Genomic DNA, 72,089 nt, shown 5'->3' with positions numbered 1-72,089 from the left:
GGGCCCCGCCTTACGCCACCCTCTACCACCGTTGGGACGACCGGAAACCACGACGGCGCCAAAGGGGGCAAAGGGGACGCCAGTGGTGCCCTCGGCGACCACGGGTCCTCTGTCGAGGGAAGGCTCGCCGGCGCCTCCCCGGCAGAGGCCCTACCTCCGGGCAACGCCTTGATCCGTGCAACGCGGGGAGGGGCCTTGCTCCTGGCTCCTCCCACGCAGCCCCCAGTGAGCCTCTCCTAGTGGGACGGGCACCACCGTGCCGTAACCGTCGCCTGGCGCTGTGACCTGATTCACTTGCGATTCATGGTTAGTGTAAGCCTGCCCCTGGGAGATTAGTGGTACCCTGTAGCTGTTGTCGACGGCGTGGTTGGCGGGGCTCTCGGATGGCTCCTGGAAGGCCTCAGCTCCTAGCGCCTCCTCTTCCCAGTCTGGCTCGAGGAACGAGCCGGGGTCATCTTCCGGCGTGTACTCCTAGTTCATCATGCGGGGTACGTAGGCCTCCGAGGCCATTGCCCCGAAGACCTCGCCGAAGTGCCCCACGCTCCATGTCGCCCGGCCCATCACGCCGTCCTGAGGATGGTAGGGTAGTGCCCCACTGGGGCCGTGTGCAGCAACGCTCGTGCCCGCACCCATCGGAGGTGGTGCGGGTGCGATGGGGCGCCCGGCGCCATGGGTCGCGCTGATGTCGATGAGACCCCCGGGCGCACTCGGGGGCACGCGGCCGCGGCGAGGCCCACCGTGGGATCCGGCCGCTGCCTGGGGCGTGAGCTGGTAGCAAAAGGGCGGCGCTCCGGTGGCCGCTGCGTCCAGTAGCTCGGCGACGCGTTCCAGCGGTGCATCCCGGCCGCTCTCCATCAGTCGGCACCGCAGCAGCTCCCGTGCCACCGTGAGTGCAGCCCGCATGTTCGCCTGCTCCCGCCGGGTGTGCGGTGTCGTCGCCGCGGCGTGGCTTGCGGCCCTTGCGGCAGCTCGCGCCTGTCGCGGAGTAAGGGTGGATGGCGCCTGGCTGCGCCGCCCGCGCCCCGCAGCGTTATGTGGCGCTCGTGCCGCCTGGAGCGCGGGGTTGAGGTCTTCCTGGGTGGACGACGCCGCCCGGGCTGGCCAAGCTGCCCAGTGATCGGCGTTGGTTCTTGAGTCGCCAGACATCAGAACCACGGAGCGCCAGTGGATCAACTGGCGGAAGAGAAGCTCCGGCGCACCCCCTACCTGGCGCGCCAAATGTCGGATTTCGGGTTCCGGCAAAACCGTTGAGGTTCGAACACTGGGGTGTGCACGAAGGTCTCTTCTCTCCCAAGCTCTCGCAGTCCACAATCTCACAGACTAGCTCGCCGAACCCAAAGAACACGAGGACACAAGATTTATACTGGTTCGGGCCACCGTTGTGGTGTAATACCCTACTCCAGTGTGGTGATGGTGGATTGCCTCTTGGGCTGAGGATGAACAGTACAAGGGAAGAACAGCCTCCAGAGGTGAGGTGTTCTTGTGCTTGGTTAGTTGGCCAAGTTTTCGATCCTCCCTGCTATGGAGGTGGCTAGTCCTATTTATAGAGGCCCTGGTCCTCTTCCCAAATATTGAGCGGGAAGGGATGCCACAACGGCCAAGTTTGAAGGGGGACAGCTAGTACAGCTATCCTGACAGAAATAGTCTTCGCCTGCCAAAGGCTCTGGTGGCGACGCTGTCTTGGGCTCAACGGTGACCTCCGTCCTGCTGGTCTTGGTCTCGTTGCACCGATATGGAAACCTTTGCCTGACGCCTCGGGACTCCTCGCCTGCGCTTGCCCCTTTAGCACCAAAGGGGAAACGGGGACACTGTGCGCGCTGGCGCCCGCCTGGCCTTGGTCGTCATGGCTTGCGTCACGGGAACCTCGCGAGGTTCACCTTGCCTTGATCTCTCCGCTCCTCATGAGCCAGCCTGGCGAGGCCGCCCCTGAGGAGGTCTTGTGCCGTCCGCCTCACGAGGGTCTTGAGTGCTTGCTGGTGAAGATGGGTCGTACGGGCCCGCGGGAGGACCCACGCCATGGGCCGCAGGCAGGCAAGTCTGGGGACCCCCGTTCCCAGAACGCCGAGAGACATCTGCCATGACAATTCCATGACACATGGTATAGGCTATGCGATGATATTGGATCATGGAATTGGAATCGCTTGAAATTGGAGTTCCACCAAAAAAATTATCCTCGTGATCGGAATTATATATATAATTTTTGGCCTCGTGAAGGAGAAAGTTTCGCTCTAGCTTGGTGGAGGCTTAAGTTAATGTTATATTCATGCCCCAATGATGAGCTCTCAAGAGAAATTATTATCCAGAACTTTTATGCTCGGCTTTGTTGTAACGATCAAACCATGCTTGATACTTCTTGTGCTGGTTCTTTTATGAAGAAGACTATTGAATTCTGGTGGGATCTTTTGGAAAGAATTAGACGCAACTCTGAAGATTGGGAACTCGGCGAAGGTAAAGAGTCAGGTATTAAGCTTAAGTATGATTGTGTTAAATCTTTTATGAACACCGATGCTTTTCAAAAGTTAGGCACTAAATATGGTCTTGACTTGGAGATAGTAGCCTCCTTTTGTGAATCATTTGCTACTCATGTTGAACTCCCTAAAGAGAAGTGGTTTAAATATCACCCACCTATTAAATAAGAAATTAAAGAACAGGTACCGGTTCAAGAAGAAACTATAATTTATAATGTTGATCCAGTTGTCCCTTATGCTTATATTGACAAACCACCTTTTCCTGTTAGGATAAAGGAACATGCTAAAGTTTCAACTGTGGTTAACAAAAGCTATATTAGAACACCTAAACCTGATGAACAAATTAAAGTAGAACCTAGCATTGCTATGGTTAAAGATCTCTTGGAAGAAGATATGGATGGGCATGTTATTTATTTCTGTGAAGAAGCTGCTAGAATTGCTAAACCTGATAAAAGGGATAAACATAGACTTGTTGTGGGCATGCTTGTCATCTCAGTTAAAATAGGAGATCACAGTTATCATGGTTTATGTGACATGGGTGCTAGTGTGAGTGCTATTCCTTACGCCTTATATCAAGAAATTATGAATGAAATAACACCCGCATTGATAAAAGAAATAGATGTTACTATTAAACTTGCTAATAAAGACACCATATCACCAATTGGGATTGTTAGAGATGTTGAAGTCTTGTGTGGGAAAATAAAATACCCTACTGATTTCCTTGTTCTTGGTTCCCCACAAGATGACTTTTGTCCCATTATTTTTAGTAGACCTTCCTTGAACACCGTTAATGCTAGAATAGATTGTGAGAAACAAACTATCGGTGTTAGCTTTGGTAATGAGACTCATGAGTTTAATTTTTCCAAGTTTAGTAGAAATCTTCATGAAAAAGAATTGCCTAGTACGGATGGATTAATTGGTTTTGCTTCTATTCATGTGCCACCTACTGATCCTTTAGAACAATATTTGCTTGACCATGAAAATGATTTACTTATGCATGAACTAAATGAAATAGATAAGATTTTCTTTGAACAACGTCCTCTACTTAAACACAATTTGCCTATTGAAACTCTAGGAGGTCCTCCTCCACCTAAAGGTGATCCTGTGTTTGAATTAAAACAATTGCCAGACACTTTGAAATATGCTTATCTTGATGAAAAGAAAATATATCCTGTTATTATCAGTGCTAACCTTTCAGAACATGAAGAAGAAAGATTATTGAAAGTTCTGAGGAAGCACCGAGCTGCTATTGGATAAACTCTTGATGATTTAAAAGGCATTAGTCCCACTCTATGTCGGCACAAAATTAATATGGAACCTGATGCAACCAGTTGTTGACCACCAACATCGGTTAAATCCGAAGATGAAAGAGGTGGTAAGAACGGAAATATTAAAACTTCTGGAAGCAGGTATAATTTATCCCATAGCTGATAGTAGATGGGTAAGTCTTGTTCATTGTGTCCCTAAGAAAGGAGGAATACCTGTTGTTCCTAATGATAAGAATGAACTCATTCCACAAAGAATTGTTACAAGCTATAGAATGGTAATTGATTTTAGAAAACTAAACAAAGCAACTAGAAAATATCATTACCCTTTGCCTTTTATTAATCAAATGCTTGAAAGATTATCTAAGCACACACACTTTTGCTTCCTTGATGGATATTCTGGCTTTTCACAAATACCTGTTTCTCAACCTGATCAAGAAAAGACCACTTTTGCTTGTCCTTTTGGAACTTATGCTTATAGATGTATGCCTTTTGGTTTATGTAATGCACCTGCTACCTTTCAAAGATGTATGACTGCTATATTCTCTGATTTTTGTGAAACGATTGTTGAGGTTTTCATTTATGACTTTTCTGTTTATGGGAAGTCTTTTGATGATTGTTTAAGCAATCTTGATCGAGTTTTGCAGAGATGTGAAGAAACAAATCTTGTCTTGAATTGGGAGAAGTGCCACTTTATGGTTAATGAAGGCATTGTCTTGGGTCATAAATTTTCTGAAAGAGGTATTGAAGTGGACCAAGCTAAGGTTGATGCCATTGAGAAAATGCCATGTCCTAAAGATATAAAAGGTATTCATAGTTTCCTAGGTCATGCTGGTTTCTATAGGAAATTTATCAAAGGCTTTTCTAAAATTTCTTGTCCTCTTACTAGTCTTTTGCAAAAGGATATTCCTTTTGTTTTTTATGATGATTGTTTAGAAGCTTTTGAAACAATCAAGAAAGCCTTAATTTCTGCACCTATTGTTCAACCACCTGATTGGAACTTGCCTTTTGAAATTATGTGTGATGCTAGTGATTATGCTGTTGGTGTTGTTCTAGGACAAAGAGTTGATAAGAAATTGAATGTTATTCATTATGCTAATAAAACTCTAGACAGTGCTCAGAGAAATTATGCTACTACTGAAAAAGAATTCTTAGCAGTGGTGTTTGCTTGTGATAAATTTAGACCTTATATTGTTGATTCCAAAGTAACTGTTCACACAGACCATGCTGCTATTAAATATCTTATGGAAAAGAAAGATGCTAAACCTAGACTTATTCGTTGGGTTCTCTTGTTACAAGAATTTTATTTACATATCATTGATAGAAAAGGAGCTGAGAACCCTGTAGCTGATAACTTGTCTAGGCTTGAAAATGTGCTTGATGACCCACTACCTATTGATGATAGTTTTCCTGATGAGCAGTTAGCTGCAATAAATGTTTCTCATAGTACTCCTTGGTATACTGACTATGCTAATTACATTGTTGCTAAATATTTGCCACCTAGCTTTACATACCAACAAAAGAAAAAATTCTTCTATGATTTAAGACATTACTTTTGGGATGACCCACATCTTTATAAAGAAGGATTAGATGGTATTATTAGATGTTGTGTACCTGAGCATGAACAGGGACAAATCCTACGGAAATGTCACTCCGAAGCTTATGGAGGGCATCATGCTGGAGATAGAACTGCTCATAAGGTATTGCAGTCTGGATTTTATTGGCCTACTCTCTTCAAGGATGCCCGTAAGTTTGTCCCATCTTGTGATGAATGTCAAAGAATAGGTAATATTGGTAAGCGTCAAGAAATGCCTATGAATTATTTACTTGCTGTTGAACCATTTGATGTTTGGGCATTTGATTACATGGGGCCTTTTTCCTTCCTCTAATGGGTATACACATATTTTGGTTGTTGTTGATTATGTTACTAAATGGGTAGAAGCTATTCCAACCAGTAGTGCTGATCACAACACCTCTATTAAAATTCTTAAGGACGTTATTTTCCCAAGGTTTGGAGTCCCTAGATATTTAATGATTGATGGTGGTTCACACTTTATTCATGGTGCTGTTCGCAAAATGCTTGCCAAGTATGATGTTAACCATAGAATTGCATCACCTTATCATCCTCGGTCTAGTGGTCAGGTTGAACTTAGCAATAGAGAAATAAAGTTAATTTTCGAAAAGACTGTCAATAGGTCCAGGAAGAATTGGTCTAAGAAATTAGATGATGCACTTTGGGCTTATAGAACAGCATATAAAAACTCTATGGGTATGTCTCCTTATAAAATGGTCTATGGAAAGGCTTGTCATTTGCCTCTTGAATTAGAACAAAACGCATATTGGGAAATTAAAGAACTCAATTATGATTTCAAACTTGCTGGGGAAAAGAGATTATTTGATATAAGCTCATTAGATGAATGGAGAACCCAAGCTTATGAAAATGCAAAATTATTGAAAGAGAAAGTTAAAAGATGGCATGACAAAAGAATCCAAAAGCGTGAGTTTAAAGTCGGAGAATATGTTCTTTTGTACAACTCTCGTTTTAGATTCTTTGCAGGAAAACTCCTCTCAAAATGGGAAGGCCCCTATGTTATCGAGGAGGTTTACCAGTCTGGAGCCATCAAAATAAATAATTCCAAAGGTGCTAACCCGAAAGTTGTCAATGGGCAACGAATAAAGCATTATATCTCAGGTACACCCATTAATGTTGAAAGTAATATTATCCAAACTTTGACACCGGAAGAACACATAAAAGAGTCCTTCTGGAACACTCCAGAATCATGAAAATAAGGAGTTACGTGATATGGTAAGTAAACGGACTCCGGAAAATCCCCAAAAATATTTTTATCAGTTTTGGAATATTTAAGAATTTTGGAAATAAAAAAACTTCCAGGAAGCGTCCCCTGGTGGGCACAAGACACCAGGGTGTGCCAGGCTTGCCTGGGCAGGCCTGGCGCGCCCAGGTGGGTTGTGCCCACCTGGGACACCTTCCGGACTCCGTTTTTCTTCCGTATGCTTGTCCCCAAAGATAAAAAAATCTATATATACTTCCCGAACCTGTTGATCACCGTATCACGAAGAAATCCTCTTTTCTCTTTTCTTGCTGTTTCCGGTCATATTTATCAAACCAAGCATCATTTCTTCTTGCTCCTCCAACAACATGGAAGAAGATGCTTGGCTGATGAAGATTGAGACGAAGAGGGAGGAGCCTATGGATGCCATCAAGGGGGACAAGGGCAAGAAAGCTACCGTAGATCCATCCCCGGTGGCAGCACAAGCCCTGCTGGCTGAGGAGGAGGAAGAAGATATCCTTAAGCCCTACCTTACTCACCTTACTCCTGCTGAGATTGAAGCTTTTCGTGTCATTGAAATAGTTCGCATACAAATTAAGTATCTCACTCGCGAAAATATTCTGCATCAAGAGCATATCATCTATCTCCGGAGCGTCATCCGTCGGTTGGAGAATCTCTTGATCCTTAAGGACAAGATCTCTTCTTCATCACCACCACCATCTTCTTCATCACCAAAGGAGAACCGAATATTGGGTATGGGCACTCCCCTTGGCTCCGCCAAGCTTGGGGGAGGTGCCCCGGTATCGTATCATCCCACTACCTTTTTGCTTTTACTTATCTTAGTTCGATCTTTTGCTTTAGATGAATAAAAGTGTAGCTCGATCCTTTCTTCTTTGAGAGTTTGCTTAGTGATCTATCATTGTAATCGTGTGCAAGTTATAAAATAAAGTTTAGTTTGAGTTTCTGCTTTCTTTACTTTCATGTTGCAAATAAAGAAAAGAAATAAGAAAGGAAAAGAGAAAGGAAGTAAAATAAAAGAAAGAAAATAAATCAATAAGATCATATACTAATCCTAAAGTAGGTGATAGCACCACATAAGGAAAAGTATAAGTAGAAAAATTTATTAGAGATTGACAAACATAGCATTAGTCAACGATGCAACTCATGAAAGAATTAATAAGGGGAGAGAATATTCACATATAAATATACTATCCTAGAAATCTTTTGTGATTGTGAGCCCTCATCAAAATATTATATGCCAAAATTGTTGACGTTGGACAAGGAAGACAACTTAATGGTTTATGTTTGTTTATATTCACATAAAAGTCATATTGTCATAGATCCTTCAACATGTGGTGCTTGCCCCTATCTTTGCTAGCCAAAAATTCCGCACTAAGTGGAGATACTACTTGTGCATCCAAAAACCCTTAAACTCAAATCTTATTTTCAAGTGTCCACCATACCTACGTAGGGATTGAGCAAGATCCCTCAAGTAAGTTGTCATCGGTGCAAAAAGGCAATAGAAATTGCTTCTAACAGTGTGAGATCATTTAGTGTAAGAGAAAATTGAGCGTTGTACGAACTTGGATGACAAAGAATAAAAGTGATAGACTGCATAATAAAGGTTGTCATCTTAAGGGGCAATACAACGTGACGTTCTTTTGCACTAAGGGATTGAGCATACAAACAAATAAGCGCATGGCAATCTCTGCTTCCCTCTGTGAATGGTCTATCCTTTACTTTCATGTATTTACCTTTATGCAAAGAGTCAAAGTTTTCCTTCTATTCCTTTTTATTTTCTCCTTTGGCAAGCATCATGTGGTGAGGAAAGATCTAGGCACATATGTCTAGTTGAATATAGATAGCATGAGTTATTATTGTTGACACCACCCTTAAGGTGAATATGTTGGGAGGTGAAACTATAAGCCCCTATCTTTCTATGTGTCCGGTTGAAACATTTTGCTCATGTGTAGGCGGTGAGTGTTAGCAATCATAGAAGACTATATGATGGTTGAGTATGTGGACTTGCCTAAAGGCCCCGACATGTGACCCTTCCTGAAAAGATGATGAATTGTAGTTGCAAAGTTGATTGAGAACATAGTTTGTTGGTTTCTAATAGAGTTTTTCCTTTATACTTTGATTGTGTGATGAACTGTTACTTATTCATGAGAAGTATATGATAAAAGTTCTATGATAAAATTCTTATGTTTAAATTTGTTGCTGTTATAATAATCAACATGATGCTTCTATGTCCGTATTTTGTTTTTATCGACACCTCTCTCTCAAAGCAAGTGGACATGTTTTTCGATTTCGGTTTTTGCTTGAGGACAAGCGAGGTCTAAGCTTGGGGGAGTTGATACGTCCATTTTGCATCATGTTTTCTTACTGTTATTTATGTTTTTATCCATAATAATGATTTTTGGAGTAATTCTAATGCCTTTTCTCTCATAATTTGCAAGGTACACACAAAAAGGGAGAATTCCGGCAGCTGGAAATCTGGACCTGGAAAAGCTACGTCAGGCTACCTATTCTGCACAACTCCAAACAAGCTGAAACTTCACGGAGATTTTTTATGGAATATTTAAGAATTATTGAAGGAAAGAACTACCAGAGGGGGCCCACCAGGTGGGCACAACCCACCTGGGCGCGCTAGGGAGCCCAGACCCACCTCCGGTGCCCATCTTCTGGTATATAGGTCATTTTGACCTAGAAAAAAAAGGAGAGGACTTTTAGGACGAGCGCCGCCGTCTCGAGGCGGAACTTGGGCAGGAGCACTTTTGCCCTCCGGCGGGGTGATTCCGCCAGGGGAACTTCCCTCCCGGAGGGGGAAATCATCGTCATCATCATCACCAACAACTCTCCCATCTTGGGGAGGGAAATATCCATCAACATCTTCAACAACACCATCTCATCTCAAACCCTAGTTCATCTCTTGTGTTCAGTCTTGTTACCGGAACTATAGATTGGTGCTTGTGGGTGACTAGTAGTGTTGATCACATCTTGTAGTTGATTACTATATGGTTTATTTGGTGGAAGATTATATGTTCAGATCCATTATGCTATTTAATACTCCTCTGATCATGAGCATGTTTATCATTTGTGAGTAGTTACTTTGGTCTTGAGGTCACAGGAGAAATCATGTTGCAAGTAATCATATGAATTTGATATGTGTTCGATATTTTGATAGTATGTATGTTGTTATTCCCTTAGTGGTGTCATGTGAACGTCGACTACATGACACTTCACCATATTTGGGCCTAAGGGAATGCATTGTGGAGTAGCAATTAGATGATGGGTTGCGAGAGTGACAGAAGCTTAAACCCCAGTTTATGCGCTATTCCGTAAGGGACTGATTGGATCCAAAAGTTTAATGCTATGGTTAGAATTTATTCTTAATACTTTTCTCGTAGTTGCGGATGCTTGCGGGAGGGTTAGTCATAAGTAGGAGGTTTGTTCAAGTAAGAACAGCACCTAATCATCGGTCCACCCACATATCAAATTATCAAAGTAGCGAACACGAATTAAACCAACATGATGAAAGTGAATAGATGAAATTCCTGTGTACCCTCAAGAATGCTTTGCTTATCATAAGAGACCATTTTGGCCTGTCCTTTGCCTCAAAAGGATTGGGCTACCTTGCTGCACTTTTGTTACTACTATCGTTACTTGCTCGTTACAATTTATCTTGCTATCAAACTACTCCACTACTTACAATTTCAGCACTTGCAGACATTACCTTACTGAAAACTACTTGTCATTTCCTTCTGCTCCTCATTGGGTTCGACACTCTTACTTATCGAAAAGAGCTACAATTGATCCCCTATACTTGTGGGTCATCAATGTGCTACTTTATTTTGTCCCTCCCAAGGTGACTAGCCAGATGAATGATCAATTGGACATGCCATTTATGACTGAGGAGGCTAGGATGACACTCTTCCAGATGGCGCTGTCTAAAGCACCTGGAGTAGATGAATTCACAGCGGGGTTTTTTCAGCGGCACTGGTCACTCCTGAAAGATGATATAGTCCTGACTGTTTTGGATTTTTTGAATGGTGGAGTCCTACCCGAGGGGTGAATGACACTTCTATCATGTTGATACCAAAGGTGCGATATCCACAATGCATATCCCGGTATCGACTCATATCCTTATGTCATGTGTTGTTCAAGATTGCGTCAAAATGCATTACCAATAGGATAAGGGAATTTATGGGTGAGATTATAAGTGAGGAATAGAGCGCTTTCGTGCCTAGATGCCTCATTACCGACAATGTTCTGATCACTTATGAAAGTGTTCGTGCAATGAGAAGGAAGAAAGGAAAGAACAGTGTTTGTGCAATCAAACTCAACATGATGAAAGCATACGACCGGGTGGAATGGCACTTTTCTAGAGGCCATTATGTTGAGATTGGGTTTCAGCTCAAGTTTTGTCAGATTGATTCTGAAGTGTGTTATTCTAGTTAGATTTACTGTCTGTGTGAATGGGGAACTGCTTCCATACTTTACACCTTCTCGAGGTTTTCGTCAAGGCGATCCCATTTCACCGTATATGTTCCTTCTATGTGTAGAAGGATTCACTTCTTTATTGAACCTCTATGGTAGTGCCAATGTAGATAGAGGAATTCAGGTGAGCTGTCATTCATCGTGGGTCTATCATTTACTCTTTGTAGACGACAGTCTAATCTTTGCGAATGCAAAGGTGTCTAGTGTGCTCAGGTTGGATGAGGTACTACGGATCTATGGCGATTGCTCAGGTCAATGTGTAAATAGGGACAAAAATTCAGTGTATTTCAGTCCTAACATGCCTGAACCGGTGCGCCAGAATTTGAAAGCGGTTTTGAGCATCTCAGTTGAAGCTTTTAATGAGCGTTATTTGGGGCTCCCAACTGTTATCGATTGCATTACCAATGGAACTTTTGAACATCTTGGTGAGAGGATTAGAAGCAAGCTTCAAGGAGGAACGGAAAGGCTCATCTCATCCGTTGGAAGAGAGGTGAGGCTCAAAGCTGTGGCTCAAGCTATACCAACACACTCCATGAGCTGCTTCAAGTTAATGAAGAAGGTTTGTAAAGGTTTCTCTTCAACCATGGCGAGGTATTGATGGAGCAGCTCGATCGATCACAGGTCTTTACACTAGATTGATTGGCCTTCACTAGCTAAGCCTAAAATTGCTGGAGCGATCGGGTTCTGTAATATGGAACTTTGCAATCTAGCCTTGCTTGGGAAACATGGCTGGATACTTATTACAACTCTGGAATCTTTCTGTGCTCGAGTCCTCAAGGACAAGTATTTTCCAAACAACAATTTCATGGAGGCCACTATCCCCAAGTGTGTGTCGGCATAATGCGTAATAACAGCCCATAGAGCAATAAATATCAATATAAAAACATGATGCAAAATGGACGTATCAACTCCCCCAAGCTTAGACCTCGCTTGTCCTCAAGCGAAAACCGAGATCGATAATCATGTCCACATGTTTAGAGATAGAGGTGTCGATATAATAAAATATGGACATGAGTGCATCATGATCATCTTTAGAACAACAACATATATTGACATATAATTTCTTATGCTAAAGTGACAATTCGTTCACAAGGTAAAGTATGAATCTGAAACTTCATTGAAAACCAACAAACTGTTATCTCAGTCACTGAAGCAATTGCAATTTATCATAATATCAGAAAGAGTCAATGTAAGAGCTTTTGTATAGCAAGTCCACATACTCAACCATCTTTTAGTCTTTCACAATTGCTAACACTCACGGGATACTTATGAGCTCAAAGCCTATCAGACACAGAGAAAGATTGGGGCTTATAGTTCGGCCTCCCAACCTTTTACCTCAAGGGTAATGTCAACAATAATACTTTATCATAGCCTACATCTGAGTGGATATATATATATCTGGATCTTTCTCCAACACATAGTGCTTGCCAAAAAATAAAAAGTGTAAAAAGGAAAGGTGAGGATTACCATGACTCTTGTATGAGGGTAGAAGGTAAAAGATAGGTCCTTCACAGAGGGAAGCGGAGGTTGTCATGCGCTTTTATGGTTGGATGCATAAAATCTTAATGCAAAAGAATGTCAGTTTATATTGCCACTTGTAATAGAGAACTTTATTATGCAGTCTGTCGCTTTTATTTCTTCCATATCACAAGTTCGTATAAAGCTTATTTTCTTCACACTAAAAGGTGATACATATTTAGAGGGCAATTTTTATACCTTGCACCGATGACAACTTACTTGAAGGATCTTACTCAATCCATAGGTAGGTATGGTGGACTCTCATGGCAAAACTGGGTTAAGGGATGTTTGGATGCACAAGTAGTATCTCTACTTGGTGCAAAAGATTTGGCTAGCATAGGATGGGAAGCAAGCACAACATGTTGGAGGATCCAAGACAATATAACTTCTATTCGAATATAAGAAAACATAACCCATTATGTTGCCTTTTAGCATATAATATTTTAATGAGTGCTCACAATCACAAAAGATGTCCAAGATAGTGTATTTATATGTGAGACCTCTCTTCCTTCATTACTTCCTATTAATTTCAATAATGACCAAAACTATGTTTGTCACTCTCAACAAACTTTATTCATCATACTCTTTATATGTGAAGTCATCACTCTCCATAAGATCATCATATAATCATTTTGCTTCTTTTATTATTTTCTTTTTCTTTTTCTCAAGATCATAGCAAGAAAACAAAGCCCTCAACTCAAAACTTCTCTTTATTATATAACTCACGGACTCGATTACATATATAGAACACAAAGCAAAACTCAAAACTAAATCATACTAAAACTTTTTATTCTACTAGATGAAGATATAACCAAAAGGGTCAAAATAAGAATAAGGATAAAGATAAAGATGTGATGGTGATACGATACCGGGGCACCCGGGAGTGCCCATACCCATGTACTCAATTTTCCTTCTTCGGAGGTGGTGGTGCTGGTGAGGTTGATGATATATCTGTCAGCTTCATTAAGGTACCCTTAAGGTCCTGCAATTCTCGGAGTACACGTTGGAGCATATTTGCATTCTTCTGAATTTCCTCCAAAAGATGCTTATTTTCAGGACACCAAGAATTTTTCCCTGCATCACTTTCACTTGAATGGGATATATCCCAATTGGAGGGATATGTGCACGAGGAGTATTTTCCACTCCATAGTTATGAACTAAATTATGAAAGTTGTTCCGATGTAACCTGTGTAAGGGTCTCCTAGGAGGAAACCCTTCTCGTGTCTCTTGGCCTTCATGGTTGCGTGTAGTCCCTATTGCTTGATGGGGATTTGGGATAGTGGAGATGCCGGCCAGAGTACCTCTCTCCGAAGCCAGAGAGGTTGAACCTCAAGCAAATCTTCTTCGTCCTCCTCCATCGTGTCTCCCTCGGCATCCTCCCTCCTAAGTTCCATCTGCATCAACCAAGCATCATCTTCCACATTGTTGGAGGAGGAAGAAGACATGATGCCTGTCCTTGAAGACCCTGCCAGAAAACAGCTTGAAATAAGAACAGAGGATTTGCCATGGTACGGTGGTCAAAACCTTTGGGAGATTATATAATGAATTTTTTACTGACCAAAAGAAGTCTACTCCAAGAAAACGGAGTCCAGAGGGCGCACGAGGTGACCACAAGCCTGGGAGGCGCACCCAGGGGGTAGGGCGCGCCCCCAAGGCCTGTCGCCTCCTCGTGCACTTTTCGGACTACTTTTTATTTTCCTAATTTTTTAAATATTCCAAAACGGAGTAAAATTGCCATTGGAAAAGTTTTGGAGTCGGTTTACTTACCGTACCACATACCTATTCCTTTTCGGAGTCTGGAACGTTCTGGTAGATTTCTCTTATGTACTCCTCCGGTGTTATGGTATTAATAATATTGGTTTCAACATTTATGGGAGTACCTGAGATATAATGTTTGATTCTTTGCCTGTTTACAACCTTCGGGTTAGTGCCTTCGGCGTTGTTGATCTTTATGGCACCGGAACAATAAACTTCCTCGATAATGTAAGGCCCTTCCCATTTAGAGAGAAGTTTTCCTGCAAAAAATCTTAAAGGAGAGTTGTATAGCAAGACATGGTCACCTACATTAAATTCACGCTTTTGTATCCTTTTGTCATGCCATCTTTTAACTTTTTGTTAAACAATTTGGCATTCTCATAGGCTTGGGTTGTCCATTCATCAAGAGAGCTAATGTCAAATAACCTCTTATCACCGGCAAGTTTGAAATCATAATTGAGCTCCCTAATTGCCCAATAAGCTTTATGTTCTAATTCAAGAGGTAAGTGACATGCTTTTACATAAACCATTTTATAAGAAGACATACCCATAGGGTTTTTAAGCAGTTCTATAAGCCCATAATGCATCATCAAGTTTCTTAGACCAATTCTTTCTAGATCTATTAACAGTCTTTTGCAAGATTAACTTTATTTCTCGATTACTTAATTCTACCTGACCAACTGAGGATGATATGGAGATGCAATTCTATGATTGACATCATACTTAGCAAGCAATTTACGGAAAGCACCATGAATAAAGTGTGAACCACCATCAGTCATTAAATATCTAGGGACTCCAAACCTCGGGAAAATAACTTCTTTAAGCATTTTAATAGAAGTGTTATGATCAGCACTACTAGTTGGAATAGCTTCTACCCACTTAGTAACGTAATCAACAACAACTAAAATATGTGTATACCCTTTAGAAGAAGGGAAAGGTCCCATATAATCAAATCCCCAAACATCAAATGGTTCAATAACAAGTGAATAATTCATAGGCATTTCCCGACGTCTACTAATATTACCAATTCTTTGGCATTCATCACAAGACAAGACAAACTTACGTGCATCTTTTAAGAGAGTAGGCCAATAGAAACCAGATTGTAATACCTTGTGTGCAATTCTATCTCCAGCATGGTGTCCTCCGCAGTTAGGATCTGTTCCTGTTCATGCTCAGGTACACAGCGTCTAATAACACCATCCACTCCTTATTTATAAAGGTGTGGGTCATCCCAGAAGTAATGTCTTAAATCATAGAAAACCTTTTTATTTTGCTGGTATGTGAAACTAGGCGGCATAAGTTTAGCAACAATGTAATTAGCATAATCAGCATACCATGGAGTACTACGGGAAGCATTTATGACAGCTAATTGTTCATCAGGAAAGCTATCATCAATAGGTAGTGGGTCATCAAGAATATTTTCTAACCTAGACAAGTTGTTTGCTACGGGGTTCTCAGGTCTCTTTCTATCAATAATATGCAAATCAAATTCTTGCAGCAGGAGAACCCATCTAATAAGTCTAGGTTTAGCATCTTTCTTTTCCGTAAGATATTTAATAGCAGCATGATCAGTGTGAACAGTTACTTTGGAATCAACAATATAAGATCTGAACTTATCACAAGCAAACACAACTGCTAAGAATTCTTTCTCGGTGGTAGCATACTTTCTTTGAACATTGTCTAGAGTTTTACTAGCATAATGGATAACATTTAATTTCTTATCAATTCTTTGTCCTAGAACAGCGCCAACATCATAATCACTAGCATCACACATAATTTCAAAGGGTAGGTTCGAATCAGGTGGTTGAACAATAGGTGCAGATATCAAGGCTTTCTTACGTATTTCAAATGCTTCTACACAATCATCATCAAAAACAAAAGGAACATCTTTTGCAAGAGATTAGTGAGAGGCCTAGAAATTTTAGAAAAATCTTTAATAAACCTCCTATAGAAACCAGCATGACAAAGGGAACTTCTTATAACTTTGATATCTTTAGGACACGGCATCTTTTCAATAGCATCAACTTTAGCTTTATCAACTTCAATACCTCTTTCAGAAATTTTATGCCCCAAGACAATACCTTCATTAACCATAAAGTGGCACTTCACCCAATTCAAGACAAGATTAGTTTCTTCATATCTCTGCAAAACTCAATCACTGTTGCTTAAGCAATCATCAAAAGAAGTTCTGTAAACAGAGAAATCATCCATGAAAACCTCAACAATCTTTTCACAAAATTCAGAGAATATAGCAGTCATACATCTTTGAAAGGTAGCAGGTGCATTGCATAAACCAAAAGGCATACGTCTATAAGCAAAGGTACCAAAAGGGCATGTAAAAGTAGTTTTTTCTTGATCCTCTTGTGACACGGGTATTTGAGAAAAACCAGAATAACCATCTAGAAAGCAGAAGTGTGTACGTTTGGATAGTCTTTCTAGCATTTGATCAATAAAAGGTAGAAGGTAATGATCTTTCCTAGTAGCTCTATTTAATTTTCTAAAATCAATTACCATTTTATAACCTGTAACAATTCTTTGTGGGATCAATTCATTTCATCATTGGGAACAACAACAATACCACCCTTTTTAGGGACACAATGAATAGGACTTACCCATCTACTATCAGCAACACGATAGATTATACCTGCTTCCAGAAGCTTTAATATTTCATTTCTTACCACTTCTTTCATCCTAGGATTCAACCGTCGTTGATGATCAACAACTGGTTTAGCATCAGGCTCCATATTAATTTGTGCTGACATAGAGTAGGACTGATGCCTTTAAGATCATCAAGAGTATATCCAATAGCGGCATGGTGCTTCTTTAGAGTTTTCAATAATTTCTTTTCTTCATGCTCTGAAAGGTTAGCACTAATAATAACAGGATGTATCTTCTTTTCGTCAAGATAAGCATATTTCAAAGTATCAGGTAATTGTTTAAGATCAAAAACAGGATCACTCTTGGGTGGTAGAGGATCTCCAAGAGTCTCAACAGGAAAATTGTGTTTCAAAACAGGCATTTGTTTAAAGAATATTTCATCTATTTCATTTCTTTCATCCATGAACATATCATTTTCATGGTCTAGCAAATATTGTTCTAAAGGATCAGTAGGAGGCACGACAATAGAAGCAAGACCAATAATTTCATCTTTACTAGGCAATTCTTTATCACGAGGTTGTCTACGAAATTTGGAGAAATTAAACTCATGAGACACATCCCCGAAATTTACACTAACCGTTTCTTTCTCACAATCTATCTTAGCATTAACAGTGTTCAAGAAAGGTCTACCAAATATAATGGGACAAAAATCATCTTATGGGGAACCAAGAACTAGAAAATCAGAAGGGTATTTTATTTTCCCACACAATACTTCAACATCTCTAACAATCCCAATCGATGATATAGTATCTCTATTGGCAAGCTTAATAGTGGCATCAATATCTTCTATTTCAGTAGGTGCAATATCATTCATAATTTCTTGGTATAAACTAAAGGGAATTGCACTCACACTAGCTCCCAAATCACATAAGCCATGATAACAATGATCTCCTATTTTAACATAAACAACAGGCATGCCAACAACTGGTCTATGCTTATCTTTATCATCTGGTTTAGCAATTCTTGCAGCTTCATTACAGAAGTAAATAACATGCCCATCAATATTATCGACCAAGAGATCTTTAACCATAGCAATACTAGGTTCAACATTAATTTGTTCAGGGGTGTAGGTGTTCTAGTATAACTCTTACGAACCATAGCTGAAGCTTTAGCATGTTCCTTTATCCTAACAGGGAAAGGCGATTTCTCAATATAAGCAGTAGGAATAACAGGATCAACATTATAATAATAGTTTCCTCTTCAGCTTTGATAGGTTCTACTATTTTTACTTCAATGGGAGGGTGATATTTAAACCACTTCTCTTTAGGGAGATCAACATGAGTAGCAAATGATTCACAGAAAGAAGCTACTATCTCAGAGTCAAGTCCATATTTAGTGCTAAATTCACGAAAACCATCGATATCCATAAAAGATTTACACGATCAAACTTAAGGTTTATACCTGACTCTTTACCTTCGCCGAGTTCCCAATCTTCAGAGTTGCGTTTAATTCGTTCCAAGAGATCCCATTTGAATTCAATGGTCTTCTTCATAAAATAACCAATACAAGAAGTGTCGAGCATGGATTGATCATGACGAGAAAGCCGAGCATAGAAGTTCTGAATAATAATTTCTCTTGAGAGCTCATGATTGGGGCATGAATATAAAATTGACTTAAGCCTCCCCCAATCTTGAGCGATACTTTCTCCTTCACGAGGCCAAAAATTATATATATAATTCCGATCACGATGAACCAGATGCATAGGATAAAAGTCCTGATGAAATTCCAATTTCAATTGATTGTAATTCCAAGTCCCAATATCATCGCATAGCTATACCATGTCAATGCCTTCTCCTTCAAAGATAAAGGGAAGACCTTCTTCTTGACTTCATCCTTGGGCAAACCTACAAGCTTAAATAATCCACGAACTTCATCCACGTAGATTAGATGCATATCAGGATGTAATGTTCCATCTCCTGCATAAGGATTAGCTAGCAGTTTCTCTATCATACCCAAAGGAATTTCATAATAAATATTTTCAGTAGGTTAAGTAGGTTGAGGGGCAACTCTTTGCTCTTCCGTTCGAGTTGAAGATACCCCGAACAAATCCCTCAAAGGATGATTTTCCATAGTGACAAGTGACAGTAAATTTCAGCACGTAATATAAATGTTTCCTTACCAAATTCCACTTACCAAAGGCGCTTCACTTCCTGGCAATGGCGCCAGAAAAGAGTCTTGATGACCCACAAGTATAGGGGATCTATCGTAGTCCTTTCGATAAGTAAGAGTGTCGCACCCAACGAGGAGCAGAAGGAAATGACAAGCGGTTTTCAGTAAGGTACTCCCTGCAAGCACTGAAATTATCGGTAACAGATAGTTTTGTGATAAGATAATTCGTAACAGGTAACAAGTAGCAAGTGTAACAAAAGTGCAGCAAGGCGGCCCAATCATTTTTATAGCAAAGGATAAGCCTGGACAAACTCGTATATAAAGCAAAGCGCTCCCGAGGACACATGGGAATTATTGTCAAGTTAGTTTTCATCATGCTCATATGATTCGCGTATGTTACTTTGATAATTAAATATGTGTGTGGACCGGTGCTTGGGTGCTGTCATTACTTGGAAAAGCCTCCCACTTATGATTAACCCCTCTCGCAAGCATCCGCAACTACGAAATAAGAATTAAGATAAATCTAACCATAGCATGAAACATGTGGATCCAAATCAGCCCCTTACGAAGCAATGCATAAACTAGGGTTTAAGCTTCTCTCACTCTAGCTACCCATCCTCTACTTATTACTTCCCAATGCCTTCCCCTAGGCCTAAATCATGTGGAAGTGTCATGTAGTCGACGTTCACATAACACCACTAGAGGAAAGACAACATACATCTCATCAAAATATCAAACGAATACCAAATTCACATGATTACTTATAACAAGACTTCTCCCATGTCTTCGGGAACAAACGTAACTACTCAGAAAGCATATTCATGTTCATAATCACATGGGTAATAAATATCATTAAGGATCTGAACATATGATCTTCCACCGAATAAACCAACTAGCATCAACTACAAGGAGTAATTAACACTATTAGTAACCCACACGTACCAATCTGAGGTTTTGAGACAAAGATCGGATACAAGAGATGAACTAGGGTTTGAGAGGAGATGGTGCTGGTGAAGATGTTGATGGAGATTGACCCCCTCTCGATGAGAGGATCGTTGGTGATGATGATGGCTTTGATTTCCCCTCCGGGAGGGAAGTTTCCCCGGCAAAACAGCTCCATCGGAGCCCTAGATTGCTTCTGCCCAGGTTCCGCCTCAAGACGGCGGCGCTTCGTCCCGAAAGCTCTCTTCTGATTTTTTTCCAGGTCAAAACCCTCCATATAGTAGAAGATGGGCACCGGAGACCTGCCAGGGGGCCCACAAGCCCTAGGGGCGCGCCTAGGGGGGTAGGGCGCCCCCCAGGCTTGCGGCCACCTGGTGGGTCCCCCTCTGGTATTTCTTCGCCCAATATTTTTATATATTCCAAAATAATTCTTTGTAAATTTCATGACTTTTGAAGTTGTGCAGAATAGGTCACTCATATTTGCTCCTTTTTCGTCCAGAATTCTAGCTGCCGGCATTCTCCCTCTTCGTGTAAACCTTGTAAAATAAGAGATAAAAGACATAACTATTGTACCATAATGCGTAATAACAGCCCATAATGCAATAAATATCGATATAAAAGAGTGATGCAAAATGGACGTATCAGTCGTGCATTGATAAAATGCACTCATGCCAAGCTATTTTGGAAGGAGGCGAGGGAGTGGTTGCAGGTTAAGCTCCCTGACCTCCATACAGAAACATGGTCTATGGACATCTTATGTGATCCTAGATTTGATGACACTGATCAAGCAAAAATTATCACGGTCATGTGGGCGATCTGGATGTCCAGGAACAATGTTACCCATGACGGAGCGAGCTTGGATCCGGTAAACTCATGAGAATGACCAGGGAGGCCTTGTCGTTGTTGGAACTCCCACAGGAACACGCTAGGCTTCTGCCGGGTCACGGTTGGAGACCCCCTGACGACGGTGGCATCAAGATCAATACAAATGCAGGGATATCCATGGAGGCTAGGCTGGGTGGACTAGGAGGCATTGCTCGATCTTCAATTTCCTACCTAAGTGCCTGGTGTAAATATGTTCTAGGTGTTACAGACCCACTTGTTGCGGAGGTGCTCTATCTTCGTGAAGGTGTGGTTTTTGCAAAGCTCCGTGGTTTTGTGTGGTGGAAATGTGTAGCGACCAGACCTCAAATGGTCTGTGCTGTTGTGCACCAGTGTCATCCCTGGATCAGTAATGCTGACACGCACAGTACAAATGGAGGATTTATAACAGAGTAGCAATCACACACTTATTACATCGAATATCTCCGAAGAGATTAAGTATGATAAACATGGCTTTTCGCATAAACTTTAAACCATAGAGCTTTCCACCAGCCATATATGCATGTAGTATAGCATTATTATTGTTCATTACTCTCTATGTGTTACATTGCCAGCATATTCTATGTGCTGACCCGTTTTCGGGCTGCAACGTTTCATGTTGCAGACTTTTCAGACGACGAGTAAGGTGCCTTAGGTCGTGGTCTTATACTCAGTGATGCCGCTGGAGTTGATGGACTCACTTATCTTCCAAGTCTTCCGCTGTTATCGTTATTAGATGGCCTTAAGCCATGTTTATCACACTTAATCTCCTCGGAGATATTCGTTGTAATAAGTGTGTGATTGCTACTCTGTTATAAATCCTCCATTTGTACTGTGCGTGTCAGCATTACTGATCCAGGGATGACACTGGTGCACAGCAGCACAGACCATTTGAGGTCTGGTCGCTACAAAGTTGGTATCAGAGCACACGCTGACTGTAGGACACGACCACTAAGCTTAAGCCCTAGAAAGCTTCTCTCTTCTCATTTCTGACCCCTCTCCACTTTCTACTCTTTTAGGAATGGCGGATGCAAGGAGCAAGTTCATGCAACCAGATGAAGGCACGCCGTTTGGACGACATTTGAAGGAAGTCACCAAGTACTTGAACATAGGAATACCAAGCATCACCGGAACCTACAACGCCACATTACGTGAAGAGGAGAGCTGGAAGATTCAAGTTATCATTCCAGGAAGGATGTTTAGTGCCATAAGATTGGTTTTCGAAGCACCAACTTGGAGTTTAGGGAAGAGCATGGCCGCACACATCGCCATGGGATGCATTGGAGAAGTCTACCACCAGGAGCTTAAGGATACAATTTACCAAATTTGTGGACGCCGAGACGCGCAATGGGAGATGATCAGAACCAAGAAGGATGGATCAATTGCAGCTTTCATCCAGGAGCAGAACCAACATATTCGTCGCCAGGAGAACCAGATGTGCACGGACAAGGAAGAACTGAAGAAGGCATTAACGAAGATCAAGGAGCTCCAAGAAGAACTCAAGGCTATACGCGAAGATTATTTGGAGGAAATCAACGCACTAGTAGGGAAGAATGACGACCTGGAGAAGAAGATTGGAGTATTCATGGGAAATCCAGTGCCAAAAGCAGAAGTCGACGAATGCACTTGTCCGGATAACTACATCATCATTGACGACACCGACTCAGAACCAAGTGAAGACGACTGGGTTGATGAAGTTGGAGCAGACATCATGGAGTCTTCAACGGATCAGAATTTCTAGTAGACCACCATATCAGTAGTAGTTTTCCCCCATTTAATAGTATAGTTCAAGCACTTTGTAACGCTAGTTAGATCGATTGTTTTGCCTTGTTTGAATTGATTGAGTGATATTGATTGATTTGTCTCATGAGCATATGGGTAGTGTTTTCCCTCTAGACCTCATTCTATTCTTAACTCTCATCTTTTCTAAACCTATCAGATGCCTCCGAGACGCGACACCGGATTTGTTTTCCCGCCAGAGATCACCCAGTTGATTCAGCAACAGAATGCCCTGATGCAAGTGTTAGTGCAGAACCAAGGCAACAACAACAACAACAACAACAACAACAACAACAACAACAACAACCCACCGCCACCACCACCTGTTGATCACTTAGCCCGTTTCTTAAGGCTAAACCCGCCGGTGTTTTCCAGTAGCACCGAGCCGATTGTAGCAGATGATTGGCTCCGCAAAGTTGGAAGGGAGTTGACCACTGCAGGATGCACAGATGCGGAAAGAGTGCGTTTTGCCGCACATCAGCTTGATGGACCCGCAGCATCATGGTGGGAGAATTATACAGCCACGCACCCTATTGACACTGTCACATGGGACCAGTTTCGGCAAGCTTTCCGTACAGCTCATGTTTCAGCAGGAGCTATGGCTATGAAGAAGCGTGAGTTTCGTAACCTACGCCAAGGAGGACGCACCGTAGGCCAGTATGTGGAGGATTTCAGTAAGTTAGCACGTTATGCACCAGATGACGTTGCTACAGATGCTGCCAAGCAGGAGAAATTTTTGGAAGGACTGAATGATGAGCTGAGTATGCAGTTGATGGTAGCAACCTTCAACAACTACCAGGAGCTGGTAGATAGAGCTCTCATGATTGAAGGGAAGCAACAGCAGATTGAAAACCGTAAGAGGAAGTATGGACAAGGGAAGTACAATTCTGGAGCTCAGCAGAAACCACGATTTACCCCGAAGCCGGGAGGACAGTTTCAGCATACCCATGGAGGAGGTAGTTCGCACAACCATAATGGCTCCAAGAATGGTAATGGGAATGGAGGAGGAAACGGACAGAACCGCACCAACCCATCTACCCCAACCAAGAGGGATCTAAGTCACATTACTTGTTTCAAGTGCCAGAGGACGGGACATTATGCAACTGATTGTCCTGAAGCCCAAAATGGAAATGGCAATGGAAGCTCTGGGAAGAAGCCGAACCCGTTCAACAAAGGGCATGTGAACCACGTGAGCGTGGAGGAGGTTGAAGCTCAGCCTGATGCAGTAATAGGTAAGTTTTTGGTTAAGTCATTTACTGCAACCGTTCTTTTCGATACTGGTGCATCGCATTCATACATATCAAGGGGATTCGTGAATAAGTTTAAGATGTCCACCCAAGTTCTCAAAACCCCTATGTTAGTAACCTCGCCAGGAGCAGAGTATATGGCCACCCAAGGATGTTTTCAGATACCATTGGCCATTGGTAGGCATGTTTTCCCCTCAGACCTCATAGTTTTGGAATCGCAAGGTTTGGAGGTGATTTTGGGAATGGATTGGCTATCGTTGTATGGAGGAAACATCGATTGTGCCAGCAAGACGATTTTGCTTACCACCCCGGAAGGAAAAAGGATCAAGTATGTATCCCGGCATATGCCGAAGAGGATTCAAGTAAATTCCTTATCAGGAGTTGTACAGGAGGAAGTACCAGTGGTGAAGGATTATCCGGATGTATTTCCAGAAGAGTTGCCAGGCATGCCACCAGATAGAGACATTGAGTTCTTGATTGAACTTTTGCCAGGCACAGGGCCAATATCTAAGAGACCGTACAGGATGCCCGCAAAGGATTTGGAGGAAATTAAGAAGCAGATCAAGGAGTTACTGGATAAAGGCTATATTCGCCCAAGTTCGTCACCTTGGGGATCACCAGTACTTCTAGTAGAGAAGAAAGATGGATCGCTGAGGATGGTTGTTGATTACCGAGGATTGAATGAAGTGACCATCAAAAACAAGTATCCACTGCCGATGATCAATGATTTGTTTGACCGCCTACAAGGAGCTAAAGTATTTTCCAAGATTGATCTACGATCAGGGTACCATCAGTTAAAGATTCGAGAGCAGGATATACCAAAGACGGCTTTTACCACCAGATATGGATTGTATGAGTATACCATTATGTCATTTGGACTGACTAATGCACCTGCCTATTTCATGAACCTGATGAACAAAGTGTTTATGGAGTTTTTGGATAAGTTCGTCGTGGTGTTCATTGATGATATTTTAATCTTTTCCAAGGATGAAGAAGAGCATGAGGAGCATTTACGATTGGTACTTGAGAAGCTCAGAGAACATCAGTTATACGCCAAGTTCAGCAAGTGTGAATTTTGGCTGAAGGAAGTTGGATTCCTTGGACATGTTATTTCTGGAGAAGGAATAGCAGTAGACCCTGCCAAGGTTGACACAGTGACAAGTTGGGAATCACCCACGACAGTGGGAGAAATCCGGAGTTTTCTTGGACTTGCAGGATACTACCGGAGATTCATCGAGAATTTCTCAAGGATTTCTAAGCCCATGACGGAGCTATTAAAGAAGGACACCAAATTCAATTGGACTGAGGAATGTGAAGCTAGTTTCCAGGAGTTGAAGAAATGATTGGTTACATCACCAGTGTTGATTCTGCCAGATCAACGCAAGGATTATGAAGTTTATTGCGACGCTTCTCGTCGGGGACTTGGAGCAGTGCTTATGCAGGAAGGAAGAGTTGTGTCATATGCTTCACGACAACTTAAACCCCATGAGAAGAATTATGCTACGCATGATTTGGAATTAGCAGCCGTGGTGCATGCACTGAAGACATGGAGACATTTTCTCATCGGAAACCATTGTGAGGTGTATACAGATCACAAGAGTTTGAAGTATATTTTCAAGCAGAAGGAGTTAAATCTCAGACAGAGGAGATGGTTGGAGCTCATTAAAGATTATGATATGAGATTGCATTATCACCCTGGAAAGGCTAACGTAGTAGCAGACGCGTTGAGCCGCAAGAGTCATGTCAACACCCTCATGACAGGAGAGTTACCTCAGGAGTTAGCCGAGGACCTTCGCGAGCTATGTTTGGAGATAGTCCCAAGAGGCTATTTAGCGACATTGGAGATTCAATCTACCTTGATGGAAAGGATCAGAGAAGCTCAGAAGACAGACAAGGAGATTGAAGAGATAAAGGAGAATATGAGCAAAGGAAAAGCCAAGGGATTTCGTGAGGATGAGCACGATACCTTATGGTTTGAGGACCGCGTATATGTGCCAAATGATCCGGAGATCAGGAAGTTGATATTGCAAGAAGCCCATGATTCGCCGTACTCGATTCACCCAGGGAATACCAAGATGTATTTGGATTTGAAGAATACTTTCTGGTGGACCGGAATGAAGAAGGATATTGCGGAATATGTAGCAGTTTGTGATGTATGCCAGAGAGTGAAGGCAGAGCATCAGAAGCCAGCAGGATTGCTACAACCATTGCCGATACCCGAATGGAAGTGGGATAAAATAGGCATGGATTTTATCACAGGATTACCCAGGACTCGTTCAGGCTATGACTCAATATGGGTTGTAGTCGACCATTTGACGAAAGTGGCTCATTTCATTCCAGTAAAGACCACTTACACCAGTGCTAAGTTGGCAAAGATATACATGACCAGGATCGTATGTTTGCATGGAGTTCCGAGGACCATTGTATCAGACAGAGGAACCCAATTTACCTCGAAGTTTTGGAAGCAGTTACATGAAACATTGGGAACCAGGCTGGAATTTAGTACAGCTTTCCACCCACAGACAGATGGACAGACCGAGAGAGTCAACCAGATTTTGGAGGACATGTTGAGAGCATGTGCACTAGATTACGGATCCAGTTGGGACGACAACTTGCCATATGCGGAGTTTTCTTATAACAACAGTTATCAGACCAGTTTGAAGATGGCCCCTTCCGAAGCATTGTACGGAAGGAGGTGTAGAACACTGTTGTTATGGGACGAAGTTGGAGACCGTCAGTTGTTTGGACCAGATTTGATTAAGGAGTCTGAACAGAAAGTGAGGTTGATTCGCGATAGGCTCAAGGTAGCCCAGTCCAGGCAGAAGAGTTATGCTGATTCTAAACGAAAGGAGACAGCTCACGAAGTCGGAGACAGAGTGTATCTTCGAGTATCACCACTTCGAGGAGTGAAGCGCTTTGGAGTTAAGGGAAAGTTAGCGCCCCGTTTTATCGGACCATACAGAGTGTTGGAACGCATGGGAGAGGTTGCTTACAAGCTGGAATTGCCCTAAGGATTGTCTGGAGTACATGATGTATTTCATGTTTCTCAGTTGAAGAAGTGCCACGCAGAGATGGCTGAGATACCGCTGAGAGATACTGTGCCACTGGAAGCGATTCAGCTGGAAAGTGATTTGACCTATGAGGAGAAACCAGTTAAGATTCTCGAGTATGCCAGCCGAGTTACCCGCAGCAAGGTTATCAAGTTTTGCAAAGTTTAGTGGAGTCACCACACGGAGGATGAAGCCACCTGGGAGCGAGAGGAAGATCTACGGAAGGACCACTCCCACCTGTTTTCTAGCCAACCCGAATCTCGAGGACGAGATTCATCTTAAGGGGGGTAGGTTTGTAACATCCCAAATTTTCAATTTGGTATGTTATACATAGATCATCATTGCATATCATGTTTTATTGCATTTTGACAAATCCTCGATAAATCCTAAGCAACTCAAGGACCCTCGGAGAGAGTTGGGGATTTTCTTAAATTTCCATATTTGATTTTCATCAAATGATAATACGAGGATTTTGGTTTTAATTATTTTCTCTCCGGAAAAATATTTCACTTTTAAAAATAAACGAGAGGAGAAAATATGACTTCTCCAAAACAATTGAAATACTGGAGGAAAAATGTTAAAATCATTTATTGGAATTTATTTGGATTTTATTTGCAATTTTTATTGCATTAAAAATATTGCATGTTTTCAAAATATTTATTTTGTGTTAAAAAAATGTTCACCCTATTCTAGATTTTCTAACTAGACGGGGAAAATTTATTTTATATTTTTCTGATTTTTATTTATTTTTCTACGAATTATTTTCCGCGGAACTTATTTAAAAAAAACGCGCGCGCCCGCGCTGGGCCAAGCCCAGCCGCGCCAGGCCGCCGGCCCGCCCGCGCGTCGTCCTCCTCGCGCACGGGAGCCGAGTCCCGCCGCCGCACGCCGCCCGGCCGCCCCCTTCTCCAAGCCGAGCTCTCCCCCCCCCTTATAAACCCCCGCACCCTCCCCTCTCCCCTCATCTCGCCGCCGCCGCCCGCCTCGCCGAGCCGCCGCCACCGCACGGGAGTCGCCGCCCCTCGCCCTCGCCCGCACCCCCGCACCCCCGCGCCCCCGCCGGAGCACTGCCCCGACGAGGTACTGCCTCGCTACCCCGCCCGTTCGTTGCCGGTTTTTGTTAAAAAAAACCTTTCGTTTTAAAAAAAACCTATATCGGTTTTTTTCGGTTTTATTATTTTACGAGCGTTCACCGAACCGTTCGTTTTAACGAACGCGTTCGTCGGTTTTTCTCTGTTAACGAACGTCCGTTCTTTAACCGTTCGTCCGTTTTTCTTTTTCGTCGGATTATTCCGCTATTTTTCTCAGATTCGATTTCTGATCGAATCTTCGTTTCTGTTTAACTTCTCGCTCGTTTATCGGAATCAGGCGATTCAAGCGCCTAGAGTTTCGTCTCGAAATTCTCTTTCCGTTTAACCTACTCAAACAAGTTTTTGCTACAATAAAATTTGACCTAGATCCAGATTAGTAAACGAAGCTTCTTTCTTTCACCGTTTGACTTTCGTTGCTTCTTTCGAGTTGATTCTTTCTGCAAACCGGAGTTCTTAAGTTGAACTTTCTGGTTGGATCTTTCATTCGAGTTTTACCTGTGCATTAGATGAGTACTGATTGTATGCTTGTTTGTTTGCGATAGAGTACCCGGAGTGTGCCGCTTGTTACTTCGACTCGCTAGGTTTTGCGGATCATCAGCAAGGCAAGTAACACTTTGATCATATACCTTCCATACCCAGTTTTTATTGCATTAGATCTATTCCTCAAACAATTGCATGATTAGGATCTAATTAAATTTTGGGTACTGGGAAGTAGTTGAGGTAGTACCTATTACCTGATTTATTTTATCAAACCCTTGGGAGTTACTTCTACGTTGCTATTATATTGCCATGCTATGCTCGTAGACGTGGATTGGGTTTGAGTGATATTCATGACAGATGTGAGATGTTTATTAACGGTTCAACTTAAGGTGGCAACTAAAACTCACATCTGGGTGGATTGAGGCACCTGGAGAACCCAGTGTTGTCTGTTTGTATAAGGACCGCCACCCAGGCTCAAAGGGATCATAAGATTATTCATGCTAGAAACTTCCGTGTGCAGCCACAAGCTATTATGGGCTCTAGCATAGTTGAGTAGGTTACAAGATCTCTTGAAGAGGTGGGCTAGCAGATGTAGGGGAAAGTAGGTGTACCGGTCCATCCAGAGTAAAGAGTGATTGTTTCTGAAAGATTGTGTCTCGGTCATCCGTTTATCAAACATCATGTAGTGCGAGAATTAAGCGGAGTCGATCGAGTCTTGTGGGGAAAAGTGCGCAAACCTCTGCAGAGTGTACAAACTAATCATGGTTAGCCGTGTCCCCGGTTATGGACAACTTGAGTATCTAGTACCTGGATTATCATTTGAATCTCATCACCAAGTTACTCTTAATTAATTTTGTTGGGTTATTGATGACACTTAATTGGGATTGAGTTGGAGGTACCTTCTCAATGTTTAACAACCACCATGATAGTTAAATAAAATTTATTCCTTTGTAGTAGGATAAAACTGGCTTTTCGCATAAACTTTAAACCATAGAGCTTTCCACCAGCCATATATGCATGTAGTATAGCATTATTATTGTTCATTACTCTCTATGTGTTACATTGCCAGCATATTCTATGTGCTGACCCGTTTTCGGGCTGCAACGTTTCATGTTGCAGACTTTTCAGACGACGAGTAAGGTGCCTTAGGTCGTGGTCTTATACTCAGTGATGCCGCTGGAGTTGATGGACTCACTTATCTTCCAAGTCTTCCGCTGTTATCGTTATTAGATGGCCTTAAGCCATGTTTATCACACTTAATCTCCTCGGAGATATTCGTTGTAATAAGTGTGTGATTGCTACTCTGTTATAAATCCTCCATTTGTACTGTGCGTGTCAGCATTACTGATCCAGGGATGACACTGGTGCACAGCAGCACAGACCATTTGAGGTCTGGTCGCGGCGGCCTGGCGCGGCTGGGCTTGGCCCAGCGCGGGCGCGCGCGTTTTTTTTTAAATAAGTTCCATGGAAAATAATTCGTAGAAAAATAAATAAAAATCAGAAAAATATAAAATAAATTTTCCCTGTCTAGTTAGAAAATCTAGAATAGGGTGAACATTTTTTTAACACAAAATAAATATTTTGAAAACATGCAATATTTTTAATGCAATAAAAATTGCAAATAAAATCCAAATAAATTCCAATAAATGATTTTAACATTTTTCCTCCAGTATTTCAATTGTTTTGGAGAAGTCATATTTTCTCCTCTCGTTTATTTTTAAAAGTGAAATATTTTTCCGGAGAGAAAATAATTAAAACCAAAATCCTCGTATTATCATTTGATGAAAATCAAATATGGAAATTTAAGAAAATCCCCAACTCTCTCCGAGGGTCCTTGAGTTGCTTAGGATTTATCGAGGATTTGTCAAAATGCAATAAAACATGATATGCAATGATGATCTATGTATAACATACCAAATTGAAAATTTGGGATGTTACAAAATGGAGATCGACAGCTTGGAGGTCGTTAATCTTTGGAGCTCGTGCCATTCTTCGTGCTCGCTAATAGCGTCGGTGTTACTTGATATTGAAGGGCTACTTCCTCTTTTACTTATTTTCTTATTCATCATGTAAAGAGGCGTGTCAATGCCCCCGCCCATCTATGTGCAAAGCATGGATGCATGCACATTAGAGGTGACGGAGTGTTGGATGGACTCCCCTCCTAGCTTCTTGGTCACTAGCCTTATGGCTGGTAGTACCGGAGCCCCTTTGATTGAACAAAAGCCCTCAATTCCCACAAAAAGGTATTTTTATTGAGGTGGTGCACAATTAAATGAGGAGAGATAGGATTAAGTATAATAATATGATACTGTATCATATTAAATCATGTACTAGTATGGGTCATGCATGACAATAAATATGTCCAGGTTTATTGGGCCTCTCAGCAAACTAACCGCGTCCCATTTTTGTAATAAATTTCCCTCGATTCTCTCTTATGTATGCGCGCAGGATTGGTTAGGCAGCCGCATCATTAGCTGCATGCACTACGCAATAACTGCTCGGCTAGTGCTAAACGTGGGCGTTATTGGCCGGATCCGGCTTGCCTGCTCCCTCTCCATGCTCCCATCCGTGCTCCCACTTCATCCTACGGCTGTTCTTTCCCCTTTTTCTTTTCTAATCTAATCATCTCCCCCCTGATTTTCAGGGGGTGGGGCCGGGCCTTATTTTCTTCCAATCAAATCAAGCCACGTATGCGGGAGCACGGATGGGAGCATGGAAGGGAGCAGGCAAGTCTCGTCCTTATTGGCCAAGTGAAAAATGGAAGCGGGCTGGCAACTGCGTGCCGTAAATTGAGCTAATCTGGTTGGCCATTGGCATTTCTCGGGACAATGCATTCTTAGCGGTAAATCATCTACCATCCGTATTAACTTTTTTCTTGGTACCCGAGTTTCTGCATGCAGGCCCAATAAACCCGGACGAAGGAAGTATGATTCTTTGCGTTGTGAAGGTAGTATCATACTCCCTCTGTCGACGAAGTTTGGCATTGAAAAAATTTCTACAAAGGAATGTACTTCTATCTTTCCAATACACTTTAAAGTAGAAAAATGGCTTCTCCCTCATCACACGATAATCAAGGTCGATAACACACATGATTTTCTCACTTTCTACATGCACTTAGCTCATTGGTGATGGGGTAATTAAAGAGAAGAGAGATGATGGCTTGCATCTTCCCGATGCATTTTTTACTCCACTTCATAATCTGTCCTAAAATTTCTAGATGTACACTTATTCGTGGAAGGGAGTATGCATAATACTAGTATATGATACTCCCTTGTAAAAAAATATAAAAGTGTTTAGATCACTACTTTGATGATCTCAGCGCTCTTAGAGCATCTACAGCCGGGCCTCTCATACCCGTCTCAAATGCCTGGGCAGGCCATCCGGTCACTAATCGTGTCGAGCCACCAGAGTGCCCAAGGCTGGCCCACCGTCAGTGTTGCACGAGCAAGACCCTCGCGAGGGCCTTACCTCGTGAGGCGTGCGTCATCAAGTGTCACCGTGAGCCTCGCGAGGCCCTCTCGCAGGGCTGCTTCCCCAAGCTGTCTCCTGAGGCCCCTCGCGTAGGCGTGCGAACCAAGAACTGTTCAGCAGAGTCACGCGGCCCTGCATCTTCACGTGGGTGCCGCGCGAGGCGACGAGCAAAGCCAGAGGAGCGCCAACAGGCATGGATGAGGAGGCTTTCCTCTTTTGTGCTAAGGGAGCAAGGACAACGCATTGGTTCCCAAAGCAGTCCCCAAAGGTTACCCGTTCGGTGCAAGAAGACCAGGACGACGGGCTCGCCAGGACGGAGGTCTCCACTGAGCCCACCGGCGCGTCATGGCAAGAGGCTTTTGCAGGCGAAGACCACCTTTAGTCAGGATAGGCTGCACCCTGTCCCCCTTCAAACTGGCCGTTGTGGCAACCCTTCCCGCCATGTGTTTTCGGGGGAAGAGGACCGAGGCTAGTATAAATAGGGGTAGGGCGCCACCGTAGAGAGGGGATCGATTTCCTGCATCTTCCTGAGGTTGCTCACTTTCCCCTTGTACTGTCATACTCATCCTCCCTCGCGAGGCAATCCAACCACAAAGCAGGAGCAGGGTCTTACACCGCAAGGTGGCCTGAACCTGGGTAAACTGTCGTGTCCGTTGTTCTCCTTTCTTAGCCCGAGCATCCCGGAGCATTGCCGTGGAGTTGAGGGTCGCGAGGTAGATCGGGGCGTAGGCATCGAGCACACCCCAGAGTTCGAACCTTCCTTGGGGTCCCCGGAGCCCCGATTCCGACAGATCGGTAAAAAATATCGACTCAACCGGACCTCTCGAACCGCGGACAAACGCCCGGGCTGACCAGCACCCCTCATATCTAGCACAAATATAGAGCGGATATGAGATGGCGCGGGCGCGCCCGGACGCGTCCGCCACATCAGCCCGACCCACCGCTGGCCCACCCCGACCCCACAAAATCCCCCTCCGGAGCAAACCCTACCTCACTTCACTCTGCTCCGCTCCTCGACGATCCCCTTTCCCCAATCCGTCCAACCCCTAGCGTCGACGAGCATGTCAAGCACCAACAACCACTCTGACAACCCCAAAGACGAGTATGAGATGGCGCTCTATATTGCTCGAGCGCTCGCGGATCGATACGAGCGACAGCTCTGGGTCCGGTGCGACGCCTCTTGTCGCCCGACGCCGGCCCTTCACGCCCCGCACGCGGATCTGTGCGGGATGCCCAATCTGCTCCGCCCGCCCGACGGCCTACTCCACCTTCGACCGTTGCTCCGCCCGGGCAGCAGTGGGTTCTAGTGCCCGCTCCGCCGACGCCGCGGATGCGGACTCCAAAGTCGGAGGCACGCGCCGCCCGTCGCGAGAGGCAGAGGGAAAGGGAGATAAGGGGCAGGTCCACCGATGCCGCGTGATGCCGGTGCCCGACGAGGAGGAGCGTCTCCTCCAGTAGGTGTACCGTCGCTCACTTACCACGGCGGAGACGGACACCCAGCGGCTCCGGAGGAGCAACGCCAAGCAGCTCCTGCTCGGCATTGAGCAAACCGAGCGGGAGGCGGCGGCGGGGGCGAGGGTGGCCAAGCTCAAGCGTAAGCAAGACCGCATCGTCCGGCGCTTGCAAGGCTACATCGTCATCTCCTCCTCCTCCTCCTCCTCCTCCTCCTCTGACGGGTCCGACTCCGACGGCTCCGATGTCGACCCACCTCCTGCTGCGGACGCCTACAGCAGCACCGTCGACCAGAAGGGCAAAGGGTCGGCGAGGAAGTGGTAAAGCTCACCCTCTCCTTTTAGTATGTGGTTAAAATGCGCCGGATCGTTGGACTGTGTGAACTATGCCCGTTTGGTGATATTTTGGTGATGTTTATGTGATTATGCCCGTTTGGTATCAGTCTATATGTCTGTTTTCTGTCAATTTTGATGATCTATGGACTACGTTGGCATGAATTTGTATAAATATAGTGTGCCGGATATGAGATACATGTGACGAGGGAACAGCTACCGAGGCACCCGAGCAAGGTGTCCAAAAGCAGCCAAAATATCAGCGCAAAGCAACAAAACCCAACCGGGTGAGGACGCGCACCCAAACAGTGACGTGCGTGTGACACTCTTGTGAAAGAGGCAGTCGCCGCTGGCGCTGGTCCGGGCAATGCGCCGTGCCTCCCCCCTTGCTAGACGAGGTGTCGGCCTCGAGCGACGATCCTTTCTCAGCTAAGCAAGGTCAGACCGACAGAGGCAATAATTTCTCGCCCTGAGCGAGCAAGAGGACGTGAGCCTGGAGCATTTATGCCCGAAAGGCAGCGGGATACGCAACACGATACGATACTCAATCTCCACGATGAGCTCATCAAACAGAGCATGCGGGCACGCAGAGAAACGCCTGGAGACGAGGCCACGGGGTCAGAGACCGCTGTATGCAATGATACCCCGGCAGGCGGCAGCAGCGGCACGCATTACTGCACTGACACTGAGGCCTTGCCTCGCCGCTGCCGCTGAGCTAGCGAGCTTGTCCCTTGGCCACGGGCAGGGCGCCGCTCAGACGGCCCGAGAGACCGAGAGGGGCATTCAAGTCTCCGGACCCCGGATGATCGCAGGGTTTGCATTGTACATCGGGAATTCAAGAACTACTGCCCCACATGCATCTAATTTCAAGAAGGATGCTAGTGTACATGGATTACACGAGGAGAACTGGACTGCCTCATTGGACACGAAGAGCATAGGTTCCCCTGATGAAAGAAAGCTATGCCATACTGGTTCCGAAATCAATTAAAAGAACATGATAACTCATTAATCTAAAAAAAAGAAACATGATGGCTCATTGAGCTGCACGGATGCTATGGACGAACGATGCTCGCCCAAGGTTGGTTGCTGCTGCTCTCTAGCTCCCTGTGTTGTTGCTCCCAGCATCTGTTACTATGGTAAGCCTCCGTGCCGACTTGATAAACTCGCTGAAATACGCAAAGGAAATTAAAAGCGTGGTGCGTCAGTTCAAGTTAAAGACCGGTCCATTCCGAATTTCTGATAATTTATAGTTTCATTATTACTAGCAAGTTTAACGCACCTGAAAGGCTCGTCACCGGCGTGCTTCACTTCACCGGCGGCGCTACGGTAGAGCACACGGCTCCTCAGTTCCGCACCCTCGATGCAGAACGTCTCGGACAGGCGGTCATAGAGCTCCTCGAACGAGCTCATCGCCGAGCAATCGAGATTCCGGCCGACGGTATCTGACTCCAAGAACACCTTGCATTGCCCGGGCTTCAAACCGAGCTCGGAGACGTGGCTATTGTCTCCGAACAGCCGTGGTCTCTCCGGCGATGTGTTGTCGGTCGAGCCACTGTTCTGAACGACAGTTGAGCCCGAGCCCTGCGATGCATTGCCGGCTTTGTCGGTGTTCCAGTTGAGCGTGCTGTTCCCGGCGGCCGCGGGGGAGCTCACGACGCCTGCCGAGTCGCCACGGCTCATCTGCTGCGCCGTTAGTATTGTCTGCCCGAAGAGCACCAGCCCCGGCGGCTTGGCGTCGTTGGGCCTCTTCGCGCTGGCAGGCAGAGTGGTTGAGACGCCGTTGCGCGCCGGTGAGCTCCCGATGGTCAGGTCAGTGCTGATTCTTGGTGGGAATGGGGTCGTTGCAGGACTGACATGATCGTGGCAACGGAGCCCCGGATACATGAGTCTTGACTGCAGGTGGGTAAGGTGGTGATCCGATAAAAATGGACCAAATTGCGAATGCCTGGCTCCCTGTATGCCTGAAGGAGCACTACAATCCGGGAAGGGGGGGAAGGACGGATGGTAGCTGTCGGTGTGGTGATAATGGTGCTGATGGCCGTGCACCAGTGGGTTTTGGGGGAACGACGGGTTTAGGAGCTGACCCTCGAAGGGGAACTCCGGGTAAGCCGGCATACGGGACTTCTTGCGCGGCGGCGAGAAGGAGGCGAGGTGCATAGCCGGCATGCTCGACACGATCTCGACCAGCCACGGGCTGACCCGCTTCACATTCTGGAGGAGGTCCGGCTCGTCCCACGTCACCTGCGTAGTTACCAAATTGACAAGTGAGCGAAACCTCTACAGAAAAGCAACTGTACGATGATTTGTTGGCGGGGGTGTAGTGCCGTACCTGAAGAAGCCTCCACGGCGACTGCGGCCAACGGGTGGGGTGGGCGACCTGGACGCCGGCGACGGTGCCCATGAACCAGCTGATGCGGGACGAATCCTCGGTCTCGAATGCCATCTTGAACCGCATCCCGGGGCACCACTGAACCCGCATCGCCGCTCGCACTGCAGCGGCGCGCACGCAGAACTCCGGTGTGCTGGCGCGTGGGAAGTACACGACCTCGAACGGCTGTCCACTGCCCGCCAGCCTCGCCGCCTCGACCACGTCCTCGGCGCGCACCTTGCCCCGGGTGCACGGGCTCGCATTGCCTCGCATCGGACCCGAATAGCGGCCCCAGCCGGTCAAAGACAAGGATCCCTCCTCGGCACCGCAGAACCCGCGCTTGGCGCGCCGGATGCCCACGTGGAGGTCCCCGCCGTCGCCGCGCAGGAACACGATGGAGTCGCCGGCCACGAGCTTCTTCTGGTTCACGAACGCGCTCCAGCCCGTGGTGAGCAGGTGCCGGCGCGGGGTGCCCCGGTAGATGTGGCGGAACTTCCACGCAGTCCCGTGTACGTCCTTGGCGATGACGGTCTGCACAGGCGGGTCGGCGGCGTAGTCCAGCCGCGGGAAGATGGTCTCGGCGCAGTACCTCGGCACCGAGAAACCCCCGCCGTTGTTGGCGTCGGACTGCGTCAGAGTCTTGGCGAACGACGCCGGCTTCTCCTGCTCGTCATCAGCCACCGCCGCGACATCGTCCTGGATATCACCATCCGCGTCCGTGGCGCCAAGTGGGGCGAGGCGGATCCTGGCGAAGACCTCGTCGGTGTCCGTGTCGGTCACGTACCGCACGGCGGCGACGCGGCAGGGCACGAGCGCTGGGACGCGCGCCGCGGAGAGATCGGCCCCGGCGTCGAGGCCAAGCGCGTGCTCGGCGTGGCCCTGCGGGAAGTAGTAGACGGTGCAGCCCACCGGCGGCACGGTGCACATGCCGCCCGCGCACGCCAGCCACAGCTGCCGGTCAACGCGCCGCTCGGCGCCCGGCGCCGGCTCCGTCAGGTCCGCGAACGTGATCATCGGGCGAGCACCAACGCCCGAGCGAGGTGGAGGGTTTTCTGGGAGTGGTGATGGACTGGTGGCGCGATGGGTGGGAATCGGAGGCAGAAGCGGAGGCGAGCAACGAACGAGTGGTGCCGTTCCTGCTGCAACTCTCACAACGAACGGCTTATTACGAGTCCCATTCATCAGTGAGTGGGAGACAGTGGGGCTCGACCGGCTCGTGGATATAGTCGAATGGCGCATCGCGAGGAAACAGGGTACGGGACCAGTGGCTACACGTACGCCTGCAGAAGTGTGAGTTTCAGTGTGCGCTAGCACTGCACAGCACTCGTACTGAACTACTGACACGGGCAAGTCCATCGAGGATATACCGCCTAGTGTGTTGCTAGGACATTATGATCGTGACATTTGGTATCTAGAGTCACTCTGATTTCGCCCAAGTTTTGTGTTTCCGGTTTGATTAGCAAAAAATTCCCAGCAAAACACCTCTGCTGTGCCTGGATTCGGTTGAACTGCCGGATAACCTTCACCACGGCGAGATCCACCAAACCGACATCGACGACGCGCATGGAGGGTGCAGAGCTGTCGATCCGCGAGCTCCAATACCTCATTGCTGCTACGACTTCATCAAATCATACCGCCCAGATCGAAACTCTGCCGAGTAAGGTTGATGATGTGCTCAAGTCCCAGTCTGCAATTCTCATTGAGCATTGTCAGACGGCAACGATGGTGACACGGTTGCTGACCTCAACTAACTCCCTTGCCGAGCAAGTCGTCGAGCTAGTGCAACGAGTGGAAATGTTGGAATCTACGCCACCACCTCCGCCTTGTCCTCAAGCCAATGCACACAAGTGGGCCAGTGGGCACGACGTTGCAGCGAAGCACCAGGGAGTTGTGACAAGAACCATTCAGGTTCAGAGGCAAGCCTTGGGCCAAGGACACACGCACATGATCTCCCCCACCCCCACCCCCTCCCCGGTCCATTTTTCAATTATTTGTCACTTTACTGAAGTAGGGAAAAATTCGGGGCGTTATTTTGGTCATGCCAAAACGCCTCACACGAATTTTACTCCATTTGATGGGGATGATCCTAAGTGGTCAGAGTTACTGATGGGTGTGTATGCTAAGTTTGGCATCAACAAATATGAGCAGTACTTGCAACAATTATTCAAGTTACGTGGATATCATGTCAAGTTTGAAGAGCTTATGCATAAAGTGTTAGTTCATAACAAAGGATATGATGAAACTTTCTTAGTTAATAGATTTGTCAACAGTCTCAAGTCTAATATTTGCATAGCTATTAGATTACATCAACCTCGAACTATTGATGTGTCGCTGTTTTTTTTTTCGAAAAGGGGATCTCCCCGGCCTCTGCATCAGAGTGATGCATACGGCCATCTTATTAACGAAATAAAAGGTTCCAACAAGGTTCCAAAGTCTCCGACTGAAAAGTAATAAAAAGACAGCTCACACAGAGCTAAAGAGGCTGGACACACAGACTAGCCAAGATAAGACGCCACAACCGGCTGGCTAAAGATAGATAGGTAAACTAATTGCTTATCCTATTACATGACCGCCATCCAAACCGGTTGAAGATATCCCGAGCTACCATCTCCCAGCGGATAGATCCAGTAACCAAATGCTCCCTGGCCTCCATCGGAGTGAGTAGCGACCATGAACGGATCACGGCCGTGGCTCGGAAAATAACCTGCAAAAAGTGAATACGTGATGTTCTGTTAAAAACCAAATCATTTCTGCAAATCATTGATGTGTCGCTGTGCTTGGCCCTTGTACAGGAGGAAGAACTTGACAATATCACGAGGAAGCCATTTTGTAAGGATGATTACAAAGATTGTCACAAACTGTTCATCAAGACAATTCATAGTTCAGACGGGATTTTGCGGGCGGCTCTAGAGCTTCTCAAAACACAAGAAAAAAAGTAATTTGCTCCTAGCCATAAATGTGTTGATAAGGTTTCTTTGCATGTGTTCTAGGAACTAATGGAGGCTTTCCAAGTAGTCTCTGCTAGTGCAGAGGATCAAGATCGAACACCCAATAGTGATTCAGAGACTGAACTCATGATTCTTTCTGAAGATGCTATGAATGGTAATTCTATGAGGAAATCCTTCAAGCTCCAAGGCTTTGTGGGAAAAAACAATCATGATCCTAATTGATTGTGGTAGCTCTCATAACATCATCGCTGAGCAACTAGCACATAAGCACACATTGGGTCAAACAAAGGTGCATGCTCCAGAGGTGAAACTAGCCGATGGAACCACTACTGCAGGATGCTGCTAACGCGACACTACGATCAGAGACCCTTCAATAAAACTGTGTGCGATGCATTAATCGCAAACGGTGATGTAAAAAATCATCAAAAAAGATGCAAAACGTTTGCGATGACGGATACATCAAACACGGTTCAGATTTTACTTACATGTGCGATGAGGGGCATACGGTTCACTCCAATGAACTATTTGCGATGAAGCAGACCAACAGGAACGGGCAGCCAGATGAAAGTGTGTGCGATATATGGCATACAGTTCACTTGGATTAACTGTTTGTGATTAGGCATCACAACAGAAATGGTCAGCCAGATCAAGGTGTGTGCGATTGACGGTATATACTTCACTCGGATGAACTGTTTGTGATTAGGCGGAACAAAAGAAACGGTCAGCCAGATTAAGGTGTGTGCGATAGAGGGCAAACAGTCCACTCGGATGAACTGTTTGTGTTGAGCCAAGAGAACAGAAATGGTTCAATTTAACAAGATGTATGTGATACGCGGCAAACATGTCTGTAATTAAAAATGTGTGCGTAAACCGATAATGACACAGACGGTTGCTGCTAATAAGACGTGTGTGTTGTGCAATAGGATTGGATACAGAACAACATCACACACACACGCACATAGACACACACACACTTATAAGGACATGGTTGCATAACCAAATTAAACATCGAATTACATAGGTGGCTACTACACACATGACATTTAATTGCACACACCAAAGTAAACTATTACGTGCATAATTACATAGGTGGCTACTACACACATGACATTTCCACACAACAAAGTAAACTATATATTACATGCATAATTAAATAGGATAAACGATCATTTGATAATCATCTACTTCTTGTGACGCTTGCAGCTACTGCTCTGCTTGTGGCTTGATCCGGCCTCGTCGATTTTGGGAATGAGGCACTTCCTCATGTCAATGATCCGCCTGTGCATCTCGTAGCATGTGTACACGCTCTTGGCCGCAAACCTGAGGTGAGGTTCATCCAGTTGCCGCATCCAGGCCCCGTGCCAGGATACGAGACTTGTTCTGTTGGCATCCTGCTTCATCTTTTCGTAGTATGGGTCGATGATGGCCGAGGCGAGTTCAACCAGGGAGTCCTTCTTCGTGCGGCCTCGGACCCTGTAGTGGTCATGGATTTCGACAAGGTTCTTGCAGAGCAAGCCCGTAACCATGAGCGCTTTTACATCGTTGGAGGTTTCCACCGTAGCGAACTTGTAGTCGGTGCTGTTGACAAACCTGGCGAAACAATCGCAAGGCTATGTGACCATGCAATAGTGGTAGATGACGACATGATGGCGCATGCACAACTAGGCGACGACAACCTTCTGATCTTTGCCGGGATGACCGCCAGTGTACTGGAGGTCGATGCCGACCATCTTGTACTTGTCTCGAGCAAGCAACTGATGCACGGTGTTGATGTAGTCCTCCACCACGGCTGGGTCGATGGTGTACACCACCGAGAGATCCGTCTCCCTCGCGTGGGTCTCCACTTTATGCTCGCCGAACTCCATTGGAGCGCCGCTAGATATCCTCTCTGTATGTGTCGTCGTGGGTGTGCTTGTTGTGTTGTGGGGCGAGATTGAAAGGTTGAAGAGACTACGGTAATAATGGTCGTGGGAATTAATGGGGAAGCCGGATGGCCTGGAATATCCGCGCGCCCGGATGGCAGTTCTAATTTGCAGCGCGTAACTCCATCGTGCCGCACGTAACTCCATCGTGGCGACGCACGTGGCGCAACCGCATGCATATGGGCCCCCAACATGATCGTGTGCAGGCCCTGGCCGTGGGCAGAGCGCGCGTGCAGGGACGCGAGCAGAGCGCTCCGCGGTCGCCTCAACGGCGAGCAACCATATATATGCATATAGCAGTTGAACACGCAAGGAAAAACTGTCCACAAGCCGAGCGCGTGGAGGTACGCGAGCAGAGCGCGCCGCGGCGCCTAATGGCAAGCAGAGCGCGCTGAGGACGCGAGCAGAGGCTGGCACAGTGATACGTGGCAAATAAGACGAACTGTGTGAACGATGGCGGGGACATCAAGCACGAATCAGATTAGAGTTGCGTGTGCGATATGTGGCATACAATTGATCCATCCGAGCTGTTTGTGATGGAATAAGCCGTGTGTGTTGTGGGCAAACGCTTGCTGGTATACAACCGTTTGCGATTGATGAATTCATCACCGATGGGTTCCCTAGTGTGGTCCGTGTGCGATGTGATATGCTTTGTCTGCATAACATTTATGCTCTGTGTACAGAAGAAGAACATATATATACTTATAACAGGACATGATTGCAAAACCAAATTAAACATCCAATTACGTTATATAACAAATACCATACATATTGCAAGGTTCAAATTCCAGCATTACAAGGCCCAAATTCAAAGGTTACAATTCAAACACATAAAATTCATCTTATTCAGATTCTTTTTCATGCATTATTTCTGTGAAAGGATCAGCCACCGAGAAGTCATATAGCGATTCGATATAGTGAGTTCCGAAAAATCTGTCATATGAAGTTACAAACTGAAAGTCAGCTTCTGCAGAGCCTTTTCCATTCTGCTGTAGACGCCTGTGCTCTTTAGCAATCCATTCACTCCTGCACAGTAAATATAGGGCAAACCTCATTACCTTGAGCAACCTTGCTTTCTCAACAAAGAACCTGGCGAATATAATTTCTGGTGTGGTGCCTCGGTACTCATTAAAAGTAATTTTTGTGAGATGAAGATCAAGGCATTCAATGGACTGTTATATTCCCCAACATTTTCTACTTTCGGGCCTGCTAGTATCTGCAAATGAAGACAACATATTAGTGCCTAGCTGCAGATTTGAAACACTTCGGGCCTCTTTGATTTGCAGAATTTCTAAAATACACAAAAAGAGTGAAATGCCACCTTCAATCTTTCATGATAAACTTTTATCACGAAAGCATGTTGGGCGAAGGAATAAAACTTGTACAACACTAGCATCTCAAAAAAAAATGTATTGAAATCCTCCAAATTTCCTTTAAGAAATCATTCTACATTTGTCATTGTAATCATGGGTAAAAGTAACAAAAAATTGAGCTCCGTTGTGGTTAACAATTAACAGGAAAGGAGCATCACCTCTATGTATAGCTTCTCCGTGCAAGGAAAGCATCTAAAGAATCTAACAACTTCATCCAGATCGGGGCTGACAGATTATAGTGCCAAGATCTTTACTGTGCGTAGAGGCCGGGTCAAGCTTGTGGGAATCATTTTCTGGATGATAAGCGAACATATAGATCAACAGCAATTAGATAAAATGTGATGTCCAATAATATATAAGAAGGAGATGAAGAAGATTGTTTTACCTAAACGGATAATGATCTAGTAACAAGTTCGTTGAATTCAACACACGAATAGCCCAACACTTTCAATTTCGGTGTGTGAATGACCCTGATTCTTGCTGGACATAATTTATCAAGTACATACAATCTCTCGAGGAAAGGCGCATTCTCAATGACCATATCATGAAACTCCTCAACTGACAGCCTTGGGCGGCGCCAGCAATGCACATAAATCGCACAGACATTCGTCGAGGTGATGTGGAGGCTACTGAACCCATCCATCGCATGAAGACGAAGGTACTCGAGCGCTGCACAGCCAACGAGCAGGCGCTCCAAATCCTCCTTCGAGATGCGAACGGCAATGAGCTCGAGGTGCTTAAGTTTAGGGAGATGAAGAGCGCGCGCGGCATCAATCCGGGGGAAAATGCACTGCCTGAATGTAGCGCGACGCAGCATGGGCGCGAGGTGAAGCGCGGATGGCGGCAGCGAGCGCGGACGCCCAGCTATAAAGCTGAGCTCCTCTAGCCGATCTAGGGTTGGGGATAGGAACTAGTAGTGAAACCTAGGTTCGGCCTTGCAGCGGGGACTGAACCTGCCGATAGCAAGGTGTCTGACTGGCCCAGGGTGCATGGCGAGGACGTGGGACAATGTGTCCAGGCGTTGCTGCTCCCCGCTGCAGAACTCGTGGTCGACGATGAGGTCCAGGGGGGTGGAGTGCCAGAGGAGGCGCCACCACCGCGAGAGGGCAGTGGTCCGCAGGCCATATTTGATGTGAAGGTGGGATATGATGGTTACCAACATCTCGTCGGGGAGGCTGCTGATGAAGTCCATGTTCGTCGGAGGCTCTTGCGGTTCTGGCTTGACCCGCCCCCGCTTGTTGGCCAGCTTGTCCTCCATCTCGCAGCAGGCGGCGATCCTCGGCGGCGGTGCTTATAGATGAGAACGGAGGACTGTTCTACGTACCTTCCCAAGGCGGACGAAACAAAAGTCCCAAGGCGTACCTTCCTCAGATCCAGGGGGCGCGGCCACTTCTGCCCGTGCTACCGGGCGTAGGATCTATAGCCGCCGGCGCCGCTGGCTGGAGCCTCATCTGTGTACATAGCAATCTGGAAAAAAGGTTGAAACGTACATGTAGGACATTCAAAATCAATTCTCAAGATCTGGAAAAAAAAGGCACAAACATATATGTGGGACATTCAAAATCAATACTCAAGATCTGGCTACGAATTATTTGCACGCACGCTAACCCTAGTCGGATTATTAGCAAAAAATCATTTGTACAGAACAAACAATTAATCACTAACCATAGATACCATTCAAACAACCAATACACTACACGGATCTAACGAATCTTACTCTAATTCCATGGACTGGGTGAACATAACCAAGGATTTCTATTCCAAACAAAAGGGTCGGGGGAGGGGGGACTAATCGGTTTTCCGTCGAAGTCAGAGTCGTTGCCAGAGTAGTTGTGGACCTCCGGCTCCGGCTGGGGAGGCATGACGGCAGCGACGAAGTCAAGGTCGCGTTGCAGCCCGCGCGAGACCTCGTCAGCGGTGACAGCAACCTCTGTGTCCATCTTCATGCGTTGCGCGGGTGCTTCACTAGCCCCGGTGTCGCCATTCCCATCGATGGTGCGCTTCGGCAAAATCCTAATACACTCCATGCGGCGGTGACAACTGTGGACGGGGTGTGCGGCCGCCTATTATGACTAGCGGATCGGGCGCGCCACTAATATGGAGCAGTGGGAGCAAGGTGGGCGGCAGTCAAAGGGCTGGCTCGCCTCCTGGTGAGCCTGCACGATGGACTGCTGGCATGCCTGCCGTCATTTCACACAGCTACTAGCACGCCCCACGGTGAGTGCGTAGCGAACACGCGCACGCCTCGGCCTCCCGATCTGCCTGCGCGGCGGACTGCTAGCCTGTGTCTCGTCAATTCACGCATGCTCGTACGACACACGGGGCGCGTGCGCGACACGTATTATATTGATTTTTCCTTTTTGATGATTAATTCTGCCGCTTTATTTTGCTTAACCGAAACACGACACGTACATTGTTGGTCTAACGCACACAGTTCGAATAAAGAGTCCGTTTGCGATATTGGTTGATAATTATTGTTAATTTCCTGTCTGTAAGAAGATTATATCAAAACTTGTCTTAAATTTGAAAAAAATATCACAGTCTATTGGTGTCCATATGACACCACGATGAGTTTCATGAATTTCAACTTAGTTTTAGATTTACTGTATTTTAAAATCAAGATTCTCGATGTTAGAAATTTCTTGCATGGGGACTAAACATGCACCCAGGGACACGTACACATATGATTTTACAATCCATTTCCGTGCACTATCACGCGTCTCATGTAGATCAAATTTGATTTTTGCACATTAAATCCCTGGGAAATCAATCAATGTATAAAAACGGACAAATGTTATTTTTTTCAATTTTTAACACTAAACTCCTTTGGTCGCATGTTCGTTCGAGAAAAAGTTTGGCATGCATCTTTGGGCCAAATGCACGCGGTGGTTCTAGGACACTCACTTTTGTGTGACACTCTCTATGGGCCCGCGAGGTTGTCGTCCAGCACTATGACATGCGGTGAGAGAGGTTAATTTGACCAACAAGCAGGATGGTCATTTTTTGGTTTTTGTTACGTACGGTAGGAGTATATATATAGTACCAGTTGAAGAGGGTGGCCGGGGGCAACATATACTATGCGTCATATAGGACAGTCACTCACGTGCGATGCTTCCATCCGTGGGCCCGCGAGGTTGTCCTCCGTCACTTTGACCCAACAAGGAGGTTTCTTTTTGGGTTGTGTTGAGGTAGAAGTATATAGTACGCATCGAAGAGGGGAGGAGGGGGCCGGGGCAACACATACTACACACACGTCATGAACGATCTCGCTCCGTGTGGGGACTTTTTGGTTTCCGAGGCAGGTGCCACAAAGAAGTTGTGCATATTTGGTATTAAAGACATCACCAACACATTGGGCCACGTGCAGACGATGATTGTCACTCATTCGCCTGCGACGCTTCCCTCCATGGGCCCGCGAGGTCGTCGTCCATCTAATATTTGACACAATGAGAAAGGTAATTTGACGAACAAGGAGGATTATTTTCGGGTTGTGTTACGGTACATAGGAGTATATATTACGCGTCGAAGAGGGGAGGGGGTAGCATATATATATATTGCGTGTCATGAACCTCGGTTCGTGTGGGGGACTTACAAGTTTCTGAGGCAGGTGCCACATCAAAGTGCTGCATATATATTAGGTATTCAAACATCACAACCACACATCTTCATACATGTGTTTGGCCCACAAGCAAGCGGTGGCGGTTGTCCTCTAGCACTCACTCACGGGGTTATCAGCGAGATGCTTCGTCCATCTCTGTGTGCCCGCTTGGTCAATCATTTTGACCGACAACGATAGAGATTAATTTGACTTATAATTAGGAGAGGATTAAATTTTGGTTCGTTTTATTCGGTTTCGCGTAACAGAATACTGTTACCCTAGTTGAACTGACAATTTCAGGCGGTTGTACTGATGATTTTCATCTCGTCGAACTGATCGTCTTCTCTAGTTCAAAAAAATTGCGAATTTTTTTCGTCGGAATGGGGCGTGTAATATATCGTCAGAAAGCTCTTGACAACTACATTACAGTCATATGGGATTTTTTTGCAAAATCATCATGATTTAGGAGCAGTTTTGAAAAAAACCATTTTTTCAAAACCGAAAACGCGAATCGTATTTTGGACTCAATTTTCAAACAATTTGTCGAAATTGAGCAAATAAGATGGCGTTGGAAAGCTGGTAAAAATCAGCATCTTCCATATATCTATTTTTTTCAAATTCTATACAATTTAAAAGTAATTTGAAAAACAGTGAAATTCTTGGCGAAATGTATTTTCACTTTTTTTGCAAACGGTTTGTCCGATTGATGCAAATGATACGGCGTTGGAAAGCTATGGAAAATGCACAAATTTTTCATATAGAAATGTTTTTCTATTTCCTTACGGTTTAAACTCGAATTCGAATACAGTGAAATTTGATTTCAAACGCGATTTTTTTAAAAGTTTGTCGAAATGGGGCAAATAATATACCGTTGGAAATATATCAAAAATGCGAAACTTAGTCATGTTGAATATTTTCTCAAATTCGCAACCGTTGAAGTGTAATTTTGAATACGGTGAGACCCATCCTGTTGTTTCTCCGGTCGAAAAATAGAGTACTCGTACTGATCTATTTGTGTGTTTATACTGAGGTATTTTTCATAGAGTAAATTTGGATGGTTTCAAAATAAGTGTAATCGAACTGATGTTTGTATGAGTTTGTACTGAGCGTGTTTTCACAGACTAGACTTTACTTTGTTTTTTCTATACGCTTTTCCTCATAACTTTGCAAAGGTTTAGGGTATTATTGTCACCGAACTTGCATGATTTATATCGTTGAACTGAATGTCATTTTTTTCGAAAACAAAATGTTTTGTGTGTTTTTTAACTCAACATTTTATTTTATTTTTTTAATGGTTTAATAATGTGGATTTATAGAAGTCAACTCTTTTGGGTTTTAATTTTAAATTTGCTTTCTCTATCCGAACTGATGATGTCGTTAGCTCTGGACTTGAATGGCTTATCTAGTTGAATTAATTGAATTTAAAATAATAAAATGCCATCTTTGTTTTCTTTTCTATTTTGTTGAAACTCGAATATTTTTACAACGAAGTTCTGGACTTGTCTCTTTTTGCAACTTGAACATTTTCTTGTTGATATTTTTTTTATGTTTCATAATGTTCTCTTTATTCCGAACCTCTCTTTTTCATGGTTCCAAACTTTTCGCTTTCTTAACTTTGAACTTTCTGGATTCCTTGTACCCAAACCTCCTCAATTCTCCAGTAATGTCTCTCATTTCTTTCTTTTATAAATTTTTTAAAAGGGTTTTTGTAACAGTGAAACTATTTATCTGTGAACTTATGGACTTTTTTGCCATGAACTTACCAACATTTATTCTGCCAAATGCACGCACTTTTCAGCCAACATTTTTAAAACGCTTCAGCCCATGTCGGCATAACATCAAACAGGCAAGGGCGAAATACAAAAAAAACTGGAAGAAATCAGTTTTAGCTCTTTACTGTATAAGTATATCATCCAACGTGTACTCTGTGTCAACTTGCATAACATGACACAGAGCAATAGCAACATCGTACCATTAGCAATAGATTGAAACTCACAATATATCTTTTTCTACATACAATGCCATGATTATTTACACATAATGGTTGGCAAGTACATGTCAAGCGAAACAAATTTTCAACAGAAATGACTTCTTTTTTAGTAGTGCATGTCAAAACAATGATATTTTATTTTCTTGATCCTCGGAATTTGGGTGAAGAGAGCGTAACAAGAGAAGTGAAACCATGCCACCACCTAGTACCTGCATTAGTACACTTCTTTTTTAGATCATAGCGTAAGGCAGTGAGGTTGCAAGTTCAAACACATGCCTGAACTGAACTCAAATAAGAAACTGAACTCCAACTACAATAAGAATTGAACTGAATGAAATTTATAAACTGAACCGAACTGAAAGAAGAAATTGGACATCATATGTACAACAAGAAATAAACTTGAGCAGTACCAACTACTAAACGAAAAGATTGGTTTACTGAACCTAGATATTATATATTGGTGAATTTTTTCTCCCTACAGAATCATTAATCAAATACATGTACTGTTCGCTAGGTTTTAGCAATAGGTGGCAAAGTAGTAGTGGCACAAAAGAAGGCCACCATGAACAGTGAGTACTACCGCGATACCTAAACTATGTGTTGGCCACACTTGCTTTACATAGTACTACAAGATTTTTATAAAAAAGGTACTAGAAGATTTGTGAATACGAGGTCGTAGAGAAGTTGTACTGAGGGTGTGGATTAGAGCGGCCACAAGAGGATGCAGCAGCACACACACACACACCACCAGATAAGTTCTTCTGTCTCCAGAACACATGTATACATAGACGCATCTCCATCTACAAGGAAGGATAGATGAGGTACTGTAATTTATAAGAAAAAAAGGTATGCTAGAATGTAAACCTGGAAAGGGAAAAACAAGTGCAATGTTTTTATGGAAAAATGCCCGCAGGGGTCGGTTCCATAGCTCTTTCCACTTGCAGCCACTAACACAAACACTAACAGGGAAAAGGCACACATAATTACACAGCTGGGAAATCAGTTACATGCCCAACCAAGATTAATAATTACTTTTTCTACTTCCATGGTTTCACACGATGCTATGCACCTTGTGAAGCAACCTAACCTGAAACTACTTCTCATTCAGCTTAAATTTAACCCCACATAATTCAGTTTTGGCTCAGACATTAACAGGGAAAAAGCACCTTTGCATCTGTTTTTGTTCTAGGTAAGTGAACGTTTACAAACAGTACATGATACTGGAACATTTTCATCAAGAAATAGAAAAAAATGCCTATAGTTGAATGGGAACATTTTCTTGTTCAGTAACAGAAGGAACTTAATTTTTAGACCATTGGCCATTATTCCACACATGGAAATGAAAATAGAGTCAAAGCACTTACTAAAAAGGTCCCATTGGCATGCCGAAGTTGCTTTTTTACTCGATCAATTCTGAAAAGATCAATGCCAAGACTAATATCATAACTTGATTTTTCTAATGGATACATACTGATGAACTACTACAAGTCTTGTTGTTGAACTGTCCTTGCTGTTCAACATGTATTTTCTTTTTACAAAATATAATTGAAGAGTACTCAAAATGTGGTGTTTTTTAAATATATGTGAACTTTACAGAAAAGAACGTCTGAACGTTTGGGCCGATAGTTTGGGAACTTCTCAATGATTTCTTTAAATGTTTGTGCGATCAAAAATAGAAAAGAGTGGCAAATCAGATTTGCACTTTCCTGTACAGAAAGTTTGAACTCCCTGTCAAATGATTGGTTTCAGTAGCAAAAAAAATTGGCCGAACCTCTTACGTACAAAACTGAATTTGATTCAACCTTCACACATCAAGAAGTTTGAACTTCACTAAAAAATTTAAATAGTTCAACCAAATACATGCAAACAGAGAACATGCTATAATTGGTCCTGTTTAGACATCAAGAAAATATTTAGTGATCACAGTTCAAAATTTTGTTTTGCGAACTCTCAAGCAAGCATCAATTGAACATACGCGGAGATACAAGGATGAGATGACGAAAGGTGACCTTTAGTAGATGGCGAAGAACGGCCGACGACATCGGTTGAATAATAGACCACAGGAATTAGATAAATGAACCACTGTTTCTAACCACATAAATGTAGAACTGTAGGAATTAGCAAAATTGAACTACCATTTGATGCTCCTGCTTCTATTATTTTTTAGTGATAATGAGATAAACAAGTATCAGGAAAAACATGAGCTAGGAAAAAGACAAAACAAGTTATACAGTAGAACGACACAGAACAAAATGCACGGACAAACTATCTGATGCAAGTATCAACTCTTTTTCTCTCTGAAACAAGCAAGATTCACACAAACATCCTGCATTTCTAGCATCAGAAGTTACTTGTCATGAACTGACAGATTTACACAAATAGACCAACCAATGCTGAAATCTACTAATTGAAGGAATCAGTAATTTGGTACCCGCTGGGGATTCATGTGTTTGGTTGTACTGAATTTAATAACGAAAATGCAGATTCATAGAGAAAACAACCCAAAAGAAGTGATGTCACCGTGTCCCGTTGCAGCTCAGCGTGTGTAGTGTACTTGCACTTACGATCAACCATTTTTTTGACTAGATATTGCATGGGAGTCTAGGGTGCTTGCACTAAAATGCAAAACTGCAGTGCGCCAATCTTTTCTTTGTTTAATCGTTGAACTGAAGGAAGCTCTTGACCTATAAGATGAATCGAAAATGCATCCAAAGGTGTACTGAAAAAACCGAAGCCCCGGGAAGCCTTTACTACGAGCAGGATAAGGGCTGGGGCTTTCTATGCTGGTGGAGCGCCATGTCCTCCGTCGTCAGCGAGCTCCGGCCATGAACCCACGTCCACCTTAACTGTCGTCACTGGAAAAGAAACAACATGATATGAGAAACAAGATGAGAGGGAGAAATTGAGCCGGATCCAAGGCGGAGCACGGGGTGGCCTGCACGCAGCTCCTTGAGCGACCGACCGTGGAGCAAGTAGTTGGACTGCCGAGTTGGACGGCGTGCTGTGGCCACTGGATGCGACGACGCAATGCGACGGTCCGCTGCGGGGGTGGGCGAAGGCTGGTCGCGGCGATTGGTGGCGCTGGGGTGGCTCCAGCCGGCGGGGGTTGGAAGCAGGAGAGCCGCTGGAGGCGCGTCGAAGCAGGGAGGCCGCCGGCTGCGCGTGGAAACAGGGGGCGGCGGTTGCGCGTGGAAGCAGGGGGCGGCGCCGGCTGAGGGTGGAAGGAGGGGCCGGTGCCGACGGCGGGTGGAAGCAGGGGGTGGCGCGGCGTCGGGTAGAAGCAGGAGGGGCGGAGCCAGCGGTTTGTGGAAGCAGGGGGCGGCGCCGGCGTCGGGTGGAAGCAGGGGGTGATGCCGCGGCGGGTGGAAGCAGGGGGTTAGCCGCCGGCGTCGTTGGGGAGGGAGACGACGAGCGGCGTCGTGGGGGGCGGAGGCGGCGGCCGGCGGCGTGGGGAACGGAGGCAGCGGCTGGAGTGATGCGACGAGAGGGTTGCGGGCCTTTTTTTCTTTTCTGTGCGTAGCGTTTGGGCCTTTGCAAAAACGCATCGGGCCCTATATAGAGTCGGGGGTAACAGAATATTATTCTGTTACTAATAATAAAATAGCTGAGTCCTATATATATATAGTATACTTGTCGTAAACCCTTTCTCTGTGTGGGGATTTTCTGGTTCCAAAAGCACGGTGCCACATTAAAGTTGTGCATTGGGTATATTCAAATACCACATGACACTTCATACATATGTTTGGACCACATGCACACAATGGTTGTCTTCAGGCACTCCCTCGCGTAGTTATCGGCGACAAGCTAGCCTATTTTGTGGTGCCGCGTGCGGACGTCCATGCATGACTTTGACCCAACAACAAGAGAGGTTATACGAAGGTGATTCTTCTTCTTGGTCAGTCTTACAGCACGCCTTGGTGAGATGCCCCCTCCCACCGACTCAAAGTGTGTGTGTGTGGGGTGGGGGTGGGGGGGGGGAGGGGCACAGGACTACTTCGCACTAGATGAACCTCCGTGGGGTTGGGGATGTCCGGTTAATTTGCGATGCACATGTGTCACATCAAATTTGTGATTTGGTTATTTAAATATCACACCACATCGTTTTCACACACACACACACACACACACACACACACACACACACATTGGGCCACCCGCAAGTGTGGTTCGTATGTGGTCTCACCCATCTAACGCGAGAAGAACACATCTGTGAGCCCGCACACGGTCCACATTTGATCGTAAGCAAGGGGGGTGGGGGTTTGACCATGATGTACTCCTTTTGGTTCTGTGTTACGGTAGGGTGAGATGTCAAACCTAGCTAGGATTCCCCTCCCGCCAACACGAAGTGTGTGTGTGTCTGTGGGGGGGGGGCTAGCAATAATAACGTTTGTGCATTGGGAATTTGAACATCAAACCGCCCTTTTCATACATATATTTGGTCCACATGCAAGTGTGTTCGTGTTCTGACCCTTTCCCGCGTTTTTTTCGCCAAATTTATAAACAGCAGACGAGTCAGACGTAGCAACCGTCTGCGATCGGGTATGAAACAAACACTGTTCCCTAGGACTACCCGTGTGCCGCGCCCCTGCCCCTGTCACCCACATGATCATAGTAGATTGGGCTTCACGAGACTTCCCTCCCTCTCTCGAAAATATCTACTCCCTCGCAATCTCGAAAATATCTACCCACCTAGATGGTTTTTCTGTTTGATAGCACACGATTAGTACGTGTGGACCGTGTGCGATGTTTGTTACTCCCGCTCTGCTTCAATCAGTAGATCCAAATTTTCAGTAGCCCCGGCATTTACTCCCGCCTTCATCCCTCGCAACCTCAAAAAATATCTACTCGGCTAGAGTGTTTTTCAGTTTGATAGCACATGATTATTATGTTTTAACCGTGTGTGATGTTCCTTACTCTCGCCCCGCTCTTCTTCAATCCCTTGATCCAAATTTTTGGTAACCCCGCCATTTTACTCCCACCTAGTAAAATTTTCAGTACCCGTGGCATTTCCTCAAACACCACCTTGGACCCCCTCCACACACACCCTAAATCCTTCGCTCACCCCAAATCCCCCGCTCACACACATACACACCACCTGTCCCTCGCTCGAAACCTAGCTAGGTCGCCGCCACCACCGCGACGCTTCCATCATCAACCTCTGCCGGTCTGCCCGTGCAGTTTACCCACCGATATACATACCCTCGCCGCCCTAAGTTTCTTAAATGACGCCTGCGAAACGCGCCCTTTCCCATAAATCCCCATCCCCACCCCTCCCCCACTCCAGAGCATCGCAGCCTAAGCCCAGCTATGCTTCCCGGTGAGCTCGAGGAGTGAATGGCCCAAAAGAGATTTACCGCGGCCTCTTCGCCCGACGTCGGCGAGGTGGCCACCGAGGAAGCCGACGACGATGACTGGAACTGGACGGAGCCTTTCAATCAGCGGGCTAGAGTATTCTGGCATGTCACGGACGTCGGCTACGATATCAAGGTTGTCGATAGCGGCGACTTGACGCAGGCTATGTCATAGGTTAAGTTTCCCACCCCCAACCCTTCTTGTTCGACAACCGTCGATCTCATTGATGGCCCTGCCGCTGATCTCATCTGGCAAGTTAGACCTCATCAACGGCGACCACGAGGAGGAGCCAATCTGTGACAAGTGAGGAAACCCATGATTTGTTTTGCCGTGCCTCTTAACTAGGGGAATCCCATGATTTGTTTTCTCGAACCCCTTTTGTAGTGAGAACATGTCCATTATTTATTGCTATATTTGGTTGTTTGCATTACACCTTATTTATTTCTATGGTTTTTGGTTGTTTGGTTGTTTGTAGTTAGCATATGTCCAGTTTCAATTGCCATCTTTGGTTGTTCGTAGTATGCCTTGTTTATTTCAGCTATTCACAATGTGATGTTCTATATGTGCTAGTATGAACTGCGCAGTTCAATTTCATCAATACCAATTTTAACAATAGCTCTATGAATGACTATATTTGGTTGTTGTTAAGCATGTTGTACTCCCTCCGAATCTTTTTAGTTTACATATAAGATTTGTCTAAAGTCAAGCCTCGTAAAGTTTGACCAACTTTATAGAAAAAATACCAACATTCACAATATGAAATCAATACCAGTAGATGTGTCATGACTTAAATTTTCATATTGTATAACTTTAGCATGGTAGATGTTGATATTTTTCATATAAATAAGGTCAAATTTTATGAAGTTTGACTTCAGACAATTCTTATATGCAGAGTAAAAGGACCGAAGGGAGTATTTAACATGCCTTTCCATTTGATTTAACAATGGCACTGTTTGGATACTCTAACTTAGCTAGAGGTTAGAGTTAGTTTCTAGCTCATGACAGTTAAAAGGGAGAGAGAGATTGGTGGAATAGTTGATTGTATTGCTTGAGCCTCGTGGGCATATATATAGGAGTACATGGTCATATTGGAGTACAAGTAAAGGTAGAATAAATCCTATGCTATCCTACGTTTCCTAAATAACAATGATACTCAACAATGACTAACCCTAAACTAACTCTAGCCAAAGAGGTGTTTGGATGACAGGGTTAGGTTGACAATAAATGCACTAGGAGAACTAGCCCCAATTAGCACCTCTTGGGTGGGATAGTTGTTTTGGGTGCGTTAGACGCAACTAGCTCAAACTAGCCCTCATGTTTGGATACTTTAGGGCTATTTGAGCCCAAACTAGCTCAAACTAACTCTAACCCATGGATCCAAACAGGGCCAACTAGTGTACTTAGACCCGCACAATACAAGTTTGAATGACTATGTTTGCTTGTTTTTAAATATTAGGCATGTTGAAGTTAATAACACACCTTTCTACTTCTTGTTTTTAAATATTAGGTTTTTAACAATTTGGTCTTGCACATGTAGGTCCTGCTGTCAGAGGTTTTGACCCACCGTTGGACCCTTTTTGCATATGGGGAAATGAGTTGTCCATGAATATCAGTCAAGTCAAGAAACTCAGAAAGATTGTTAGGATAAAGAAATTAGTGACAAAAAACAACAAGATCTTTGTCTGCACAATGAAGAAGACATCAGTTCACTATAGCATGGTACTAACTGTTATACCTTGTCTTTTTAATTCCTTTGCGCCATTTCAAATCTAGAGAAGATACTTATGCATATCCTTGTTTTCAGGCCTTTCCAAAGCAGTTCACTGATGATTACCTCTCAAACCACATGTATGGTCAGGAGGTGAGGAAGGTATTCATACAACACCCACGGTTCAATATTGAAGTCTTCTGAAGAGGATGAAGGATGGACAGTCAATCATCCACAGGCACTGGCCTAAAGTTACAAAGACCTTCAACATCAATGAAGGCTCAATATTCGCCTTCCGCTTCAGCAGTTTTCCAGATGAGATTCATCTGTCTATGTACCGTCTATGATGCTAATTTCCAAAGGTTATATATGTTGCATGTGAAACTTGGTGTACTCTGATGTATTTCAATTATGAAATCCTGCTTCCTTAATACGAAAATGAAATATATTGTGTGCTTAATATTAAATGCCAATTAGATTAATAATAGGCCAATTAGCCTGCTAATTGGGTTTTTATCTTGCAAATGGTTATTGAGAAAACACCGTGGGTGATGACCTCAGAGAACGCACATAGTTTCTAGGAATAAAACGTGTTGGATCAATGAACAATCGCACACGACTTCCTCTTGAAAACTGTTTGCGTTATGCCACCATGCGCAAACGTTTAGCAGATAAAAAGTGTGTGTGATGGACAACATATGCCACATAGTTTCTTCTATGCACCGTGTGTGATGCATTCAATAACACAAACGGTAAAATTGCTAATATCGTCGGCAATGGCAACGCTATCACAAACGATTTAATGGGGAAAATTGTGTGTCATGTACGTACGAACGGAAACGTTTTCCCTGGATTGACTGTGTGGGATGTACATAGGAACGGAAATGTACTTCTTGGATTGACTGTGTGGGATGTACATACAAATGGAAACGTATTCCTTGGATTGACTGTGTGGAATGTACATACATACAGAAACATTTGTCTGGGACTGACTGTGTGGGATGTACTTACGACCGGAAATGATTGAGCCTGTATAATTGTATTTTTTAACACAACTGTATGTATAACCGTATTTGATCACCCGCCCGTCGCACACGACCCCATTTTGCCGAGCGTGTGTGACCGGAGGGCCTATCCCCGATGGTTTCTAGGTCGTGTGGGAAGGACCCCCTATCGCCCATGCTCACTTGGCGACGGTTCCAAATGCCATCGTGGAAAGGGTTTTAAAACCATTTGTATAGCACCTCGCTATACCAGTGAACACCTATGACATGTACTTCTTTAGTGTCATAATTGGAATGGGAGGCACATGGCATGAATTTCAGACAAAAGTTTAGAATACCACCACTGGGATGTTGTGATTTCATTCCGGGCATGGATTGGTTACCTAACTATGGCCCAATGTTTGTCAATTGAAGAAAACTAAGAAACCGAGGGTTCATCATGCAAGAAAGAGGATTAATATTAGGGGACTTAAAAGCACACCCCTTCTGAATGCTTACCATTGTGTCCTTCTCAACTAAATAAACCGTTGTAACAAGGACATGTGGAACAATTAATGCAACTATGTGTTGTTATTGAAGAAGATCGAAACACCCAACTTCATGACGAACTCAAGCAAGTCCTTAAGGATAATGCAGTAGTGTTTGAGGAACCTACCCAACTACCTCCGTCCAGATCCTATGATCATACTATTCTTGTGTTACTAGGAGCCAAACCAATGAATTTGAGACCATATAAAGTGCCTCATCCATCTTAAAGATGAATCCAGAACAAGTACCTCACATGCTTGAAAATGGCTTATTAAATGCAACATCCCATTTTCATCTCCTTTTGGTCAATAAGAACTAAGGCACATGGAGATTTTGTGTGGTTTACACGCAGCTTAATGTAGTAACCATCAAAAACAAATATCACATGCGAGTGGTTAAGGAGATCTTAGATGAGTTGGTAGGATCTTAGTGGTTCAGTAAGCTGGATATCATCAAACTCTGATGGCAAAAGGGTGAAGAACACAAAACTTCATTCAAAACACACAATGGGCATTTTGAATTAAAGGTCATGCCCTTTGGTTTGAAGAGTGCACCGACTACATTGCAAGAAGCCCTGAATACAACTTTTCACCATTTGATTAGAAACTGTGTGTTGGTATTTGTTGATGATATACTCATGTACACTGGAAACCTTGAAGAACATAAAGAATAGTTGGGTCTGTTGTTCAAAATCTTACAGGACAATAACGTCTATGTGAAGAAAACCAAATGTTCCTTTTCACAGCAAAAATTGGAATATCAAGGGCACCGCTTCCTCTCGACTAGGAAGTTGTTGGGCGCCCAAGTGCAAGTGTTTGTAGCAAGCGACAATTTCCCTCAAGTGGATGACCTTAAGGTTTATCAAACCAGTAGGAGTTGAAGAACAAGCAATTATCAGTAACCAGACACATGAATACAAAAAACCTTGGCCCAAATGAAACTAGCGAGGTTGTCAATCTCACTAGTTTTGCAAGTTACAAGGATAAATGCACGAGTGTATGTAAGATTTTATTAGAACAAGGAAGTACAAGGAATTGTAAAAGAGAGCATTGATCGTGGTTGAAAGAATAAGAAGAACAATGGACCAGGGTCCATAGGTTCACCGGTGGTTTCTCTCCAAAAGAAAGCATGGTGTGGTGAACAAATTACAGTAGCGTATCGACTAAACTCCATTTTTATAACTATGACTATCCATGGCATAATCAACATATTAGCATCACGTCCAAACATCTATATACCTTTATCCAACTGTATCCACAGCTCATACTCCAACCAAGACTGCTATCTAGCATGCATCTTCAAGTATTAATTAAAAATAGAGTATTGCATTAAGTATGATGACATGACGTAGATGATATATTGTCTCCGCACAGCTTTCAAAGCACAACTAGCAATCATCTTTTTGTCTCTACTGGCAACAACACAATACAAGCCTTTTCCACTTTCTATAACTGCGGGAGATTACTTGCAAGGTTGAACCCAGCTATCATACACAACTCCCTCTTAGGGATCAAATACCAAACTTGGCCAAAGAAAGATAGATAGATATGAGAGCATATATGAGTAAAAGTATGCAACAAAGAAACCAAATAAATCTAAAAAATATTCATGGATAAATCTAACCATAAAGTGACAATTCATCACACTTCACACCGCTACAAACACACCAACATATTACATCAGATGAAACACAATTATGTAGGGATCACATATGATCTTTGTATTGAGAAACATGGGAGAGAAAACCAACTAGCTACTGCTATGGACCCATAGTCGAAAGCAACCTACTCACGGGTGATCATGGTGACCTTCAAGTTGATGGAGATGGGCCGATTACCCCCTCCGACAGAGTACTAGAAAAGGCCTCTAGATTGGATTGCCATGTATTAGAGAGGTGAGGCGGTGGAAACAGGATAACTCCTCGATATTTAGAATTTTTGGAGCAAGCAAAAAATATAGGCATCAAAACATGATGGAGAGGTCGACCAGGGGCTCCAAGGAGGAAACTCAGTGTAATGCCATCTCTTCTTGTATTCCATCTTGGACTACTACTCGCATTGGGTGCGTGTGGAGGCTGTGGGCCCTCTTGGGGAGGATCCTAAGCCCTCCAAAAGCTTCCCGATGAAAATGATTTTCTAGAATTATTTCATGATTTTTGGATCTCTGTAAAATTGGTTTTCCTGTAAATCCAAAAACATGCAAAAACAAGAAGAGATGGCATGAGGCACCGAGTTAATATGTTAGTCTATAATAATAATAATAATTTCTACCAAAATGATATAAACATAACACACAAATTAAAAAATTATAGGTATGTTTGAGGCGTATCATTTACATCACCGGACCCTGGTGTGTCTACTGAAAAGAAAAAGATCGAGGCAGTTCAAAATTGGTCAGCTCCTACCACAGTGAAACAACTCAGATCCTTCCTCCGATTAGCAGGATATTACATGAGGTTCATAAAAACTATGGTGTGATCAATATGCCACTTACTGAGGCGCTGAAGAAAAACTAAGTGTTCTCCTGGATTGAGTTAGTTAATACATCTTTTCTCACACTAAAGCAAGCACCAGTTAATGCACTTGTCCTTCAGCTACCTTGCTTTCATGAACAGTTCACAATTGAAACTAATGCTTGTCATAGTGGAGTGGGATCTATCTTAATGCAAGATGGAAACCCAGTGACCTTTCTTAGTAAAGCATTAGGGGGTAACAATCAAGGTCTATCTACATATATGAAAAAAGAATGTATGGCTACTCATTTAGCAATGGAAAAATGGAGATCTTACCAACAACATCATGAGTTTCTCATTAAAACCAATCATCAAAGTCTAGCTCAATTAACTGCTCAGAGACCAACCACTTCCATTCAACACAAGGCATTTCTGAAGATCATTGGATTGCAATACAAGATTGTGTATAAGAAAGAATCTAGTAATGAAGTTGTTGATGCTTTCATCAGAAAATATGAAGAAACTCAGTGTAATGCCATCTCTTCTTGTATTCCATCTTGGACTACTACTCGCATTGTAGGATATGTTCAAGATCAGGCAAAAGAGGTTTTAACTAGTTTGGCTGTAGATCCCACTAGCAAACCAAATTTTACCCTAATTGAAGGCCTCATTGTTGGAAATATGCCCTAGAGGCAATAATAAATTGGTTATTATCATATTTCCTTGTTCATGATAATGTTTATTGTTCATGCTAGAATTGTATTGACCGGAAACTTTAATACATGTGTGAATACATAGACAACACAGTGTCCCTAGTGATCCTCTACTAGACTAGCTTGTTGATCAAAGATGGTTAAGGTTTCCTAACCATAGACATGAGTTGTCATTTGATAATGGGATCACATCATTAGGAGAATGATGTGATGGACAAGACCCAACCGTAAGCTTAGCAGTTGATCGTATCAGTTTATTGTTATAGCTTTCTTCATGTCAAGTATCTATTCCTAAGACCATGATATCGTGCAACTCCCTGACACCAGAGGAATACTTAGTGTGTATCCAAACGTCGCTTCATAACTGGGTGATCATAAAGGTGCTCTACAGGTATCTCCGAAGGTATCTATTGGGTTGGCATGGATCAAGACTGGGATTTGTCACTCCGTATGACGGAGAGATATCTTTGGGCCCTCTTGGTAATACAAGATCTTAAAGAGCTTGCAAGCAACATGACTAATGAGTTAGTCACGGATCTTGTATTACGGAACGAGTAAAGAGACTTGCTGGTAACGACATTGAACTAGGTATGGAGATACCGATGATCGGGCAAGTAACATATCGCCAGACAAAGGGAATTGCATACGGGATTAACCGAATCCTTGAAATCGTGGTTCAACCGATAAAAGATCTTCGTAGAATATGTAGGAATCAATATGGGCATCCAGTTCCTGCTATTGGTTATTGACCGGAGAGGTGTCTCGGTCATGACTACATGATTCCCGAACCCGCAGGGTCGCACGCTTAGCGTTCGTTGACGCTAGAGTAGTATTGGGATATTTGATGATTGGTAACCGAATGTTGTTCGGAGTCCCGAATGAGATCCCGGACATCACGAGGAGTCTCGGAATGGTTGAGAGGTAAAGATTTATATATAAGGGAAGTCGTATTTTGGGTTTCAGAAAAAGTGTAGTTTTTTCGGTATTGTACCGTGAAGCTTCTTGAAGGTTCCGGAGGATTCTGGAGGGGTCCGGAAGTCCACAAGTGGGTCCACCACGACCCAAGGGCTGGCATGGGCTGAGGGGAGGCGCCTTGGCCTTATTGGACTAGGTGCACCAAGTCCTCAAAAGCCCATGTGGCTAGGGAAGGGGAAAGAAGGGGGAGTCCTAGTAGGAATAGGATTGGACTTGGAGTCCAAGTCCTCTCCCCCTTGGCTGTGCCCTAGGGCTTGGAGGGGATGTTCCCCATGCCCCTCCACCTATATATAGAGGGGAGGGACTCCCAAAGAGCCCACACCAAGCCCTTGGCGCCCCTCTCTCTCCCGTTACTCCGTAGTTCCTTTGTCCTCGTTCTAGTAGAGCTTGGTGAAGCCCTGCTGAACTAGCTCCACCACCACCATCACCACCACGCCATCGTGCTGATTGTGATCCCATCTACTTCTCCGCCTTCTCTAACTGGATCAAGGAGGAGGAGACGTCATTGAGCCGCACGTGTGCTAAACTCAGAGGTGTCGTCCGTTCGGCACTAGATCGGTTGGATCGTGATCGGATCGCGAAGACTACAACTACATCAACCACGTTATATACGCTTCCGCTTTCGGTCCACGAGGTATGTATACATGATATGTCCATTTTGAATCATGTTTTCCTACTATTATTTATGATGTTTTTATCCATAATAATGCTTCTTGGAGTAATTCTAATGCCTTTTCTCTCATAATATGTAAGGTATATACAAAGAGGAAGAATTCCGGCAGCTGGAAATCTGAACCTGAAAAAGCTACGTCAGGCTACCTATTCTGCACAACTCCAAATGAGCTGAAACTTCACGAGGATTTTTATGGAATATTTGAGAATTATTGGAGCAAATAACTAACAGAGGGGGCCCACCAGGTGGGCATAACCCACTTGGGCGCGCCAGGCAGCCCAGGCGCACCCTGGTGGGTTGTGCTCACCCAGGCCCACCTTCGGTGCCCATCTTCTGGTATATAAGTCATTTTTACCTAGAAAAATAAGAAGAGTACTTTCGGGATGGAGCACCGCCGTCTCGAGGCGGAACTTGGGCAGGAGCACTTTTGCCCTACGGCGGAGCGATTCCGCCGGGGGAACTTCTCTCCCGGAGGGGGAAATCATCATCATCATCATCACCAACAACTCTCTCATCTTGAGGAGGGAAATATCCATCAACATCTTCAACAGCACCATCTCATCTCAAACCCTAGTTCATCTCTTGTGTTCAATCTTGTTACCGGAACTATAGATTGGTGCTTGTGGGTGACTAGTAGTGTTGATTACATCTTGTAGTTGATTACTATATAGTTTATTTGGTGGAAGATTATATGTTTAGATCCAATATGCTATTTAATACCCCTTTGATCTTGAGCATGATTATCATTTGTGAGTAGTTACTTTTGTTCTTGAGGTCACGGGAGAAATCATGTTGCAAGTAATCATGTGGACTTGATATGTGTTCGATATTTTGATAGTATGTATGTTGTGATTCCCTTAGTGGTGTCATGTGAATGTAGACTACATGACACTTCACCATATTTGTGCCTAAGGGAATGAATTGTGGAGTATCAATTAGATGATGGGTTGCGAGAGTGACGGAAGCTTAAACCCCAGTTTATGCGATATTCCGTAAGGGACCGATTGGATCCAAAAGTTCAATGCTATGGTTAGAATTTATTCTTAATAATTTTCTCGTAGTTGTGGATGCTTGCGGGAGGGTTAACCATAAGTACACCTAAGCACTGGTCCACCCACATATCAAATTATCAAAGTAGCGAACACAAATCGAACCAACATGATGAAAGTGACTAGATAAAATTCCCGTGTACCCTCAAGAACGCTTTGCTTATCATAAGAGACCGTTTTGCCCTGTACTTTGCCTAAAAAGGCTTGGGATACCTTGCTGCACTTTTGCTACTACTATCGTTACTTGCTCGTTACAAATTATCTTGCTATCAAACTACTCCGCTACTTACAATTTCAGCACTTGCAGAAACTACCTTGCTGAAAACCACTTGACATTTCCTTCTGCTCCTCGTTGGGTTCGACACTCTTACTTATCGAAAAGAGCTACAGTTGATCCCCTATACTTGTGGGTCATCAAGGCTATTTTCTGGCGACGTTGCCGGGGAGTGAAGCGCCTTTGGTAAGTGGAATTTGGTAAGGAAACATTTATATAGTGTGCTGAAATTTATTGTCACTTGTTACTATGGAAAACAATCCTTTGAGGGGTTTGTTCGGGGTATCTTCACCTCGACCGGAACCACAATTAGCTACCCCTCAACCTACTGCACCTACTGAAAATATTGAATATGAGATTCCTTCGGCTATGATAGAACAACTGCTAGCTAATCCTTATGCAGGAGATGGAACCGAACATCCTGATATGCACTTGATATATGTAGAACAAATTTGTGGATTTTTTTAGCTTGCAGGTTTACCCAGGGATGAAGTTATGAAAAAGGTTTTCCCTTTATCTTTGAATGGAAAAGCATTGGCATGGTATAGGCTATGCGATGATATTGGATCTTGGAATTGGAATCGATTGAAATTGGAGTTCCACCAAAAACATTATCCCATGCATCTAGTTCATCGTGATCGGAATTATATATATAATTTTTGGCCTTGTGAAGGAGAAAGTATCGCTCTAGCTTGGGGGAGGCTGAAGTCAATGCTATATTCATGCCCCAATCATGAGCTCTCAAGAGAAATTATTATCTAGAACTTTTATGCTCGGCTTTCTCGTAATGATCAAACCATGCTTGATACTTCTTGTGCTGGTTCTTTTATGAAGAAGGCTATTGAATTCCAGTGGGATCTTTTGGAAAGAATTAAATGCAACTCTGAATATTGGGAACTCGACGAAGGTAAAGAGTTAGGTATTAAGCTTAAGTATGATTGTGTTAAATCTTTTATGAATACCGATGTTTTTCAAAAGTTTAGCACTAAATATGGACTTGACTCTGAGATAGTAGCCTCCTTTTGTGAATCATTTGCTACTCATGTTGATCTCCCTAAAGAGAAGTGGTTTAAATATCACCCACCTATTAAAGAAGAAATCAAAGAACCGGTACCAGTTAAATAAGAAACTATAATTTATAATGTTGATCCAGTTGTTCCTTCTCCTTATATTGAGAAACCACATTTCCCTGTTAGGATAAAGGAACATACTAAAGTTTCAACTGAGGTTAACAAAAGCTATATTAGAACACCTAAACCTGATGAACAAATTAAAGTAGAACCTAGTATTGCTATGGTTAAAGATCTCTTGGAAGAAAATATGGATGGGCATGTTATTTACTTCTGTTGCCAAACCTGATAAAAAGGATAAACATAGACCTATTGTTGGCATGCCCGTCATCTCAGTTAAAATAGGAGATCACTGTTATCATGGTTTATGTGACATAGGTGCTAGTGTGAGTGTTATTCCTTACACCTTATCAAGAAATTATGAATGACATAGCACCCGCAAAGATAGAAGACATTGATGTTACTAATAAACTTGCTAATAGAGACACTATATCACCAATTGGGATTGTTAGAGATGTTGAAGTCTTGTGTGGAAAAATAAAATACCCTACTGATTTTCTTGTTCTTGGTTCCCCACAAGATGACTTTTGTCCCATGATCTTTGGTAGACCTTTCTTGAACACCGTTAATGCTAAAATAGATTGTGAGAAACAAACTGTCGGTGTTAGTTTTGGTGATGAATCTCATGAGTTTATTTTTTCCAAGTTTGGTAGAAAACTTCATGAAAAAGAATTGCCTAGTAAATATGAATTAATTGGTCTTGCATCTATTGTTGTGCGTCCTACTGATCCACTAGAACAATATCTGCTATACCATGAAAATAATTTACATATGCATGAAAGAAATGAAATATATAAGATTTTCTTTGAACAACGTCCTCTGCTTAAACACAATTTGCCTAATGAAACTCTGGGAGGTCCTCCTCCACCTAAAGGTGATCCTGTGTTTGAATTAAAACAATTACTAAACACTTTGAAATATGCTTATCTTGATGAAAAGAGGATATATCCTGTTATTATTAGTGCTAACCTTTCAGAACATGAAGAAGAAATATTATTGAAAGTTCTAAGGAAGCATCGAGCTACTATTGGATATACTCTTGATGATTTAAAGGGCATTAGTCCCACTCTATGTCAGCACAAAATTAATATGGAACCTGATGCTAAACCCGTTGTTGATCACCAACGTCGGTTAAATCCGAAGATGAAAGAAGTGGTAAGAACGGAAATATTAAAACTTCTAGAAGCAAGTATAATCTATCCTATAGCTGATAGTAGATGGGTAAGTCCCGTTCATTGTGTCCCTAAGAAAGGAGGTATAACTATTGTTCCTAATGATAAGAATGAACTTATTCCACAAAGAATTGTTACGGGTTATAGAATGGTAATTGACTTTAGAGAACTAAACAAAGCAACTAGAAAAGATCATTACACTCTGCCTTTTATTGATCAAATGCTTGAAAGATTATCTAAGCACACACATTTTTTGCTTCCTTGATGGATATTCAGGTTTTTCACAAATACCTATTTCTCAACCTGTTCAAGAAAAGACCACTTTTACTTGTCCCTTTGGAACTTATGCTTATAGACGTATGCCTTTTGGTTTATGTAATGCACCTGCTACCTTTCAAATATGTATGACTGCTATATTCTCTGACTTTTGTGAAAAGATTGTTGAGGTTTTCATGGACGACTTCTCTATTTATGGGAAGTCTTTTGATGATTGTTTAAGCAATCTTGATTGAGTTTTGCAGAGATGTGAACAAACAAATCTTGTCTTGAATTGGGAGAAGTGCCACTTTATGGTTAATGAAGGCATTGTCTTGGGTCATAAAATTTTTGAAAGAGGTATTGAAGTGGACAAAGCTAAGGTTGACGCAATTGAGAAAATGCCATGTCCTAAAGATATCAAAGGTATTCGCAGTTTCTTAGGTCATGCTGGTATCTATAGGAGATTTATCAAAGACTTTTCTAAAATTTCTAGGCCTCTTACAAATCTTTTGCAAAAGGATATTCCTTTTGTTTTCGATGATGATTGTTTAGAAGCCTTTGAAACACTCAAGAAAGCCTTAATTTCTGCACCTATTGTTCAACAACCTGATTGGAACTTGCCTTTTGAAATTATGTGTGATGCTAGTGATTATGCTGTTGGTGCTGTTCTAGGACAAAGAGTTGATAAGAAACCGAATGTTATTCATTATGATAGTAAAACTTCAGACAGTGCTCAACGAAATTATGCTACTACTGAAAAAGAATTCTTAGCAGTGGTGTTTGCTTCTGATAAATTTAGACCTTATATTGTTGATTCCAAAGTAACTATTCACACAGACCATGCTGCTATAAAATATCTTTTGGAAAAGAAAGATGCTAAGCCTAGACTTATTCGATGGGTTCTCTTGTTACAAGAATTTGATTTACAGATCACTGATAGAAAAGGAGCTGAGAACCCCGTAGCTGATAACTTGTCTAGGCTTGAAAATGTGCCTGATGACCCACTACCTATTGACGATAGTTTTCCTGATGAGCAGTTAGCTGCAATAAATGTTGCTCATAGTACTCCTTGGTATGCTGACTATGCTAATTACATTGTTGCTAAATATTTACCACCTAGTTTTACATACCAACAAAATAAAAATTCTTCTATGATTTAAGACATTACTTTTGGGATGACCCACATCTTTATAAAGAAGGAGTAGATGGTGTTATTAGACGTTGTTTACCTAAGCATGAACAGGGACAAATCCTTCGGAAATGTCACTCCGAAGCTTATGGAGGGCATCATGCTGGAGATAGAACTGCTCACAAGGTATTGCAATCTGTATTTTATTGGCCTACTCTCTTCAAGGATGCCCGTAAGTTCGTCTTGTCCTGTGATGAATGCCAAAGAATAGGTAATATCGGTAAGCGTCAAGAAATGCCTATGAATTATTCACTTGCTGTTGAACCATTTGATGTTTGGGGATTTGATTACATGGGACCTTTTCCTTCCTCTAATGGGTATACACATATTTTGGTTGTTGCTGATTATGTTACTAAATGGGTGGAAGCTATTCCAGCCAGTAGTGCTGATCACAACACCTCTATTAAAATGCTTAAGGAAGTTATTTTCCCAAGGTTTGGAGTCCCTAGATATTTAATGACTGATGGTGGTTCACACTTTATTCATGGTGCTTTCTGTAAAATGCTTGCCAAGTATGATTTTAACCACAGAATTGCATCACCTTATCATCCTCAGTCTAGGGGTCAAGTTGAACTTAGCAATAGAGAAATAAAATTAATTTTGCAAAAGACTGTCAATAGGTCCCGGAAGAATTGGTCTAAGAAATTAGATGATGCACTTTGGGCTTATAGAACAACATATAAAAATCTTATGGGTATGTCTCCTTATAAAATGGTTTATGGAAAGGCTTGTCATTTGCCTCTTGAGTTAGAACATAAAGAATATTGGACAATCAAAGAACTCAATTATGATTTCAAACTTGCCGGTGAAAAGAGGTTATTTAATATTAGCTCATTAGATGAATGGAGAACCCAAGCTTATGAAAATGCAAAATTATTCAAAGAAAAAGTTAAGAGATGGCATGACAAAAGAGTCCAAAAGCATGAGTTCAAAGTCAGAGAATATGTTCTTTTGTACAACTCTCATTTCAGATTCTTTGCAGGAAAACTCCTCTCAAAATGGGAAGGCCCATATGTGATCGAGGAGGTTTATCGGTCTGGAGCCATCAAAATAAATAATGTCGAAGATACTAACCCGAAGGTTGTCAATGGGCAACGAATAAAACATTATATCTCAAGTACGCCCATTAATGTTGAAAGCAATATTATCCAAACTTTGACACCGGAAGAACACATAAAAGAGTCCTTCCGGAACACTCCAGAATCGTGAAAATAAGGAGGTACGTGATACGGTAAGTAAGCGGACTCCAAAAAATCTGCAAAAATATTTTATGTCAGTTTTGGAATATTTAGAAAATTACGAAAATAAGAAACTACCGGGAAAGTGACCCTGGTGGGCACAAGACACCAGGGCGCGCGCCCAGGTGGGTGCCCACCTGGGACACCTCCCAGACTCCGTTTTTCTTCCGTTTGCTTGTTTCCCAATATAAAAATTCTATATATACTCCCCGAACCTGTTGATCACTGTATCACGGAGAAATCTTCTGTTTTCTGTTCCTTGTTGTTTTCTATCATATCCCATCTACCATGGCTGCTTCAAGCTCTTCCAAGGACAAGTTTTTCAAGAACGTCATCAACCCATATCTGCGGGAGGTGGTGCAGCACCCTCAGGTCATTGAGATGCATGAGGGGGTGCTTCACCTTCACGATGTGCCCTGTCCCAATGGGACGGGAACCATGGAGGCTAGGCTCGAAGCTATGGAACAAGATGTCTTCCGGTGCAAGGGGATGGTGGAGCGTGGACTCCATGCCAATCACCTCATGATCACAGACCTCTCCCGTGATCTCAAGATGGATGGCAAGCCCATGAAGGACATCGTCTTCACCCTCAACAAGCAAATCAACTTCCTCCAAAGCCAGATCTATGATCTCCAAAACCAAGTCTTTGAATATGAGGCGAGGTTTAAAGGTATGAGTTTGGCTGCTAGTTGCAGGACCCATGAGACTCACTCCTCCTCTTATGATGGTGGACCACTGCCATGGAAATCCGAGGACAAGATCTCTTCTTCATCACCACTACCTTCTTCCTCGTCACCAAAGGAGAATTGAGTATCGGGTATGGGCACTCCACTTGGCTTTCGCCAAGCTTGGGGGAGGTGCCTTGGTATCATATCATCTCACTATCTTTTTACTTTTACTTATTTTAGTTCAATATTTTGCTTTAGATGAATAAAAGTTTAGTTCGATCATTTCTTCTTTGTGAGTTTGCTTAGTTATCTATCCTTGTAATCGTGTGCAAGTTACATAATAAATTTTAGTTTAGGTTTTTGCTTTACTTTCATGTTGAAAATAAAAGAAAAGAAATAATAAAGAAAAAGAGAAAGGAAATAAATCAAGAAGATCATATACTAATCTTATGGTAGGTGATGACACCACATAAGGATAAGTATAAGTAGAAAATTTTATTAGAGATTGACAAACATAGCATTAGTCAATGATGCAACTCATGAAAGAATTAATGAGGGAAGAAAAGATTCACATATAAATATACTATCCTAGAAATCTTTTGTGATTATGAGCCCTCATCAAAGAATTAATATGAAAAAATTAATAAGCAAGGCACGAAGACGGTGGAAGAATACTACCAAGAAATGCAAGTTGCCATGATAAGAGCCAATGTCAAGGAAGATGACAAGCAAACTATGGCACACTTCTTGAACGGCCTCAACCACCCAATCAAGCGGATTGCCGACTTCCAACCATACTCAAACCTTCTTGAGCTAGTTCATCAAGCGACCAAGGCCGAGCGACAAGTGCAAGATGACTTCAAATACGCCAAGTACTCATCCAAGACTTATGGCTCCTACTCTCAAGCTCCCGTGACTTCGGCACCTCCTACCTCAACTAGAGCATCACCAAGTACCGGTGACAAGTCAAGTTCCAAGCAAGTTCCGCCTTCCTCGACTCGTCCTACGGCAAGCACCTACAAATCCAAGACTCCCTCATCTTTGGCGCCACAGAATGACCCCGTCAAGACAAGTTCTATCAAGTGCTTCACATGTGGTGGCCGAGGACACAAGTCCTTCGAATGCACCAACAAGCGAACAATGATCTTCAATGATGATGGCACATACGAATCAATGAGTGAAGAAGAAATGGAAGCCCTTGAGCACGTGGCCATGCACCAGCACGTGAACGAAGATGATCAAGTCTTTTGTGACAACAATTCAAGTCCCTCTCTCGTGGTCTCCAAGGTCTTGACGCTCCAACACCACCAAGAAGAAGACCAACGGTGCCACATCTTCCACACCAAGGCCGGCATCAACAGGCGTTCCGTGAACGTCATCATCGACGGAGGAAGTTGCCACAACTTGGCATGTGAAGAGTTATGTTCCAAGCTGCAATTGGTTAAGAAGAAGCATCCTCGTCCCTACATGGTGCAATGTTTAAGCGACTCCGGCACTATTCAAGTGGAGCATACGGTGCAAGTTTCTTTCAAGATCGGAGCCTACAAGGACACCTTGGAGTGCGACGTGGTTCCTATGTCCGTGTGCCATCTTCTCTTGGGAAGACCTTGGCAATTCGACCGCGGCGTCATCCACAACAGAAGAACAAACCACTATAGCTTCAAGATGAAGGGCAAGGAGTACGTGCTATGACCCGTGTCACCGAGCCAAGTGATCGCCGACAATCAAGCATCCACACATCATGGAGATACTAGTGAGAGAGTGAACCACCACAAAGAAAGTGAGCGCCCCAAGCCCAAGTTGAGCGACTCTTCGCCAAAAGAGAAAAAATACTCCTCCTAGACACAAAAAGAGAGATGAGAGAAGTGTGTCAGAACCCATCGAGTGTCATCCACTATGTCTTCCTATGCAAAGATGAGGTGGCAAAAACTAACACTACTAATCCGCTTCCTCTAGTGTTTTCCAACTTGTTGCAGGAATTCGAGGATGTCTTTCCCGATGAGCTACCTCCCGGTCTCCCTCCTCTATGTGGCACTAAACATAGGATCGACCTCATCCCCGGAGCACCTCTTCCTAACAAGGCTCCGTACCGCGTCAACCTCGGAGAAACTAAGGAGATCCAACGGCAAGTACAACAACTCATCGACAACGATCATGTACGTGAAAGCTTAAGTCCTTGCGCCGTTCCGGTTATCCTTGTGCCTAAGCAAGACGGTACTTTTCGCAGTTGCTCTGATTGTAGACCCATCATTGCTATCATCGTTTGTTATAGGCATCCCATTCCTCGCCTTGACGATATGCTAGATGAGCTTAGCGGTGCCAACATTTTCCCAAGAATTGATCTTACAAGTGGCTATTACCAAATACGCATTCAAGAAGGTGATGAATGGAAAATCGCTTTTAAAACTAAATTTGGCTTGTACGAGTGGTTAGTTATGCCTATGGGTTTATCGGAAGCTCCCGGTACTTTCATGTGTCTTATGCGTTTCATGCTTCGTCCATACATTGGAGTATTTGTTTTGGTCTACTTTGACGACATACTTGTTTTTAGCAAATCCATCAAAGATCATGTAAATCATGTTAGGGCCGTTTGCAAACTCTTCGCAAGGAACGTCTTTATGCCAACATGAAAAAATGCACTTTTGGTGTTGACAAGCTTGTTTTCTTGGGGTTCGTTGTCTCTTCAAAGGGTGTTCATGTTGATGAGTCAAAAATTGAAGCAATTAAAACTTGGCCACAACCAACTAATTTTCAACAAGTGCATAGCTTTCTTGGTCTTGCGGGTTTTTATCGTAGCTTTGTGAAAGATTTTAGCACTATTGCCGCACCGTTGCATGCTTTGAGTAATAAAAATGCTCCCTTTGTTTGGGACCTTTGCAATCTACCGCATTTTATGAGCTCAAATATTTGCTTACTCATGCTACGATTCTTGCGTTGCCTAACTTTGACAAAACTTTCGAGGTTCATTGTGATGCTAGTGGTAATGGAATTGGTGGAGTTTTGATGCAAGAAAAGCAAGCCATTGCATATTTTAGTGAAAAACTCTCCGGTGCTCAACTTAATTATCCCATCTATGACAAAGAATTTTATGCTTTAATGCATGTGTTGCATGTTTGGGAGCATTATCTTAGACCACATGAGTTTGTCATACATACCGATCATGAGATATTTAAGTACCTTAAAGGTCAAACCAAGTTGAATAAATGGCATGCTAAATGGAGTGAATTTATTGAATCTTTCCCCTATGTGATCAAGTACATTAAGGGCAAAGAGAATGTGGTGGCGGATGCTCATTCCTGCAAATGCATGTTAATTACTCAACTTGAATTCAATGTTGTTGGATTTGAACATATCAAAGATTTGTATGAGCATGATTGACTTTTGCTACTCCTTTTGCTAAGTGTGTGACGTATACATCTTGGGAACGATATTATATCAAAGATGGTTATCTAATGAGAGCTAACAATCAATGCATTCCCGAGTCTTCTCTTCGTTTGTTACTTTTGCAAGAGGCTCATGGAGGCGGACTCATGGGACACTTTGGACGCGACAAGAATTTTGCCATGCTCTCCAAGAACTACTTTTGGCCCAAGATGTTTCGCGATGTCTCATGCTTCACCAATCGGTGCTCTACATGCTGCAAAGCTAAGTCACAATCTCAATCCCATGGTTTACATATGCCACTTCCTATTCCACATCAACCATGGGAAGATATTAGCATGGATTTTGTGCTTGGA

General features: G+C 43.7%; 1 protein-coding gene and 1 long non-coding RNA gene across 2 annotated transcripts; both read right to left on the bottom strand.

The window, feature by feature from the left end:
- Positions 1–34,604: 34,604 nt before the first annotated feature.
- LOC109750447 (auxin response factor 8) lies at positions 34,605–37,322 on the bottom strand. Its single transcript, XM_020309407.4, has 3 exons — positions 36,100–37,322; positions 35,050–36,011; positions 34,605–34,936 (listed from the first exon to the last, which is right to left on the bottom strand). Exons 1-3 carry the CDS (start codon positions 37,318–37,320, stop codon positions 34,867–34,869), a joined length of 2,253 nt encoding a protein of 750 aa, XP_020164996.2. The 5' UTR covers positions 37,321–37,322; the 3' UTR covers positions 34,605–34,866.
- Positions 37,323–47,652: 10,330 nt separating this feature from the next.
- Positions 47,653–51,494, bottom strand: LOC120966496 (uncharacterized). The gene is made up of 2 exons (XR_005760269.3): positions 50,932–51,494; positions 47,653–50,824 (listed from the first exon to the last, which is right to left on the bottom strand). It is a non-coding gene; the product is annotated as an uncharacterized lncRNA (long non-coding RNA).
- Between the last annotated feature and the right edge of the window lie 20,595 nt (positions 51,495–72,089).

This window comes from Aegilops tauschii, chromosome 6, assembly GCF_002575655.3.
Source record: "Aegilops tauschii subsp. strangulata cultivar AL8/78 chromosome 6, Aet v6.0, whole genome shotgun sequence".
NCBI lineage: Eukaryota > Viridiplantae > Streptophyta > Magnoliopsida > Poales > Poaceae > Aegilops > Aegilops tauschii.
Note: the sequence above shows the minus strand (reverse complement) of the source record. Positions and strands in the feature narration are given on the sequence as shown.

Excerpts from the sequence above, each read along its gene's own strand:
- LOC109750447 (XM_020309407.4), bottom strand. The coding sequence starts at position 37,320 with ATGAATGGGACTCGTAATAAGCCGTTCGTTGTGAGAGTTGCAGCAGGA. Across the intron at positions 36,012-36,099 it reads CGCCGTGGAGGCTTCTTCAG|GTGACGTGGGACGAGCCGGA; the intron begins GTACGGCACTAC and ends GTAACTACGCAG. Across the intron at positions 34,937-35,049 it reads GCCGGTGACGAGCCTTTCAG|CGAGTTTATCAAGTCGGCAC; the intron begins GTGCGTTAAACT and ends TGCGTATTTCAG.